Source organism: Pleurodeles waltl, chromosome 6 (assembly GCF_031143425.1).
Source record: "Pleurodeles waltl isolate 20211129_DDA chromosome 6, aPleWal1.hap1.20221129, whole genome shotgun sequence".
NCBI lineage: Eukaryota > Metazoa > Chordata > Amphibia > Caudata > Salamandridae > Pleurodeles > Pleurodeles waltl.
The window spans coordinates 1,579,821,306-1,579,893,394 of record NC_090445.1 but is presented as its reverse complement, the minus strand read 5'-3'; the positions used below and the strand labels follow the sequence as shown (position 1 = coordinate 1,579,893,394).

At 43.8% G+C, this 72,089-nt stretch overlaps 1 protein-coding gene across 1 annotated transcript; it reads right to left on the bottom strand.

The window, feature by feature from the left end:
* Positions 1–35,026: 35,026 nt before the first annotated feature.
* On the bottom strand, positions 35,027–64,832 carry LOC138301164 (CCN family member 1-like). Its single transcript, XM_069241356.1, has 5 exons — positions 64,532–64,832; positions 46,854–47,067; positions 45,157–45,525; positions 42,909–43,102; positions 35,027–38,934 (listed from the first exon to the last, which is right to left on the bottom strand). The coding sequence occupies exons 1-5, from the start codon at positions 64,592–64,594 to the stop codon at positions 38,632–38,634; spliced, it is 1,143 nt and encodes a 380-aa protein (XP_069097457.1). The 5' UTR covers positions 64,595–64,832; the 3' UTR covers positions 35,027–38,631.
* Between the last annotated feature and the right edge of the window lie 7,257 nt (positions 64,833–72,089).

The following is a 72,089-nucleotide window of genomic DNA, read 5'->3' as shown; positions in this document are numbered from 1 at the left end:
TACAAAATGGCGGTCACGACTGCAGTGGTCATGACCGTCAGCGCCGGCTGTGATCGCCATTGGTCCCAGTTTCCCATAGACGTTAATGTTAACCAATGAGAAGTTGCACGGCAGTTCCGACTGCCTTCCGCCATGACGACTGCTGCTGGTGGAATGAGGTCACTTCCATATGGACAGGCGGCTGCCATTTTACATAGTTACATGTCTGTCCTGGGTTCCACTGCATCATTACCTGCATATCGTCACAATATGCTTAATTGTAGGTTTCATTTTGTCAACAATCACATATGTAGTGGGTGTCAGGTGATATTACCACAATTGTTTCTACATATATCTCTATTGACAGTCCGTATAGTGAAACATATGGAAAGTCTTTGTTTGTACATCACTACAAGTCCTGTACACGTCCCTTGTCACAGGTATGGCAATATGAGGCATGGTCTGGGTAGGAATGGTGTGTGGAGTAATGTGTCTTTCTACAATAAGACAGCCAACTTACATGACCAATACTTCCTGATTGTCATATGACATGCATGGGTCACTACGTTGTGAGATGTTTCCAGATTGCTTTTTATCTCCCTGCCTAGATACCGCCAAATTGGAGTGATGAGGAGTGCACCAGTTTACTGGCCCCTTGTAGATCTTGAAACCATGGAAGAAAGCCACATCATTATGAACTTTTAACTGAACCATGTGTCCATCAGGGAACTGGTTGCCCAGTTGGAGACAGACCTCCGACCAGCTTTGAGAAATCCCTGTGCCATCCCTCCAACAGTTCAGGTGTTGGCAGTCCTGCATTTGTTGGCCAGTGGCTTGTTGTAGGTGACTGTGGGACTGGCTGCAGAGATGTCACAGCCCAAGTTCAATATGGTGATACAGGATGGGCTGGATGCCCTACTCAAGCATATAAACAGGTACCTAAGAGTCCCAGAACGTGCTGAACTGAACACTGTTTAGGCAGCCTTTTACAACATTTCAAATGTATCACATGTAAGATGGGCCATTGATGGGACTCACATCGCCTTGGTACCTTTGAGGGCCAATGAACAGGTGTACAGAAACTGGAAGAGTACATATTTGCTCAATGTACAAATGGTGTGTCTTGCAGAGAAGTACATATCACATGTGACAGCGAAATACCCTGGTTCGGTACATGATTCCTACATCCTGAAGAACAGCAGTGTGCCTACATTGATGTTACAGCTAGAGTGAGAAATGGCATGGCTAATAGGTATGTGTACTACTGCCCATGCAAGACGTTTGAGCTCCCTCCCTACACAGTCTGCACTATGCCTATCATTGTTTCCTATGGTTATATATCATTTTCCACACAGGTGACTCCAGGTACCCAAACCTGCCCTGGCTCCTGACAACTGTTAAATTTCCAACTACAGGTGGGGAGAACAGGTACAATGAGGCACATGGCCAGAAGAGGCGGGTGATAGAGAGGACTTTCGGCCTCTTGAAAGCTAGATTTAATTGCCTCCATGTGTCCGGTGGAGCCCTACAGTATCGACAAGGGAAAGTCTGCAAGATCATTGTTGCATCCTGCATGCTACATAATCTGGCCCTCAGAAGGCGCAGCCCACTGTTGGAGGAGGGGGGCATTGATGCAGGAGCTGTGGCTGAGGCTGGTGACCCTGATACTGAAGAGGGGGCAGACGAGGAGGAGGCACATGACAACAGGACTGACCTGATTCGCCACTACTTTCAATGATTTTCAGATATGTGTGATTTGGATGTTATGTGCACTTGGACCATGTATTGGAGACGCTAGTTTGTACTTAGATTTTGCATGCATCAAGGTGTGTGGAGACTACTGAATTCCATCTTGGTTTCTGACCCGGAAAGGTTGCTGACTTACCAAGAGGGGTAGTGGAAATGCATTGCTGCTGATGACATGTGTTTAATGCTGGTGTCATGACGACACATCCCTACGGTTGTACCCACATTTATTGATCCTCAGTCTGACTGGTTGGGTAAATGTAAGGGACACTTATCAGCCTTGTCCTGTTCTGTAGGCCTATCATCTTGTATTGTCAGCTGCTGTGTGGCAACTACCTGTTTCTGACTACACAAGGAGATGTTTGGTAGAGGATGTCACCTTTGAGGAATCTTTACATTACTACACATGTGTGTGAGTGACAATCCTGGCCTTTACATATGTGATAACATACCTGCTGCGGCAATCATCCTGTGTTTGTGATATACTGCTGTTGATGTATGGATATGGCCTACATGGCTTACAACATTGAGCCTTATCCCATGTTTTTTCCCTCTTCAGGTCACATGTCTGTTTGCAAGCTGCTTACTTAAATGCCTGTTGGCACCCTTGCCACTGGATGTTACTACAGTATGGATGTTCTTACATACCTGCTGGAGATTCCTACTACAGCTGTCACTTTGACATTCTTGTAGTTCAGATATGTGTATTTGATTATTGCTTATTAACAGAAATGCTACTTTAAACAATGATGACACATACACCATTACTTGTGCTCATTGGTGTTTATTGAGTGTTTCACATCATAGTTCAGAGGAGTGAGGACATGGTTTATTTGAGAGTGTGTGGTCCAGCTTTACGTTTCACAGGTCATGTATCCATTAGCCTTGGGATGATGCAAACTTGTAATTGGACAGCTAACAGGGTGTATCAGTGGCATACACGGGTGACAGTTCAGGAGAGGGATCACTTCCTGGTCGGGAACTTGGTCTTGGCTTCAGTTCCTGCAGGACGTCTGAATGGTCGACCTCTCTTATGGGGAGTACCTCAGCTGCAGGTGTAGGGGTGCTGGTGGCCTGTGGGTCCTCTTGCTGGGCTTCCATTCCTGTAGCGGGTACTCATGTAGAGGGCACAGGAGTCGTGTGACTACTGGATGGGGCCTGCTGTTGGGTGGAGGACGTTCGCAGGATGGTGTTGCGTTGTTTGAACACCTCTAACATGTCGACCATGGTGGCATTGTGTGCCTGCCACTTCTGCATGGCCTTCTGGTGGTATTCATCCTGCAGCCTTTGGTTCTTATGCAAGGTGGTGAGTATCTGGCCCATCTTGTCCTGGGATTGCTGGTAGGCTCCCTGAACTCTGAAGATGGCCTCCTGGCGAGTCGTGTTCTGTGGCTGTCTCATCCCTTTGCCCACGATTGCCCTCCCACTAGCCCTTGACCCCTGTGCCTGAGCCCCTGGTGCAGTGTGCCTCTTCCCACTGACACCTGGACTTTCATTGTCTTGGGTTTGGAATGTTGACTCATGCCTCTGTACTGTGGGGCACACTGGTGTTTGATCTGTCCTTGTTGGTGAAGGGGGTGACATGATTTTACGTGCAGATGCACAGATGTGAAGTGGATTTAGCAGTCTTGCAAGGGTAGGGAGTGTTGCATTGTGGTAGCTGTAGTATTTGATGCAGTGTGGGGAATCCACGCACTAGGCGGGCCTATGAGGGAATGGTGTTAGTAGGGAGCTGTGGCATGCAAGGGAGGGTATTGGGTCCATGGTGATTTTGTGCACGTGAGGGTGGTGTGATGGGGATAGGGTGGTGGACGTAAATGCTGTGCAGGGGTACATGGTGGCAGAGGAGTGTAGTTGACTTACCAGAGTCCAGTCTACCTGGTATTCCCGTCAGCCCCTCTGGGTATAGGATGGCCAAGACCTTCTCCACACACAGTGGTAAATCTGGGGGAGGTGGAGGGGGCTCACCACCCGTCTTCATGATGGTGATTTGGTGTTGTGATGCCATGGCCTGTACCTTTCCCCGTAGGTCGTTCCACCATTTCCTAATGTTGTCCCTTGTGCATGGATGGTTTCCCACTACGTTCACTCTGACGACGATCCTCTGCCATAAGTCCGGATGTGCGTGTGGTTTGTGGTGTTTGTGTGCAGCGATGAGGTGCGTGTTGCACCTGATGTTGTGTGTTGTGTGATGTGTGTTCAGTATGATGGTGCCTGTGATATCAAGGTGCAGTGCCTTCTGTCAGTGTGCTCTTCCCTCGCTATGTCAGACTTTCTGGGTGCAAAGGATTATATGTATGTGTGTGGGTGTATTTTGTAGTGCTGTGGTCAAGTGTTTCTGGTGTGTGCATGTGTATCATGTGTGGGGTATTGGTATTCTCCAATGTGGTGCAGTGTTCTGGTGGAGGTGCGTTTTTGTCTGCAGTGGTTTGAACCGCCAATGGATTGCTGCCGTGCTAAGCCCGCGGTGCTGATTTGTGATTCATAATTTGGAGGGTGGGATGTTGTTGACGTAACGGTGCTGGTGGTGGAAACGCATCTTTTACACCATCGATCAGGCCAACGGTGTCGGGTTTTTGTATTTCTTTTGGTGTTGTTGTTTTGGTGACTCTCAATATAGCGGTCTTCTGGCCTCATATGGCTATGCATTAATTTCACAACTTTCCTGTAATGGACTTTCTTAATGGCCTTAAGCATCAAGTATCTGAAATCATTCATAAAGCCTGCACACCTGACTATGGGATCCAGACAATCCATTGTCCATTTTTTATTTTGAGCAAGTTAGTAAAATAACAAATTATCTTAATTCATGTTTTCACATATTTGCCCGAATGCAAATCCAAAGTAACCAAATGCACTCTAGAATCCTATGTAATCCTATGTAATAGGATTTTTCTAAAACAGCAGAATCATATTAGTGGTCGAATCAGTATTTCAAATGGATGAAACCTTTGAGTGGAATATTAATGAGGTAGGTCTTGTTTTGCGACACATTGGGAATTGCAAAAATCACAAGGATGGGGGCATGCTGGGGTCAGCAGACCACCATGTCTGTGATTGCTTTTAAAAAAAGCTAGCCTTTTTTTTTTTTTGTAATGCAACCCATTTTCCTTAAAGGAAAACGGGATGAGTTAAAAAAAAAATAATGAAAAGTTTTCTTTTAGTTTTTAAGAGTAAACTATGGTCAGTGGGACTGTGTTCTTAAAAAATGCTTTTACAAACATTCACAAAGGGGGAGGGGCCCCTTGGGAACTGGTGATCACCAATTTGATATTGGTGGTAAAATGCCAATGCTTTGCAACCGCATTTCTGTCACACATACCACTGCAATTCGGTACTAGGAAGGTTCACCCTCAACACGCCCCTTCCTAATACCAAATCCCAAACCCAAAATGCGATTCGGTAAATGTTAGTGAATCACTATTTGGGTTTGGTACATGTCAAAAGGCCTTGCATTCGCAAATGGGCCTTTTCTGCAAATCGGCCTGTTTGCAACTGGCAAAAGGTTTGTGCATGTGCCCCTTTGATTTCAGAAGTCATGTCCCACTGAAAATACTACAGTCCTCATTCTGAGAACCACAGCGAGACCAGGACCAACTGTAAAGTCTTTTAGCACCCCATATTGCAAGTTGTGTGGAAATACCACAGCTTGCAGTTTTCCAGCATGCACATTTCACCACATAATACCTAATAAAATTTGCACGGGGGAAAAAAACAGGTCAACGAGAGAAAATGTGCAGAATTCTGCAGGTTATCCCTTTTTTCCGAACTTGGAAACTCAGAAGATAGCAGTAAAATGACAGAGATAGGTAATGGATTGGCCCAAGCCAATGTTACCATTCGATAAATCTGCGGGCCTCAAAATGAGTTTCTGGGTACTCTACTTAACACATTTACATCATTCTATTTTCATATTTCTCTTAAAAAGTCAGTACAATAGAGGCCAACAAAAATTAGGCAGACAATGTAGCTTGACTAAGAATAAAATATTAAGTTGTGATGTTGTTAAAGAAGCCTGGACCTCTTTATATCTATTTTTTTCATGCCAAGTATAGTAGGAAAAGAAATAAACCATGTCTCTGCAATAAATGTATTCCGACCTGTCACAGTCGTTTGTCACCTTTACAGGAGAGTTTGTTGCAAACATCTCTCTTGCGCTTTACATTCTCAACATTCCGTCTATTTGCACGCCCAGCAGCGACCTGTGCTCCAGATACAGCCAGAGACCTACCACCACGAATGAAGCCATGATCTACTGGGCTATTACCCCGTTTTTCTTCTGACCTCGCACTGTAATGTAGCATTATCAATGAAATTGGTAGGAAAGAGAGCAAGCCCTCGGAACTGGACGAATGGAAAGTTGTGACAGAAACTTACTAATCACCAGAACCCAGTTTGAAACAAACATTAGTAAAGCCAGTAGGGATTTTTATGGAAGGAGTTTGGTAATAGGAGGATGACTGTGTGTTGTCACCAGCAGTCCTACAAAGAAAATCCCCTAATGTAGCAACATCTTGGGCTGCATTACTGAGGAAGCTGCTAGCTGAGAGTTATTCTGAGCCCGCAAAGGAGAGTGTTCTACAAATCAGTCCGAATCCATTAATTAATAACCAAAAAGGCACACACAGCAAAATACTACACCGTGCTGTAGCATGCAGATACGTTTGATAAAGGGGCAGTATTTTAATTGCTTCTTTTAAAAAGCCTGCACTTATGAACAAAAAATTAAATCCAACAGCATGTTATCATGATGGCAAAGAAAAACACATGAAAAAGCTTGTGCAATTAGTGACTAGGGGGCATATTTATACTCTGTTTGCGCCGGAATTGCGTCGTTTTTTTTGACACAATTCCGACGCAAAACTAACTCCATATTTATACTTTGGCGTTAGACGCGTCTAGCGCCAAACTCCATGGCGTTTGCGTCATTTTTTTGCGTGGACACCTACTTTGCGTTAATGATATGCAAGGTAGGCGTTCCCGTCTAAAAAATTTACTCCGAGGCATGTGCGCCGTTTTTACACTCCCGGGCAAAATTCACGCCCAGGAGTGGGCGGGTGAAAAAAAATGACGTCCAGCCGCTTTTGCACCGTTTTTTAGCGCCTGGTCAGGGCAGGCGTTAAGGGACCTGTGGGCTCGGAAGGAGCCCAGAGGGGCCCTCCCATGCCCCCAGGGACACCCCCTGCCACCCTTGCCCCCCCCCAGGAGGACACCCAAGGCTAGAGGGACCCATCCCAGGGACATTAGGGTAAGTTCAGGTAAGTATTTTATTTTTATTTTTTTGTGGCATAGGGGGGCCTGATTTGTGCCCCCCTACATGCCACTATGCCCAATGACCATGAAGTCACCTGGGCATGGCCATTGGGCAAGGGGGCATGACTCCTGTCTTTGCTAAGACAGGAGTCATTTCAATGGGGGTTGGGAGTCGAAAAAAATGGCGCAAATCGGGTTGAGGCGAAAAATTTGCCTCAGCCTGACTTGCCCCATTTTTTGGCACCCAAGCTCCATATTCCCCTACGCCGGCGCTGCCTGGTGTACGTCATTTTTTTTCACGCACACCAGGCCGCGCCGGCGGCTAACGCCAGCTAACGTCATTGAATAAATACGGCGCCCGCATGGTGCTTCAGAATGGCGTTAGCCGGCGCTAATTTTTTTGACGAAAAACTGCGTTAGCGCAGTTTTGCGTCAAAAAGTATAAATATGGCCCCTAGGTTTGCTGCTTTATGACCGGCTAAGGCATTCAACCAAACGTATTCCCTAAATTAAAAATAAAATAACACACATTTCAGTGTGTAAGAAAATTATAAAAAGTCAAAGAACACGTGCTAAGTCTCAATTACAAGCTTCATGTGTCATTTGAAGTTAAGAAGGGCTACGTGATGCCCTATGACAAATACACTAATGAGAACAGACAGAGTTATTCTCGAAATGCCATAGACTTGATAAACAGGCCATTCAAGCGATGGAAAACCATGAAGCCAATGCTAAAGGGGGCTAATCTATGTCGGTCCTCCCTCTTTCCCTGAATTGGTAAAACAGTCTCTTTCACATTGCTAGAACTGTGTATAGCCAGGCCTAAATTGCATCTACCTTACTCTTTGTTTTAAGGGGGTCACCACTGTGCTGAACCTGTTAACTAATCCCATCCTTGTTGAGTGGTTAATTTGTGAGAATCCCGGTGATATCCCAATTACAGCAGCCAGCGAAACAAATATGTTCAAAGCTATTTTGAACATAAAGACAAACCATGAAGTGGGCACATCAAGGATGAATGAAGCTCTGAACTAATACTTTATCCATACAGCAATAAACCAGAGTGATTGGACCCAAGAATGAAGTGGTAGATAGGTGTTACTTGTGTGTAAGCACACTTTTATTGAAATAGGCATTCCAGTCCATTGTGATGCCCAGTTTAGCTGAACCCAAGACTAATGTAAAGTCTGATACTGACAGCAGTCCAATTGACATCCTAATGTGTTAATCACTGATCCATCATGTGTAGCATGTACTGACCACGGGTGGTGCAATCATCTTATTGGTCTGGTTTTTTGTCTGGCTTTTAGTCTAGTCTGAATTTTGGTCTGGCAGCTGACCGCAAGATCTCTTGTTTTTTATAAACATAGGATAGGCTTTGTGTCAGCCTCTCCAACGATGAGTTTCTTTTGTTCTGCCCCTTCAGCCATTGGTTTGAGAAAGTATCAATCACATCTTGGGTCAGCACAGAGAAGTATTTTTATTAAACGAACATACTATTGTCTGTATACAGTGTAATTCCATCTCTTAGTATTGTCTATCATTGCAATGCATTGCATTTACACCTGAGAAGTATGTTCATCCACTCTTTTTGTCACATTAATTTCTTTACCTCATATGAACATATTAAATAGAAATCAATCCTTTTGTCATTTTTTTTCCATGCAACAAGCTTTTCTTTTATTGATTTTGTCAGTACTCGAGTTGTACACTGACCTTACAATGACAACGCTATTCGGTAGCCTTTTTGCAGATTGAAACAATTTACCCCAATGGTGGAGATCAGTACATGTGTGTAAAGTGATTCCTTTATGGAGTAAATCAGCTGCTCACTTCATTTTGCCTCACACATGCACTGTATCTCAGGAGATGTGAGTGCATATTTCTCTTCCTCTTTAATTGGGAAGCCTTCACATATGTATTTTTGGAACACTTGAAAATGGTCAAAACTGTGTCTATTGTAATGTCTTGGACGTTTTATGAAAGGACTCTGTAGAAGTGTGACATAGCTGTTAGAGTGGAATGCATTGAACTCTTGGTTTAGAATGTTGAGCTCACAGTGACAGGCAGAAGAATAAAGACATCCAACATTCAGTTCTGTGTGGCACAGTCATTGGCGGGCTCCCAGCCTGGGGGAGGACGCTAAAAATAGTGACAAAATAGGGGATAAGTAACCCGAAGAACGATGTTGCTCACCCAAAAAGCTTGCCGTGGTCTAAGCAAGCTGGTCATGATTTAAGAAACTGACACTTCATGCATATGGGGTCAAAGCAAAACTCCAGCCGCTGTGAAATAGTTGAAGACAACAAAAGCATTGTAGAGAATCTACATGTCGTTGGCTGAGAACCTTTTGGCCAGGCCATACATAAAGGCACCTTCCTAGGTCTTCAAAGACGTAAGAGTAGCCTGGGCCTTGTGCACAAACGTGCGCTACATGGAACTCTGAAATTGGTGAAAAAAACTCCATTGTGTTACGCAGAGATACAGGGGTGAATAGAGTTTCCCCAATACACCTGTTCACGTTGTGTTTTACTTCAAATGCTACATGGAGTGTGTTAAAAATCATGTGCGCACAGCACCATGCGATTCACATGGGTATGGCCATCTTGTATTTTACTCTGTTCATGGCAGTGGGTCTTTTCAGCCCTCCACCCTCCCAATTAATATACCCCTCATTTGTATTTATTGTATCAGTGTGTCTTTTTGTGCTTGTGTATTTTTCATTTTTTTCATGCTTTTTGTATTTTTGCTTATTTTTCCCTTTACTTCTTTAATTATTCTTATGTCTTCCTTCCTCCCTCCTTCTCCTGTTTCCTTTCTTCGCCTGACCACCCACTGCCATGGCAGAGCATGGCGGATCCGATGAAAAGGGGGGAGTGACAGCACCAGCCCCCCTCCTCCGGTCAGCCAGCAGCAGCTGTCTACCTTGTGAGTGCCGCTGCCAGCATGGGGTGCAGCCTGGCCCATCGTTTGTGAGGTGGAGGTGGCAGCACTGGTTTTCTAGATGCAGCACCACCTCTCCTCCATGCTGGCAGAGGGCGATAGGCCATGCAGTGGTTCCCCCTGCTGAATGATCAGGTGCTGTGAGGGAGGGTGCGCAGGTTTGTTTGGTGCACACCCCAGGTCCAGCGCACCACCCAGCAGCTGACACACAACTGGGGTGACATCATTGACTATGAGCAGGACCTGCTTAACCTGCTAGGCATCGATTTTGGAGCTTGATGAGTATTAACTATATTATTATGTTTGTCTTCTACAATGATAACTTTTTTCTGAATAGCATGCTGCTCACACTCAGAGGTAAGTTACATTTAGTTTACGTTAAGAATATTATTATGTGATCCAGTTAGAGCTAGGCAGGTGCTCAGCACTACATCATGATGCTCTTCTGTGCTCGCTTTGGCTGATCATTTAAGAAGCCATTGCAATGCAGACTCCCCTGTCCTCCTGTCACCACAGTGAATTAGTGATATCATTGAATCAGCATTCTCTGTGACTTTATTTATGTAGCTCGAACAGTCCCACTCTGTTTCAGTGATGTGTAGTACTAGCATGCATCTATACATTGCAAAAAAATTAGACTGAGTTGGTCCATCAAGGGGGTTGAGAATAGAATCAAAGCTCATTCATTGCAATGCATTAGTTCCAAATGTAGTGTTTGTTAAGTAAATGTGGAACATGGATTTTAGGAATATAGCCAACTAAAAGATGGTCGATCATACTAGTACCATAGGCAATCTGATTTAGATAAGTACCATGTTACTGCATTTGCCTGTTCTAATAATTTTGTGGAGATTAACTGGGCAAGTAGAGGGGCACCACAGAGATGGGTGCAGCAGGAGCTGGGGAGGCGCCGAACACCTGTGCCAATGCTGAGATCTGCTCATCCCAGTAAGTCCCATTATTTAATATTATTATTATTTCCCTAACTTCTATCTCTGTCCACTATTATACTACTTTTAATATTGCATTGTTTACTGTTTCCAGCTCCCCCATCCAAATTTGATTTAATTCCTGTTATCGGATGCATCATCTTTTTTCCATCTTTCATTGACCATTTTTATTCCACCCCTTCATTGCGCTTCAATGATTTACTGACCCAGTAAATGTGACCCTCATCTCTCCATAGCCCCCCTTTCACATACATTCCTTTGTTTTTAAGCACTTGTGAAGGCTGGCTTTACTAATCCACTGAGCTATTCACATAAAATATAGTTCTGTTCTTTGCAGCAGGCACATTAACCCTCTATGCTACTTTATGGTGGGTCAAAGGTGCCCCTAGACAAAACTCCCATCTCTCTCCCTAGCAGGAACATCAATCACAAGAGGGACCTCGACATGTTAAGTGCTTCCTGAGTTATGGACACACAAGGAACTTTTCAGCAGGTGCTTTTAAATCACAAGTTTCTAAATTATTGCTAAAGACAGCGTCCCCCTGAGGTCAGTGCCCCTCAATACAGGTCAGCATCTGATGCAGCCACACAACTCACACCACCCTAAAGCCAGCCTTGGGTAGGCTTGACTAACTGGCTTTTCTAACATTGTGAACCAACAAAATGCCCAGACTGATATTTTTTTTATAGAAGATACCACAGTGCTAACTGAACTGTAGCAATGTATTGCTATTTCATATTTTACTTAAAAAAATTAAGGGGATGTGTATCTGGCATCTATAAACTGTATATCATTTTTTCAAGCCACACCAACCACCATTGGGGCCGGCTCATGTTCAACTGCAGGAACAGATGGCGGAGGGGAGAAGCGGCAGTAGGGACAGGAGGTGGTAAGTCACATTGCTTGCTTATTGACAATTACTATTACTCATAGCTACAAGGGCATCCTCATGATCGTGAACCCCTGAAGTTACCAGCTACAGTGGTAGTTGGGTTACTTGTGGCCTCTTCTATCTGCAACTTAGCTAAAGCACAAATAATGTACCCTAAAAATGATGGAAATGGGAAGGAACTGAAGGTTAAAAGAAAGGATGGGTGAAATAAGTGAAAGGAAAGGATGGGTGGGGGGTGAAAAGAGGCATGGGTGAGTATTGGGTAAGTGGATGGATGGGTGAAAGGATGATTGAACGAAAGGGTGGATTGTGGATGGATGGATAATAGATTGTGATTTTTGATGAAAGACTGGATGAGAGAAAACAAAACTTAAATTGTGGTGGCTATGGGTGAATATAGTAGGAAGAATGAAAGGATGATTGAATAATTGCTTGGATGAATAAACAAGGTAGCTCTTCTGGAAAGGGGCAAGATGCTCCCCTACTTTGCCTACTTTGTGTTTTATTGTTATCAAAGCTATAGTTCAAAGTGGGGGGGGGTATTTTAATTTGTGTTCTAATCCCTTGATTCATTGTATTTGTTAAACATTGCAGAAATGTATTCCACCCATCATCATTCATCAACACCCCTCCCTGCCCATGGCATTTCACCACCCTTGACCGAAGAAGTGCAGTATGGTTCAATTTGTGCCTGCATTATTGTCTGTGCAATGTGCATCTGCTTCAGTTGATGCGACATTTACAAAGTTCTCAATGCTTTGTAAACTGAACACACAGGATGTGCTGTTATTCCATTGGCCCACTCAGTCACCCGTTAGTGTTCCACTCCTTTATTCTTTATTCCAGTTCAGATTTTTCCCTTTTGATTTTCTTTTATTCAGTGACTGAATAAGCCAAAGCTTAGGCATTGATGATCAGTGACACCCATTTATTCTGTATCAAAAATTCTACTTACCCGCCTAATCCCTCTATCTTATTCAGCAGTAGAGTAAGCCAAGTGTCCTTTCCTTACTGCCCAAAGAATTAATTTTTGAAAATAATTTATGGTGGTGGGCGAGGCCAGTGTGTAAAGCTGGACTAGTGAGTGCTTGATTAGATTTCAAGTTTGGTAAAAGGGATATTCTGTGGCGAACATGCCAAATACAATCTAGATAGCACAGTCCTTTCACTGTAGTGCAATGCATCATTTTCCCCACTGTCTACTTATGATGTTCCGGAAAATATATCCATATTTTATAAGTGACCACTGCAGCGAATCTTATTTACTCATCTGCCTCTTTGGAGTCAGGATAGAAACTAAGTAAAAGGCATTTGGGGAAGAGGAGGGCCATTGGAATTAAAGATAGATATTGTCAACTGCCCCAGCTGAAGACAGTAGCAAAGTACTTGAAGCACTGGCTAGCATGCCTCCATTAATTTGGCACAATAACTTGTACTCCATAGTGCATAATGCCTTACTCATAAATGAGAGGTAATTCATTTTAGTTTTTTCCTACTAAAAGTGCCTGTTTAGATACTAGAAACGTCTTTAAAAGAAAAAAAATGAAATCAGTTTTTTTTAAATCAGGTGTTGCTCTTCCTTTATTCTTTTCCACCAGACAGTCAGTGCTTTTTATGTGAGACATGTGTAGGTAAACAAATAAAATTGGCCATTTAACTCTCCTAATCATAAAAACCACATCACATACTTATGTCCCCAGGGGATAAGCAATGTACTGCTGCTGTGCCACCCACTTTTGAAGAAGTGTTTGTTCAGAGCATTGTTTACAATTTGTCTTTTTTTTATTTTTATTTTTCTTGATATAGCTACTCCTGCTGGCCAACTAACACCACCCACCAGTCAGGAGATAGTGGTCCATCTGCGGCGGCAGAAGCTAGAGAACATCGAGGCTGAATACCACTGTTTGGTGGTCCTGGAGGAGGAAGAGGGTGAAATAGCTCCTCTGTCCCAAGACAAAGCTCAGCAGCATGCCAGCTCCAGCCTCCAGCCTGCTGGCCAGCTGTCAGGGTTCCTGACTGCACCTGCTGCCAACCCCTTACACTCTGTCCGGGCACTGCTCCACTGCATCATTCAGCAGATCGACCAGATGGAGAGCTGGCTCACCAGGATCAAGCAGAGCCTGGACCAGCTCCAGACTCATAGAGACAGTGATCTCCTCTGTGCCCTTTTTAAAAATGTTTTGTTTTGGTGGGAGGGACTTGATGTGGATGGAGAGGGTAGGAAGATATTTAGGACCTGGTTTCATTTGTTTGGGGAGGTGGATGGGCCTTTTGTGGATAGAAAGGGTGGATTTTTGTATTTGTTAAAAATAAAAAGGAGATCATTTATTTTACGTGTTATATGTCTGAAACATTTATTTTGGTGTTTTAGTTTGCACTGCTGTATTTTAGTGTACACTGTATTTTAAATCTGCAATAAAAAAGTATATACCCTTGCTCTACAGTCCTTTGCAACTATATTGACCACTAGGGGATAGTTGCCATTGCCTATTTTGCCTAGGTACACACAGACAGCATCTTCTTCAGTAGGAGTTAATTATTAACTAAACAAGTTCACTTTAATCCATAACTCTTCTCTTATTTGAATGGATGAAGTAAGGGACCAGCTTACTTCAGAGGTTTTCCCAAGGTGGCATCTTAAATGGGTGTAGTAGTAGTAGTAGTAGCAAGTTAGCGTGCTAACAGGGAAGATAGGAGGTGCCTCTCCCACCTATGTGACCTCCAACTATAGGATAAATCAAAGTTTTATCCATCACTGTCAACTAGATTGAAAGAAAAGAGTTAGTGGGTCACATTATATCACAAATTTAGAAAGACTGAGAACAGACTTCAACAATGACAGTTTTTGACACACAACAAAGAAGACCTGACATTACAATAAAAACAAGCAATATAAACATCTTCTGAGCAATGGTGGGGCGCTAGTATTTAAAAACTAAACTCAGGAAATGAAATCATGGACTCAGGAGAAGTGGGCTCAGAGTCAAGAGTAGTTGGACAAGATTAAGCGTATACGCAACGCACAACACAAGGCATGAATTATGATGTTAATGGGGCCGTTGTGGAATATTGCTCAGGTAATCGAAGGTTGTGCAGTGAGTTGGTTTTGTTTTCACCACATGAGCCCTAGTAAGTGCATGATCCATTTATGTGTAAGATTAAATCACACCTAAATAAATCACACAGCCCGGAGGGAGAGGTTTAGGGGCTCAATGGATAGATAGGACAGGCATTTGGGGAAGATGTGACAAAGACAAACACTACACAAAAGAAACTATGGAAATTTTCATTAGGGTGCTAAGCAGCACACCATCATCAATCTGTTGTGGAAGGAAATGATGAATGAATAAGTATGACACAGTTCAGTTAAATGCATTGCAAACAGTCCTTCAGCGCTGTTTGCTGCCGGGAGGAGTGTCACAGGGCAGGAGCCCTTTAAATTAAATCCGGTTTAGGTTAATACCATCAGTATTGAGGGTGTCAGGGGAAGCGCTGTTTGCTGCCGGGAGGAGTGTCACAGGGCAGGAGCCCTTTAAATTAACTTCACGCTCCCGCCGTCGCGGGAAGCGCTGTTTGCTGCCGGGAGGAGTGTCACAGGGCAGGAGCCCTTTAAATTAACTTCGCGCTCCCGCCGTCGCGGGAAGCGCTGTTTGCTGCCGGGAGGAGTGTCACAGGGCAGGAGCCCTTTAAATTAACTTCGCGCTCCCGCTGCGCGGGACGCGCGCGGGCGGCGCCCGGGCCAAGGGCGGGCCCGTCCTTGCCCTTCATTGCCAGGAAGAGCAAGGGATGGGCCACCCCCCTGACATCTACCCAAAGACGTGGACCAGACAGCAAACTTGTTTATGGCTGCCTGAAGGAGATCCTAAGTTCCTCTCCTCGGTGCGTGGGTAGTCCTCCCATAGAGCTCCAGGCCCCATCAAGCACGTGGAAAACTATTAACCTAAACCGGATTCTTGCAGGTTTCTCCGTGTACTCAGTTGAATTTATCCCAGTTCATTTTATAACTGCTTATTGAATTACGTTTCTTGGAGGGTGGCAGGAGGCGGCACCATTCTTCTTCTTCCAAGGGTTGGAGCCCATAATTCATTACCCGCTCTGCGCCTGTCTGCGCCCGATAAGTGGTTGGGCAAGGATATATATACGCTTTGGGCATCTCACTGTGGTCTTGTCTTTGGGATTTGTTAACAGTAGGGTCTGAGAAGCCTATTAATCAAACTATAGTGTCAGTGGCTGGGTCCCAAAGGCCTATACACCCCTATAAGCCGGGGGCTCATTAAAGGCCCCTGATTCAAAGAATAATGGGCCATCGACGTGGGGGTGGCTTGGAAGGAAAGCAGCATTCTAACAGAACCTTAGATGGCTTTCTGCAAAAGGCTGTAGGGGAACTTGAAAAAGAAATAGAGTTAGTGCAGCGACGCTTAGCTGCCCCCCCTTCTTCAACCAACAGCCTAGTTCATGATAGCTCAGCCCCACAGCCCCCCGCGAACAGAATTACAGTCTGTACTGACTACCCCTTTCCCTTCCCCCTCTAAAAACTCCCAGGAGAATCAGGACGAAACCCCAATTGTAATTACCACCCGTGCTGCACCAATTCTGCTGGCCCAGAGTCCCTCAAATGAAGGCCCCCTCACCTTAGCAGATCCCAATACCAAAGGAAAAAGGAAACGAAGGGAACCCGCTTTTAAAAACAAACGATCTAGGACTTTGAGCCCCTCTAACATGCCTCAACATTCTAATAAGGACACGGTATTAATCCCCTTACACAACACAAACGAGTGCCATGCAAATGAGTACACCAGGGATTTCATAAGAGATGAGCTTTCAAAACTACTTCTTCCAATTTTAACCCGCCTCCAATTGAGGACAAATTGGAAAGCCTTATCAATAGCCAGCCACCTAAAATTGCTCCACCCACAGAAATTCAATCCCACCCCCTTGCCAACCATGACCTCATCACTGCCAACAGACCCACTGGCCAAATAGCCAAAATCCCTCTTTCCTCTTTAAACCAAGATTGGCCCAGCTCTGTCAAAACAGCTAGTATTTTAATGAATAAGCCCCATATGGTTTCAGCTCCCCTTTTAAAAGGAACCGCCCCATAGAATAACTCAGTAACTAATCCGGGAGATGGCAACCCCATTTGGGAGCACCCGCAAACAGAAAACCAGAAGAGTGATAGGATCAGGGGTCTGCCAGATCCAAAAGTGCTCCACTTGCCACCAGAATCATGCCATTATGTACTCATTATATCGAATGTTCCTGAACTCAAACCTCATTCCACTGAATCTTTTACCGAACTTAAAAACAAGGTTATCCATTGGTTGCACGTGAATGCAGGGTTCGCTTTTTCCATGACACCCTCAATACTGATGGTGAGAAGGGTAGGGTGGGTGGGTTCCCTAGCGAAAGTCGGTTCAGGGGACTGCATAGTCATCAACTTCAATTCTCCTGACCTTGTCCAACGGCTCTTTTTAAACGCTAATAGACCTTATCCTATAACTGAAAAAGCCTCCCTTTGCAGGTTACAAGTGTTTTATCCACCTCCCATGCCAGCTTGTAGTAGACAACTGCCAATGTTATACGGGGCTCCCCCGGCTATCCACACACAGTCTATCCCTGCACTTGGCCCTAGACGCCCTTCGTCATCTCTTTCTGAGATAGACTGACTAGGGGATGACCTTTCGGAAGTGGCTCCGAGCAATGGTGAGGCTGAGGACATTCACCCTACTGCCCTCAGTATCTCTAACTCTGTTGCCCCTTCGACCTTGGCAGATCCTGTTAACCAGGGATCACCCACAAGCACTACGAGCCAAGCCAGCGAGGAATGTATTCCGTTCCTGTCAACTGTTCCACACATTCTGGGGTCCACCCGTATGGCCAACGTACCCAATTCATATATAGCCGGGCTCACATCCAGCGAGGTTCACAAGACTCATAGCGAGAAAGATACTGGTCCTAATATACCTGAGGGAATTAGTATGGTTCCTAGCAGTTCCTCCCCCTGTGGGAAATATCCTCAGACTAAAGCAGGGTCCATAAAAACAGAGGATCTCGATAAGATACTCAGCTGGAATATAGCAGGGTTGGAAAGCAAATTACAAAGTCCAGGATGGGGCAGTCTTATTGATGATCACCTGATCTGCCTCTTCCAAGAAACGTGGGCATTAGAACCAAAATATAGACTAGGCTTTAAAAGCTATTGGGTTCCAGCACGCAAGTCATCTTCTGGGAGACCATCGGGAGGGCTGCTTGTGTGGATCAACACTTCTCTTAGGTCCAAGATTGAAGAAATAGATACGGGTTGCCCTGACTTGCAAGCCCTATTAATAACGATTTCTGAAGAGAGACCTTTACTTTTAATTAATATCTATAACAGGAATGTGAGCTCCCATGCTGATTCTGATGTCCTGTCCATTTTGGACAGCTTTATCAAAAACAATCCCTCCTTCTTTGTTTTGATTGGAGGGGATTTTAATGTCACTTTTGAACCTAATTCTCTAGTCCAAGGAATATGTAAAGAAGAGGATGCCCATTGGGGCATCCCTCAGCTAGTCTCCAACAAAAGACCAAGGTTGAATAGATCTGCGCGCTTACTGGCCGACATCACACTAGCCCATGGCCTCCGAGCTTGCAACGGTCGCTCGCGCTCGGATGTAAATTTGCAGGCTACCTTTAGGCGCGGAGGGCTCAGCAGTCGTATTGATTATATACTTCTCGACATCCGACTGTGGAGCCACATGTTCGATATGAGGGTCCAAAAGCAAATTGAGAGCGATCATGACCCGTTGAGTTTATCGACCAGAGGACTTTTTCCTTTGTTTAATGTGCCCTATTCTAAGATCCATGCCTCCCAGCTGGCTCTAACTAACAACAGACGTAACCTAAAATGGGAAACTGTTAATTCTTCCCCTAAACATTTGGCATCTATTTACAACCTGCTTGCCAACCAGATGGAGTGTATGATCCGGCTAAATGAGAATGGGGAGGGTGACAGAGTCTTAGCAGCCCACACTGACTTGTTCCAATCTTTAAAGCATCTTTTTACAAAAAAGTTTCTTAATAATCCTAACAAAAAGCACTGCGCTCCTTGGTTTGACAATTGTTGCAGAGAAGCACAACTGTCTCTCCTGGAAGCAATAAAAGATGGCCATGTTGGGCTGTTAAGAACAGCCAGAAAAGTTTACAAGAAGGAATGTTCTAAGGCACGCAGAAGCTGGGAAGAGGCCAGATGGGTTATTATTTTGGAGACTGCTAAATCTAATGACACATCTAGGTTCTGGAAACTAATAACTGATGACTGTAGCAATTCCCCTGCCGCACCTGGCTCCTCAATTCTCTCAGCATCATGGGTAGAGCACTTTGGGCAACTATACAATGGGCCATCTGAAGCATTTCTGTGGGCAGCTGATGCCTCAATAAACCACGAGACCACCCCGATCACATTCTCTCTAACCGAAACAAGAGCAGCAATAGACTCATTGAAATGGGGAAAGGCCCCTGGCCCAGATAAGATTCCAGGTGATCTATACAAATCAATACCAGACATATGGGCACCATATCTCAACCTTATCTGCAATGCAATTGCAGCAGGTGCCCCCGCTCCACCCACTTGGAAAGGGGCTGAAATAGTACCCATTTTTAAAAAAGGAAATACGAACATCCCTGCCAATTATCGTCCGATTAGTCTCCTTGATAACTCCCCAAAAATCTATGCAAAGCATCTTCTGCTCCATCTTGAGGAATGGATTATGGAGTCCGAAGCTCTTTCTGACCTACAAGCAGGATTTAGACCTGCAGTGAGTACAGTTGACCAAGCCCTAAAATTCATGTCAATAAAATGGAAGAATGTTGACCTGGGGAGGGGTAATCTCTATGTGGTCTTCATAGACCTCAGAGCCACATTTGATTTGATCCCCAGGAACCTGCTGTGGTCAACATTATCAAATATGGGAGTGCCATCTGGTCTCCTGAAACTCATTGCTCAACTGCATGAAAATACTTTCGCTCAAATTAGATGTGGCCAGGGGGGCGAGTTGACTGACCCCGTAGCTATTAAAAAAGGAGTTAGACAGGGATGTGTCCTGGCACCCACTCTTTTTTTGCTATATATCAATAATTGCATCCACTACTTACAGAACTGTATAAATGATTCACCTAAATTGGTTGGGAAAAAAATCCCGTGCCTGCTATATGCAGATGACACAATTTTGATATCTAAATCGCCAATGGGAATCCAAAACCTGATCAACCAATTCTGTGTTTTTTGTAGTGACTATGGGCTGGACGTAAACATTAAGAAAACAAAACTCATGATATATAGTACCTCCAAGAAACGATCGACGTTAGCATAGAAATGAACTCGATTCCATTGGAGAAAGTAGAAGAGTTCGACTATTTGGGTTTCAGACTATCGACCATAGGCAAATGGAAGGCAGCCATTGACAAAGGGGCTCTCATTATATGCCAGAGAGGTAGGGCCCTTGTCCGTAGATCGAGAAGGGCTCCGAGTCCCCCCTTGAACATACTAGCAGAGATTTACAATGTCCAAATCAGAGCGGCGGCCCTTTATGGAGTGGAACTTTGGGGGTCTCACAAAAACCTCGATACTCTGCAAATCAAGGAAAACCATTTCCTTAGGCAGATTGCCCGGCTAGGTATGGGCTCACCAATGACCCCTCTAAGGCTTGACCTAGGTTTAAACAGTATTAAAACCACAGCAGCCCTAAGGCCTCTCTCCTATTGGATTCGTTTATGGAAATCTGTTGAACTCGAACCATATAGGTTGGCTATAAGAGAGCTCATAGCCACCCCCCAGGCACTGGAGAAAATTCCATGGTTGAAGGAAATGAAATCTGCCTGGGTCAAAATAGGTTTTCCTTCCTACTGGAAATATCCGGATCAAATCCCCGATAATGCAAGGAAACTTGTCACAAAAGATATTGGGAGAAAGTAAACAAAGACTCTTTGCACCAAAAAGGGGCGGGCAGGCTAACAATGGAATTTCTCCAACTCAAGCACGAGCCCTGGCCTGAGAACTTCTTGAACCTTCCCATGCCTCCGTACGCCCGTGCTTTATATCTCCAACTAAGATATGGTACACTGCCTATTAATGGTTTTACGGCTCACTGGTCATCTAACATCGCTTCAAATGATAGATGTATCTCTTACCAAAATTGCAAAGAAACAATAGAGCATATCCGATTTTTCTGCCCTTAGTATAAGAGTTCCAGAGGGAGGTGGATCATTCCCCTCTGTAAAAATATGTCATTACATGATAGAGCAAACGCCACCAGAATCTGTACATACGACTCATCCTCCGTGGTAGCTATCACAGTTACCAAATTTTTTGCGGAGGCCTGGTACATCCGGCGTAGGCTTATTGTTACAAAGGGCATGTGAGCCATCCTGTCATTAGTCGACAGAAGGAGTCTCAACTGTTATTTTTTAGTAGCATCAGTAGGAATTTTTTAGCAGGAACTTGCTGCCCTCTATATGAGGATTGACGAGGGCCAGGTCTTACAGGAAAATAATTGCACACATTGGTATGTTAGACAGAATTTTATATCCTAGCTTTTATCTTTTTTCTCTTAACATTTTTAGCCATGTCTTATTTATTGTACTTTTTATCTACAACCAAATACCTAGTCTTGTTGATCTTATTGTTATACTGTCCTGATTACTACTGTTTTTATATTGTTATTTTGTTTTTTTTAACAAATACTATTTATCATGTATGACTGTTATCTTTGTTACTCTAAATGGTCTAGATCTTAGACCGAATGAACTCAAATAAAACAGTCCTTCAGCCCCAGAGAGACCCAAGATAGTACATTTGAAATTGTTATGGCTTCCAGATTTCAAAAATACAAGTTATAGGGGATTGAATTTAACCCAACCAGTTCTAAAAATATGATTGCTAAAAGTAAAATGATACTGTATTGCCAAATGGGGCAGTGCATCTCCGTTCTTCTTGGAATGTCCATCACTCTTTGGTGCCTGGCTGAACCTGTCTGGCAGGTAAGCTGGAGTCTTGAGCTTACACCAAGTTTTGTTCATGCAGGAAAGGACTAGGAGAAAGTGTGTGTATTGGAAAAAAAAACAGTAACTGTATTATAGAGTAAAGGAGAATGACAAAAGAAAGCAAGGTAAGCTCCATGAGGAGTCAGGAGTGTACCAAGAAGACTCATAGTCAGAGCAAGAACAAAAGAGGAGTTTGACATTCGAGCCAGCAATGCAAAAAACACATACTCAGCAGCATTTCCCAACAACACACCTCTCTCCAGTACTAGGACTCAAAGTCTTCCCCATCATCATGGTTTCTCTTTTGAAGTCCATAACTTTCTTCTTCTAGCCATTGAGTTAATCCCGCCCTAAGTCTCTCCATCCTCCTCCTCCTGATTCTGAGGAACTTAGTCCCAGTCCAAAACCGAGCAAGGTAGACCTATGTAGTCAAGTGCACTGCAGCTGAAGAACAAATAGAGAAACAGAACTGGAGTACTTTGTGTAGATTTGTGTTTGGTAACTAAAGTGACTGGTCTGGTCTGAAGAACCAGAAAAAAGGAGTGGGCCCTGCAGGTAAATTCTACTAATTTGAAAGATCAATCACTTTCAGGAAAAAACAACGACCGTCATCCCCCAAACATTGCAAATCATCAGAATGAATTTCAGCCACCAAATACATCTTCAATCATCACTCACAGTCACTCAATATATCACCACTCATTGGTGCAATAGTTAGTAGTTACCTCTTCCAATCCAAGCATGGTGGTTAAACAAAATATTATCCCCTCCATTGGTAGCAAGCAGCAACACATTGGAATTTGGCATTAGCACTGGCAGTCTTTTAATCAATAATCTTCTGGAGCAGACAAACAAGAATTGCAGCAAGCTCATAGACAACTCACCACCCCTATTGATACCCAATAGTTAGAAAATACAAATAGAAGACAACAATGCTGCTAATAAGTTTCAGTGAGCGTGCAACTTCACCAAAGTTCCTGCTGCAAAAAGGAACAAAACAGGGCTAGGACAGCCCCACTGGAAAATACTCTAAGAGGCGGTGCACCGCATTATATACAAGTAAATATATAATAAAAGAAAAAGAAAAAGTCCGATGCTCTGGCAGTGCAGATGAACAGACCTTGTTTTTAATATTTCATTACAAGTCCAAAGTGTTGATTCCACACAATTCCGTAGATGAAATGAGTTAGAACAAAGAGTAATCCATGGACAAATTGAATAATACTCAGGATGAACAGCCAATGCGTTTTGCCCAATAGAAGGGCTTCTTCAGGGCTGTAATATAACCAAAAAAACATGTGTATACTATACTTTTCATTGCACAAAAAGGGGTTGACTATGTGGGCAAGTGTAAAGTTACAAATTATAGAAGTGAATCAAAAGAGAAAGTACTGTGTACCAACACATTAATAGAAGTAATAGGCCCGTGCAAAGCATGTTCCATTCCATGCAAGAAGAGAAATATATTGTGAAGGATAAGTAAAAATGGACCAAACGATGAGTTAATTAGAAATAGAATCGGAATATATTGTATAGAAGTATATACGTAAAATGTGAGTATATATCCAATGAAAAGTGAAATCCCAAGAGAGAGGGGAGGGGGGCCATCCAAGTGTCAAGTTAAGTAAATGGAACAAACTACTAAGAAAACATACCATCGATGGTATCCAGTCAGTAATAGTTGTAAGGAGTATAATGATAAGTCAGTAACCTGGGGAAACGAAGCGCTTCTTGGACAGATGTACTTATCCTTACCAAATTGCCTTATATTTAATTTTACTTAGTTAATGTAAGCACGTGGTTTTTGCCACTCTAAAACACTTACTTTATATGTTACTTCAATGACCCCTTTTTTAAATGAAACATCCCCTTTGCTCTATTCCTTTATTTATTCTTTCCTCTCTTGGTTTCCTTTCCCTGTGTCACATCCCTCGCAGGAGGTTGGATTGTAATGTCAGATTCCCCTGTGGCATCTTCCATAATGACTGGCTTGTCGTCATCATCCTCCTAATCATACCCTTATGATTCTAAGGCTTTTTGGAACTTATCTTTCCCCTTGCATTTGCTGGTTTCTACCAAACTCTTCCTGGGCCCACTCAATGTCTCTATCATTGTCATCAGAAGTGGTGCTTGGAGAAGAAGGTGGAGTAGTACCCTTCCTTTTTCTTGCTTGAGATCTGGGAGCCATTGATTCTAAAAGAGAAGTTTCTTGCTTGTGGCTGCTGTCCACTTGGCTTTGTTTCCTGAAAGGATTGGGTACTACTTTGCGAAGAACAAATCCAATTCAACGTCACTGCTCATCGGCGTTGCCTTGTTTGCAGTGGCTGCCTTACTGACATACATGGTGTTAAGCTCAGGTTAGGGTGGTGCTGTTGATGCAGTAGTGCTGCTCTGAGGTTCCTCCCCCGAGGCTAGAGTGGTAGGCATGCATCTCCTGAAAGAGGTTGCGATTGGCACACCACTGGTGGAAAGCTTCTTCTTCTCATGGACCACTTTCTTGAGAGCAACTTTATCTGGGGCTATCTTAAGCTCTAAGTTGGCAGTGCCACTAAGATGCACAAGCAGAATAGTTTGAAGGACTGATGTAACTGTACAGGCCTTCTCTTTGGCAGTAATGTGAAATCTTTTCTCTTGTGCACCTAAAAGCAACCAAGCAAGAACAACATGTAGTTAGTGAAATGTGGCATTGTTGCAGGTTGAAATAGTACAGACAAGTGCAATCTTAGTGTGGTCAGTTACTTATGTAATAAATATCAATTTACTCAAACATTGTAAGGCCAAACCATACCATAAACTGTCATTAGAAGTCAGGCAGCACAACATGCAGATATAACTCTTTGCTTTATCCCCATCTGTTTTAAAGGAGACATCTGTGGTTGTCAAAGAGAGGTGCATGGGTAAATGGAATAATCCTTAAAAAACCTATGGCGGCAAGGTGGTCCAGGGGAAATGGAATAATCATTAAAAAATTACTTATGCTGCCAATGTGTCTGAAGTGTCCCGCAGCATGTCCAGGAGGAAATGGAATTATTATACAACTAAAGAAACTGAATGTTGTAGTGCGGCTTTGTGCCTTTGGTGGATGGATGGATGGAGAAATGGATGTGGATGGATATATGGATCAAGTCAAAATGCAGAATTAAATAAAATGGAAACAATTTTTTTTTTTAAACACTCCAAAAAAACTTAAAGAAACAAGACAATAATTTTTTTTAAATTAAGCATTAAAATAAAAAGTTAAATACAAAAAAATGTATGTAAATAAAAAACTAAAACAAAAAATAAATAAAAAAGTTAAATACAAAAATGAAATAAAAATAAAAATGATAGTATAAAAAAGTAAAATTAAAATGGAAAATAAACAATTTAAATATAATTTTAAAATAAACAAATGATCAATAATTAATGATGGTTGTTTGTAAACATATGGCAAAGATACACTGGCTGAACTCACAAAATTGCTGTCAGCCACATGGTAAAACAGCAACAAGGAGCAAGGAGGCATGGCAAACAAAGAACACATGCACGCCTATGGTAAAGGGACATTGGCTGGATGGACAAAATGGCTGCCAGCCACATGGTAGAACAGCAACAAGGAGCAAAGAGGCATGGCAGACAAAGAACACGTGCAGGCCAATGTCAAGGGGGCACTGGCTAGATGTGGAAAATGGCTACCAGCCTCATGGTCAAACAATAACAACAAGGAGCATGAAGGCATGGGGAACAAAGAAAGAACACATGCAAGCCTATGTCAAAGGAACAATGGCTGCATGCACAAAATGGCCACCAGCCACATGGTCAAACAACAACCACAAGGAGCAAGGAGAACAAATTAGAACACATTCAAGGCTATAACAAAGACCCACTGGCTGCAGGCAGAAAATGACCACCAGCCACATGGTCACAAAACAACTGCTAACAAGGACACATGCAAGTATGCGGACATAGACTACACAAAATGGCCCCTTGCTGCACGGCATGGAGAACAAAGACACATGGTGGATGATGACAAACACACACACACACACTGGCCATAAGGACGCATGGTAGTAACACTGAAGAAAACACTAACATTAGTTCAGCAATGCAAAACACGAAAATTAATTGAGCTATAAAAATTTCACAGCAACAGTACACACATCCTCCTATCCCATCAAACAATACCACACAACAGATACACTTTTTGCAAAAAAATGAAATACAAACAATAGCCAAAATGTTTAATTTAATCCAATGTCATCCCTGCCCTAAATTACATTTAAACCACTGAAATATTTATTTCATGCACTAATGACTACTGGGATTGGGCCTCTTGGCTAGACGGCCCTTTTGATATTGGCCACATAGTAAAATAATATTGGAAATGTTACAAACCTGTAGAAAAGGACAGGTACTACTAAGCACTGCAACAATGTTCCTTCACAAAAGATGCAAAAATAAATAACTAGGTCCACACTTAAACGCCCACCACTATAATTGTTTTAAATCAAATTAAAGTAGAAAAAAATATTGATGCATGCCCAAGCAAACAACCAACACCCTTATTCAATATTTTGGAACTTGTGTGATTTCACAAAAAAAGTAATAAAATCCAAAGGTATATTCAGGAGACAAAGAGAGTGATCCTTCCACCTCGAAGTCCAAATGAAAAGTGGCTGGGAGGAGCCTGCTGAACAGGAACAGGAAGTTAGAGTCTCTGGGGCACTTCCTTCCTGTTTGAAAAAAAGGCTTCTCACACTAAAAAACAAATTGAAGGGTCCATTGGGGAATCAAATCCACTCACAAAACACTTTTTGACTAGATTTCGAGTTATCTCGAGTAGAAAATCTACTCCAGATTCATTTGCACTTGTGCACAATACTGTTTTGGCCACCCTTGTGGCCAGAAGCAGCACGAGTATACCTGAGGTCTCTCTGCATGTCTGAAAACAACACGAGCACATGCAAAGTCTCGGAGTGCTTGCTAGTGACCCAGGAGTATCTTGGAGCTCGCAAGAGAGCACAAAAACCCAATCTTGCATGCACAAACAAACTCATCTCTGCGCCGGACTGCAGAAATCTGGAACTCCACGTTACTCTGTGTAGTGCTGAGTGCCCTATTTCTGCAAACTCTGTCGGCAGAGAGGAGTTCTATGCCCGGGCCTACTTAAGAGCCGATAGCGACTTTTGGAATACTTTTTCAGATGGCAGCTAAGAAAGAAGCCACAGTTCCCCGTAATGTTAAGGATGGTTCTGAGGCCAGCATGTCAAAGGACCCTAGAGAAAGCTTGCATAGACGTGATTACCAAACAGAGTCAAACAGCAGGCTGACCTCAACATCAGTAAGCTCCACATTGATTTACAATGCTACTGTCTTCCTGAAACCAATACCACCACCTTTCGATACTACCGAAAATCAAATTATTGGCGATAGATGGACTGCTTGTATAGAGACATTTGATGATTTCATTGCTGCACCTGAAGAGAATGATAACAGAAAATATCTGAAAATATCAAATATCTGAACAGTCTTGCTAATGATGGTGTGAAAGAAGTCATAAAGAAAATGCTGAGAACTGACAAAGAAGTCACATACTGTCAGATTAAAGCACAATTGAATCACAAATTCAATCCGGGACCAAATTTTGATTATGAAATATATATTTTCCATAAAGATAGCTAATATGTTTGTGAAACCATCAATGAATTTGTAGAGAGACTTGATACACTCATCAAACACTGTACGTTCAATGAATTTAGTGATGAAGAAGGTATGTGTCTTAGAGTTATTGATGGATTCTTGTTGGATTCATTCAGACGCTGAATGATGAGAAAAACTCTCAGTTTGGAGCAAATGTTAACAGCTGTCAGAGCTGAAGAGTGTGCTAAAAGATGAGCTGCTGACATGGAGGCCAGATGTGCCCAGAGTGAATGAGTCATGAGTGTGAAAAGTAAGCCAAAGCAAAAGACTGATTACACAAAGTGGTGTCCACCCTTAAAAAGAAGTTATGTTTTAGATATGGATTTTGGTTTCCACACAAAAGTAAATGTCCTGCCATTGGACAGACATGTACAGGCTGTGGGAAAGAGAACCATTTTGTGATGGTTTGTAAAGCAAAGGAAAAATTAAGGTCCAGATTTATACTTGCTTTGGGCGGAATTAGCTTTTTTTTTTTTACGCTAATTCAGCTCAAACTTAACTCCATATTTATATTTTGGCGCTAGACAAGTCTAGCTCCAAAATATTGGAGTTAAAGTCATTTTTTGGATGTGTGAACCTACCTTGCGTCAATGAGATGCAAGGTAGGCGTTCCCGTTCAAAAAATTACTCAAAGGTCCTAGCACCTTATTTATCCTCAGATGCAAAAATGGTGCACGGGAGGGAGGTGGGCCTAAATAATGGCGCTAAGCCTGCTTGGTACCATTATTTCACCCCTGGGTCAAGGCAGGCGTTAGGGGACCTGCAGACCCATTTCCATGGTGAAATACCATGGACAGAGCCCAGAGGTGCCCTTCCCAAGCCCTAGGAACACCCCCACCCACACCAGAGGGACACCAGGAGATGGGGACCCCACCCCATGTAAGTATAGGTAAGTAGAGATAAGTATTTTTAAAACTTTTTAAAATGCCATTTGGGGCCCTAAACTGTGCCCCTCTACATGCCACTGGGTGCAATGGCCATGCCCAGGGGATCATTGTCCCCTGTGCTGGCCATTGTGGTGGTGGGCATGACTCCTCTCTTTTATAAGTCCGGAGTCATCAGGTATTTGCGCCAAGAAATGACGCTAGGCTGGTTAGAGTCATCTTTTTTTACTCTAACCAGCCTAACGTCATTTTTTGGTGCAAAACCCCACTTCTCCCATACCACCACCCCCACCCAGCTAACGTCAATTTTTGTTTTTTTACGCTAGCCCACCCTTTGAGCCATATTGCGCCATTCCATTAATATGGTGCCCAGCTGGCATCTTGGATGGCACAAGCCGGCGCTATACTGTTTGGTGCGAAACTGCACAAGCGCAGTTTTGCATCAAAAAGTATAAATATGGGCCTTAATGCATCACAGCACAAAGACAAAATGGCAGCCAGAAATGTTCCAGAAGCAACGCTCAATACACGCCCACAAGGCCAAGTGGCTAAATCAGTTCAGGCAAATTGACACTAAACGAAGTTGATTATCATCTAAATCATCATCAAACAGTTTTTCTGTCTTAATATCAAGTGAAAGTGAGGAAGATGGTTCTGCCATGTGGATGTTACCTCAGAGAAATGTGCACATGTTGGACTGACTGCATTTGAAGAAAAATTTCAAAGAAAAGTTGACATGCCAAAGCACAGAAATCATTCAAACACTGTGCAAAGTTTACATTGAAAATAAATGGTTGTACGATACCTTTCATTATCAACAGTGATGCATCAATAAACATAAAGCCGGAAGAGAAATACAATGAACTATTTCAACTACTGTGGTTTATGCCATGGAAAACCAAAGTGTATACATGGGCTGCGTCAACGTCCATAAAAAGTCAAGGTTCATTTGAAGCAACAATGAAACACAAGAAAACAAAGGTGGAAGCACCCATCCATATGCTTCAAGGTACAGCGTCAACTGCCTGTATACTCAGTTTCAGCACAGCTGCTGACATAGGGCTGACTTCTGTGAATTACAACATGAATGTTCATGGCAAAATAGTAAGTCAATTCCCTTTGTTGTTTCATAGTTTAGGAAAACAGAAGGCTATGTAAGTAAAGCTGCATATTAATGAGGATGACCTTCCTGTTGATCAGAGACATAGACAAATTGCTTTTCTATAACAAGAACTTGTTGAAAAAGAACTTGAATCGTTGCTCAAACATGAAATTATTGAGCGTTCTACATTTCCAACACCATCGGTTTCTCTCACAGTGGAAGTGAAGGAGTTGTTCCTATATGTGTTGACATGCATCAGGCAAACAAGGCAATTGAATGAGAACGCCATCCAGGTCCATACATTGCTGACATGATAACGCAATTATATGGTGCAAAGTTCTTCTCTCACCACTCACATCAGTTCGAACTTGAAAAAAATTGCAGGTACATTACAACCTTTTCTTTTTATGTTGGACTGTTTTGATACAAAAGACATTGGGGCATATTTATAATTGTTTTGCGCCGAATTTACGTCATTTTTTTCGATGCAAATTTGGTGCAAAACTAACTCCATATTTATACTTTGGCGCTAGACCCATCTAGCACTAAAGTTATGGAGTTAAAGTCATTTTTTGGATGTGAAAACCTACTTTTCATCAATGAGATGATAAGTAGGTGTTTCCGTGCAAAAAATGACTCTATGGCCTTAGCAACATATTTATCCCCATGTGCTAAAATCACGCACAGGTGGAAGGAGGGGTCAAATAATGGTGCAAAGCTTGCTTTGCACCATTATTTAACGCCTAGGTCAGGGCAGGCATTAGGGGACCTGTGGGCCTATTTCCATGGTGGAAAACCATGGAATAAGCACACAGGTGCCCTCCCCAGGTCCCAGGGACACTCCCACCCACACTAGAGGGACAGCGGAGGATGGGGGACCCCATCCCAGGTAAGTACAGATAAGAACAGGTAAGTATTTTTTTTTTAAAGTACCATAGAGGCCCCTGAAATGGGCCCCCATACATGGCACAGGGTGCAATGGCCATGCCCAGGGGACCCTGGTCCCCCTGTGCTTGCCATTGGGGTGTTGGGCATGACCCCTGTCTTTTCTAGGACAGGAGTCATGTGGTACGGATAGGTTTGCATCAGAAAATGACGCTAGGCAAGTTAGAGTCATTTTTTTTTTACTCTAACCTGCCTAACGTCTTTTTTTGGTGCAAAACCCCCTTCTTCCATACCGCCAGCCCCACCTGGCTAACGTCATTTTTTTTACACTAGCCTACCCTTTGCACCGGCTTGCACCATTCCATAGATATGGTGCCTGAATTCAGGCCAGGGCTGTAGGCAGTGAAAGCTGCTAGGCCTGTGAAAGCTGCCGCTACAGTCCTTGTTTGTGCACCAGTGTGCACAAACAACGACAACAAAATCCATACCTGGATCTTCCCGGGGGTCCTTCTCTCCTCGTTGTCTGACTGCGACGAGTCTTCTTCAGTGAATGCCTCCCTCTGGCACTGCTACGGTGCAGCTGCAGCCCAATTATGGTCTGCACATTGTAAGCGAAGACTGTCTGCGTCTGCTCTGTGCAGCCCATACTAGGCTGCAACGTGCATCTGGTGTGTTCCGCTCCGCTGTCGGGACTAGCAGAGTTTTTTGGATAACTCCATGCTCCAAGCAGAGTGTGGAGTTCCAAAGACTCAATTAGCTCCACCAGCAGAGCGGAGCTCCCGACATACCCCTAATGAATCGCAGGTGACACTTTCTGCTGAGCCTAGAATTGTATTGCGCACCAGAGTCTGGGGCCCATAACTGTGAATCAAGCACCATTATGGTATGCAAAATTGCAAAATACATATCCAGGCCTTCTTGTTGGAAAGTTGTGACAAATATTGTGGATGCAAATATTATATGCAAATATTATAGATTACTAATATGTGGAATAAAGTATCTCCCCTCATATTATAATGGTACTGCGAGAGACTGAGGAGTTCAGTGACTGAAGAGAGGTAAAAGGATGGCTGATGATTTCATTTATAATGGCACAGCTAGGAGATGAGTTGCACTATCCTTCTGCATTGTAGTAGCAATTTTTTCTTTATAACAAATGTGAACACCATCACTAACACTCTTAAATCACAGTTTTGTGTAGCTTTTATGAAAAAAATAGTTTCAAATCAAATAAATGGTTGAAAAGTAAACAACCCAATCAGCAGCATATTTTAAGCAGCTGAAATTAAGTAATTATCAGAACTGCCGAAGTCCTCCTTTTTGTAATTAACTACATCAGTGTACTACACTATCTCCCTGTGCTACAATGACGGAATTTTCAGTCAACAAAATCAAATAAAAAAGGAAACTGAAAACTTAACTCTCTCATTGTTGACATAGTTGTAATGAAACAAGATTTTTTTTCCAGGCACAACATACACTACATTTCCAGAGAACGGTTCATGAATTTAAAAGCAGGCATTGGCAAAGTCAATATGTTACACCTTTAAAAAGTTAAAGCTGACCTATTGATTCTACCGATGCTTGTTCACATTGGAGCTCCCATGTCATGACAGATGCATGCTACAGAAATGCCAGTGCACACATTTGGTAAGGCTGAATAGCGGCAGGGCTTCCTGACTGAAAATGACAAGAGACTTTACTCCTCACATGTCCACATGCAGAAAATGTTGTATGTCGATATCAATGCTGATGGACAGAACAGTCAGCCAGTTCCAAAAGCCAGCTATATCCACTGGGGGTAGTGTCTGAAGAAGGGTGTCCAAAAGCCCTTTTCTGTACGTATGTGATGTGTTGTGTGGCTTGTGCCTTATATGATGACAATACCTTTCATTAGACAGCTAAAGCTTTGTTTAGCGAGACCTAAAATTTGGGGGTTTTGGAATCATTCAGCACCATAACTAAGTGAATCCCTACTGCTGGTTAAATTTTCTCTTTTTTTTTAAAGTGGTGACCTTTTTTGCACATTGTCTTGCCTTTCTTGCGGACTGCATTTTCTTGAAGGAGAAATTTAGAAATAAAAACTCTTTAGTTATAACTTATAACCGAAGAGCACTGATGTAAAGTTCTAATTTTAGGTTAGTAGATATGTTACAGGTAGGCTGTGATAATGACATTTGGTATATTGCCATCCATTTATTGCAAGTGTCCATGTAGGAGATAAAGTACTCCCTGACATATATTACAAGGATATTGAATGTAATCAAGGAGTTCCCCGCCAATATAGAAGAACAAGGTCGAAGGCCAAGTCATGGAGCTCTTAGGACACATTGGGTATAATATTCCATACAGTACATGTTCACAAAATCCCAATTCCAACAAACCGTTAGTTCCTTGGTGCCTAGCTCTTTCGTGTTCATAGCAGACAAGAAGAATAAAGACAAAATCTGTAGTGCAAAAAGCAAATAGTAATATTTGTAAAAAAGACATAAGAATCTGTTTATTAAAAGTAGGTTTAAAAACAATATGGCTGAGATTGTTTTAAAACAAGCAGAAATTCTATCTTTCCTCCAAATGACTCACTTCATGGAAAATAATAGACATGTAGCCATAAATATCTCTTTTTTCGGATCACTTTTTTTCTTTTTAGGTAAAGATATCAGAAGAAAAATCAATTTCTCATTTTCCTTATTTAAACTGCAGCTCTAATTATATTCCGGGACAGGCCTTTCATTGTGGCTGTGGACACTGGCAGCAAGCGTTGTGATGTGAGATCTCAACTGTAATACCCTGTCATTTCTATATAACAGGTGATCTGGGACAACACAAGGTGCCTCTAATAAGGAAATTAGAGACAGGCTTTTATAAAGAGATTGCAGTCTCCTATATACCATTAAGCTATAGTACATGGAAGTCTGTAATTCCTAAACAAAAGATCATTTTTAATAGCCTTATTAGAGTTGAGGTGTAGTGTCCATAATACAAAAGTATGTAAATGTTCAACTGTAATAAGTTATTACAGTTGATTTGCTACATCCTAATGCCTGTTGTCAGTGATAGCAGCCATGGTGAAAGGCAGTTGAGAGAGCATAAATATAGCTGCAGTTTAAACAATGAAAATTATAAGTTTTTCTCCTTCTTCTGATCTTTCCTAATATGACCAGTGATCAGAAGAAAGGAGAAATATATGAAATTTTACTTTTTGCACGTTGAGAGTCATTACAGGAAACAGTCTCTCTCTGCATGTTTCTACAAATTCAGAGGTATAGCATTTTTTCTAAACTTTGACTTACATTAAACTGATTCCAGTATCTTTCTGCAGCAAACTACCAGCTGCTTTTTAGTGTTTACTTTCACAAAAAAATTATACTGTTATGCTTCTTGTTTGCAAACACACCATGAGCCAGATTACGAGGTTGGGGGTCTGAAGACTGCCAGTCTCGCAGTGGCTGTCGGACCGTTGCGGCTGTGGCGGTCTGACTGCCACATTACAAGGTTGGCAGGCATACCTGCCAACCTCCCTCCATCCCCTCCGGGATCTCAGATCCCGACGGGCTGACTGCGGTTCAGGTTGCAATCAGCCAGGGCGGCGCTGAACTTAGCACCACCCTGCTGATTACAACCTTGTTCTCCGCCAGCCTTTTCATGGTGGGTCAACCACCATGAAAATGCTGGCGTAGAACAAGTGCAGTGGGGCAACGGGGGGGGGGGGCTGCACTACCCGTGTCATGGGCAGTAGTCCCCCTGCCTAGCACCCTCTAAATGCACACTGTCTGCTGTGCAGACAATGCACATTGGGGGTGCTGGTGCCCCCTGCATGTAGCAGCATTGCAGTTGGCTCTATTATGAGCCACCAACAACCCTGCTGCCCTTTTTCCAGTGGGAAAGTTGTAATGGGACCAGCAGGGAGGTCGACCGCATGGCGGCGACCACCCCGTCAAGAGTTTGGTGGACAGATGTTTCCGTCCACTAAACTCTTAATCAGCCCCTGTATCTTTCATAAGAAAGAGGAAGATGCTAAAGTCGCGAATTAGAGTTTGGTGGGCCAGGCGACTCCATCACAAATGTAATGGATATCCTGTACGCTGTGTTACAGGTCTATTATATCCTGTGGTAAGTGTGATACCTAATGGGATATCTGTCACATCTGTGACTGAATAACCTGTCTGCCAAACTCTAAATCAGGGCCCAAGCTTCGAAATACTTTATGGGTAGTATGGTGATGTGACCATGTAGTAGAAGCAATATTTACCCTCTGCCCTATGTTAAATGGATGTTGCAGATTAGCTCGGACTTCCATGCCCCTATAAAGGAACTCTGTCTTTGGTCTTGTTCCTCTATATGCTTAATGAACTCCTCAGAGACTGTCAATATCCTTATAATGTATGGGAGGGGAACCTTTATCCATATGTAGCCTGGGGAATATTCCAATGCTTGTCACAGTGCTAGTTGGACTACAGATGTTGTGAAGCCACAATTAGCTTTTCATGGCTTATACAGTCCATGTATAGATGGAAGACCATCTGCTCCATGGTCAGTTGTGTCAGTGCTGTGGCAGAAAAAGTCAACAGGACATCCTAGGAGCTACCGGGGTGAGTGATTAGAGCTTGAGAAGGAGCAGAAGGATAGCTTGCATTAAAGAAGTTGTACATATGCATTTCAAGGCACATCGAATGAAACAAAAGTAGCCAGTTTATTTTATATAAAATACTTTTCCTTTAATACTGATAGACATGATACAAATATGTATTAAATCGCAATAACAGATGCCTTAAATAGACACTTTTTACACTCTACAGCACAGATAAAATTTAAAAAATCGTGCCTCAATAATGAAGCAGGGTCTGAAAGAAACACTCCACCTCAGTGAAGTCTATATACAAAAAGATACATTACACTCCCACCCCATAAAAAAAAAAAAGTTTTATGAACCTAAAATAAAACCAAGAAATCAATATCGTTATGCCTTCAAAAGGGGTGCCCAAAAATATATCTCTTTATGTATTATACACATTGCAAAGTACACAGTGCTTCCCCACAGTTGAACACACACAGTTAAGACTTATATACAAAATCTAGAATTTATAGCAGTTTAAACCCAGCCTCAGTTCCTAACTTCAATTTTCTATCTATATAATAGTCCTCTTAATGTTTTTAAAGGGACACGCCTGTCTGTAATCTCAGAGGAAGGTTATTGGTCAGAGTTTCCCTGCTCTATTGGCGTGCTGTATAATTTCTGTCATTACTTTATCGGGCATGGTGTTGCAACATTTTTAAGCTCACGTGTAGGTTTGTCTACTTATTGGCCTTCACACGATTTGGAGAGTTTCATGTGTTTCCTACTGCTGAACCCAAGTATAAATGCCTCATCAGTAAATAACACTAACCAAACTAGCTGCAAGCAACAAAATATATTTTCTTTTTACTTTGTTGCCTACTTACCCTTCTTATATGCTGCTGTGAGCTCAGAGCAGAGATGGAGGAACAAATGCGCTGGCCAGCAACGTCACCTCACTAACGTTATAGGGACTATGTGGCAGCCAATCTTTGAAACAACAACCTTTGAAGTGCCCCTGCATTGTCCATCTAAACTGTTTCAAGGTTGATGGGGTCCTTTAGTACATTCTTCACCCTTACTTGCAACACCACTGTTTGACCTTGAAAATGAGCATGTTTTATACGTGTGAATGCCTGTAGACCTTTTCCTCACAGGTGCCAGGACACCCACGTGGGAAAGGAGTGCCTAATTATACTGGTGTACAAAATGGTGACACTGCAGTGTACGGACATTTCAAAGCTTCATAGAAAGCCTTTTCACTCCAAATACCATCTAGCAGAAATTTAAGGCAAACATATTTTTCTTAGATTCTGCAAGGCATAGCCTTATTCATAAGAAAATAAGTGTTGTAACCATTCACACGACTAGTTAAGTATTACTCATCCTATTGACAATCTAATAGGACCCAACTAGTAGGACAAACGTGGTTGGCAGTGCTTAATTTGAGCCAGTGTTTGCCAATGGAGTCCACCAGCACTCAGTTTTGGGGGCCAGCACTTATTTTATCTCATCAGACTTTGACCAGAGCAAGAAAAAAAATACAAATAAAGGAAGAGGAGGGAGGAGAAACATTGAAAACAGTGACAAAAAAGAAAGCTGGGATGAAACAGATGCTGCAACAGACAGATAACCTGGTAGTGAGTGTCGGGTGGTGGATGAAAGAGGCACGAGATGGAATAATGCCTACACAGCCTTGGTATTCAGCACCATGACCTTCGATAATGCAGACCACATGCTTCTGAGAAAAACTGGGCACCAGCACTTATTCTTTTCCAAATTAAGCACCGATCCCAGGACTACTCCATGTAAATAACAAGCAACCTAGGTGTTTCAACAAAAGTATGGAAATTGGAATAATATATGGCAACCATAGTGTGAAGGTTTGTAGGTTGATAAAGCTGGTGAGATGGTAAGGGTTTAATGTTTTTGGTTCAAGACAAACAGAATCAATATGGCTCTGTTATGTGTTCACCATTCACAAAACCTCATTAATTTTGAGGTTATTTCTTTATTTTAGACATTGTTTGCATAGCCAGTCAGTTGTTTCAGACTGAACATAGATGAAAAGGCGCTACAATAATGCTGATCACTGAACAACGGATGTAGATTTCAGGAGAGTGATTTAGGACTAGCAACACAGGTGACCTTCACTAGGTTAAAGTCCTAGCATTACCAATGTATTTATCTCAGTCAAAGCCCAGTAGATACTGTAGGTTTACATCTTAGCATAAATGTATTCCTTCATCAGGTGTACCCAAAATTGAACATAAAGTGAATCAACGAAAGAGAAAGGAGTATCTCCTTTTGGAACTGCTCCCACCTTTGAGAAAACACATAGTTCTAACTTGAATTCCACACCCCATTTTTTCCTGAGGTTTTAAAAATAGTACACGTTTGGCAACACTTGTCCCTGAAGTTGGTAAATACTCTCCTTGCAGCTAGTTTATTTTTCAGACTGTACACCCTCAGAAAGGCTAACAGCCATCAATGACCCCAAAGTTTGGCATGAACTTCAATGTGCTGGGCCCTTAGTGCATCATTATTCACGAGTCTCAAGAGCCTGAACACGTATAAGGGCAGCATCTAGTTCATAAAGTGACATCCACTCAGAAAACAAGCATAGGTGACTAGCAAACTGCTGGTGTCCTTGGGGACTATAGTGATTACATAAGGCAATGTGGTGAAACCACTAGTTGATCGTTTGGTGCAAGGCGTATTATTCTATGCATCTAGTATGCTTTATAGCATTCCTTCATGGGCTCCATTCACTCAGTTTCTCCTCCACGACATAATAGTCCAACTCATCAGGAAACATCCTGTATAACACCAATGAACCCATTTGGAGCCCGAACGTCAGAGAACAACAAGAGAACCCAACTCCACTTTCCTGTTGACTACCTAGCATCGTTTACATTTAACTGGGTCATCTTTTCATTTCCCCTAAGCGAGGTTCATGACTTGTGTAATAATCTATACAAACTTACTTAATTACATGTTTCAACACTCTACTAACCCAGCCCTCACTATTACACTAAATGGTGGCTGTTAACATTAGGACTAGATTTAGAACAGAATCTAATGGATGAGCAATCCGTAGCCAAACACCAGAAAGCAAATATTTGCGAAGGATCACACAGACATGAGGCTCATGGTGGCATAGATGAGTTGGAGGGCTACAAGACCATGGCAGAGAACGTGCAAGTAAATCGTGACTTGTGACTAACACATTTGTTGTGCATAGTTTTACGATGTAGCGCATTATTGAAAGAATATATCTCCTTGTGCACAAGTGCAGCAGAGTAAGGTTAAATTGAGTTTCTAGGGCACACCCCATCAGGTGCAAGCATGCACATGCCTATGTCTGGATTCACTGTGACATTTGTTGATCAAGCTATATATCCCAGCTACGCAAGACACAGGAACGTATCGGCCAAAGAGACATTCTGCTGTTTTTATATGTGCACCATAGGGTCATAGGAACATATCCATTATTCCTGGATGTCCCTTTGTGCTTATGCATGAAGAACACGGGTCCACATGCCACCCAATGGCACTCTCGGGGACACAAAGCACTTCTATCACATGGTAAGGTGCAATTCCCACAAAAGCCCTGGACTCTAATTTAACACCACTTCTATTGGTGGGAGAAGAAGAACGCCTCTTCCGGGAAGCTACAGTTCTATCATTAGGGACCCCAGACTTCACAGGGGAGTTTGTACTCCAATGGTGCTTGATTGCCTCAGTCTGTGAACCTGTGAATGTCATTGTGTAGCCGGTAGTGTGGATAGGACAACTCGCTGTGGTAGGGACAGCTGTGGTGGCATCGACACTTCTCCACCCACATCATGGCTTTGCGGAAGGTCTCACCATCCTCACAACGGAAGCGGACATATACAGTGCGGGTCTTGGAAGGGGTACAGCAACGGCCATCAGTGCATGAGCCACAAAAGTGTGGCTTGTAGCTCCGAGTGCTCTGGCAGCCTGAAAAGGTGAACTTGACGGATTGTTTCGATTTTCGAGTCCGGATGCACTTCTTGCCATTCTGCAAAAAAATTAAAACAAAATGTTCAGCACACACATTCAACCTTCTTTGTGCAAGGAACAACTGAAGTGTAATAGCTTTAATATTAAATTGCAGGAACCTTAGAAACAATAACGAATAATGAAAAGCTAATTTTAGAGCCAAAGCCAAACCTTCCATCAAATTCTCCATATGCACCACTGTCAGGAAGAAAAGTTTTCCTCTCTAATCTGCCCATATTCAGAGACAATTGACTACCAGTAGAAAGTGTGCTTTGCAAGGGCAGCTGCTTTGCTATGGCGAACGAGCGTCGCCCCACTGGCTAAGCCAGAAGCAGAAAAATAAAATGATAATTTACTATTGTTTTATTTTTCTGCGTCTGGCACTGCCAGAAGTGCGAGGGGGAGGGGCTAGGCCTTGGGAGAGGGGAGAGTGCACCTAAGTGAGCATGTGTGTTTGGTCAGCTGTCAGAGGCCAGCCAAACACACATGCGCACTTAGGTTTTTCCAGCCCAGCTGTGTTTAGCAGCCGGGCTGGAGAAACTACACAGACACCAGGGCTATGTCTGAGCAGCAAACTGAGCCATTCAGACCAATCCTGGTGTTGCTTTCGTGCTCAGTTTAGCATGAAAGCAGCACCAGGATTGCTGGGAAGGCTGTGCTTGTTTCCAGACAGTGAATGCTCGGACACCACAAGAGGAGCGACAAGTGAGGCAGCAGGAACGGATGCAACGTAAGTGCATTTTTTTTCACCTAGTCTCCATCTCCCGCACATACCCCTCCCGTTGTGTTGTGTTGCGGCAGCCGTTGGTGGTTTGTTAAGTACCTTTGAGGCGTAGGTATGCTACATTAACAGGCTGCAATGGGATTGGTGGCAGTTCTCTAGTAAATATATTTTACTCCTTTAGCTCACACCACACCAGAAATGTGTTTGTCTAAAACTCTAACGGTGAAGGTTGGCTTAAAAGGGCTCTGCACATCAAGAATAAAGAGCTACTCTCTGATGTGACTGAAGTGCCCAGTCTAGACTAGTTTGGTTGTTGTTGAAGGTGTGCGTAAATAGATTGGGTTTGGTTTACAATGGTAAATTTGGTTGTAAACATAAGTTTGAGACAAAATTAATTTCTTATATTCGTGCCATAAATTCACAAAGACATTCCTGACACACGTAAATGTTTTTTTTTACATAACTCTACAATGAGTATAGAGAAATCCACACCCATGAACCCACTCAAGGAGACCTAAATGAGCATTACAAGACATGGTTTGGCTTGAATGTTTGGGAATGGCCCCAAACATGTACATTTGTGGGCATTCAGAAAATGGCCCCTTTCAAATGGACTTTGTGGTGGGGAGGGGTTTTAGTATTCAGGGAAGGATGGACTTTAGATGTAGAAAGGGTTTTAGGGTCAAGAAATGAGTAATTAAAGGGTGGCGAGGAGCTCTTATGGGTCATGGATGGCTGGTGTTTAAGGGTGGTGAGGGTTTTTTAGGGTTCTGGGATGGGTGGTATTTTGTTTGGGTGTGCTGAATTGTTTTAAGGGTTATGGGATGGGTGGGATTTATGCAAAGAAAAGGGGTTTTAGGGTATAAGGATAGGTGGAGGTAAGGGTAGTGAGTGGTTTTATAGTTCTGGGATAGTGTATTTTTGGGGTAGAAAGGCCTTTTAGGCTTCAGGGATGAGTAGTTTAGGTGTGGTGAGGGATTTAAGGGGGCAGAGATTGATGTGTTTGGTGGTTGTGAGCGGTCAGGGATAGATGTAGTTTATGGGTGGTGTGGGTCAGTGAATTAAAGGATCTGAAGTAATTGTTTGAGAATCTAATAGATATAAATATGGAATATGTCCCCTGAAGTAAAGCATTGAAGTAAATATCCCAGAAAAAAGATGTTTATGAAAATAAGATTTGTCACTATTGCATTTACTTTTAAACAATAAGAATTTAAAAGCCAATTTCATCCAAAAAAGCATTCTATCAAATGGTTTCTACGAAAAGGTAAATGCCATTTGTTCTGCAAATTTCCATTAAATAGTTCAGATAAATGGTTTATCAGTGATGCTATTTCATGAAATTGTTTTTCTAAGAAATCACATACAACCCATTAAGGGTGCAATTTGTACAGCTACTTTTATCAGTCGGTGTGAGAGTCCTGGTTAACATGTCTGTTAGGTAGGGTTTGATGGCTGGTTTTAGTTTGTTGGCTAAGCATACTTGTAAGATTAAGTATTTATATTTCATCAGGTACTTTGTGGGGAGCAGGTGTTTGAGAAATGGAGTGTGATCAGTGACCCACACCAGATGCATTCCGCACAATCCCCATGGTTATGCAAAGCATTCAGTAGGAATCAAGTGGGTTATCAAACGTTGAAAGAAAGACATACTGCATGATCTTTTGGTACAAGGAATCTTTGGTATTAAGGACTGCACACAGTGATTTTGCTGGGGTGGCATTTTTGTGAGGCAATTAGGAAAAAGGTGACTTTCCTGCAAACAGGTCATATACCTTTTGTTAGACTTTCAAAGTGCTCTCCTGGATCACGTCTTTTTAGATACTTACTTTAGGCAATTGCTGAGACACCAGCAAACATCCAAATCCTTAGGGTGTTATTTGCATATTAAATTACGTGTTGAATACAATAAACCTCTCATTCTGAGATGGAAGATGAAAGAGCAGAAGGCCTGGCTATGCAAAGCTCGATCAGTGGGTTCAGAGGCTAGGTACTGGGCAGAGACCTGAGCCATTTCCACACTGAGCATGCATAGTGGTATCTGTGTACGTATATGCTACCCACTGCACACGGTGTCTGATATGCACTGGCAAAGAGCATGTCCTGCTGGTTCAATGGGCTCCAAGGCTGGACACAGGGTTCCGAGGATGAGCACAGGGTCTTACCAGAGGTTCCACCTTGATCAGATTCCACATAGAGCATGCGGATTGTGTACTTGTGGGTTTGATCCCTGGCCCTCTGCACTCATCATATGCTAGTGCTCTGGCAAAGTCTATGTCCAGCAGATTCATTCGTAGAGACGCGAGGCATGGCCAGATGCCTCAGTCGAATGCCAATTCCACACTGACCAAGGACACCGGTCTGCGTACATGTGGGATGGTTGCCTCTCCCCTGCATCCACAGTTTGCGATACATCAAGAGCCGGGCATGGTCAAGGACAATTTATCAGATGACAAATAAAATGCTTGATGAAAAGAATATAAATTCCTTGGAACCTTGAGTGAAGGGGCATTTTGTTTATGATAAAAAACCGAAACATTAAAATTCAATGGTTATGCAATATCCACCTCCTTTTCACTACAACCATCTGAAAATAATTTGTAAAAGAATGGTACTGTTTCCGTGAATCTTTAAGGAAAGGTTAAACTTTCAGATTTCCATACCTGAAGTAAAACCAATGAGGATCTCGAGAGTATTTTCTTGGTGTTGCTATCAATAAGATTTTCCATCCTAAACACCTTTTATTGATGAAAACAGACATTAATTATCGGTAGCCATGGGTAGAGGGTGGCACCCCTGGCTTGCTCTTGATAGATCTAGTCCTGCTCTCTGCCCTAGTTCTCATGGATCATTAAGGCAATAAAAAGGAACAAATAGTAAGCAAGGCTGTGTTTATTTTCTGTAGTTTTTTAGTTTTGCCCTTGAATCTGTCCCCTAGCAACCAGCAGGTTGCTGTTGATAGAAAAATCGGAGAAACAGGTCAACTCCATGATATTGTCAGAGATTAAAGGGTACATGATGTCATTCCCGAAATCCCTAGTCTTTTGGTGAATGGCTGTTGGGTCTGTTTCCATAGAGTGCTTGTGATTCCATTTTTTCTTTTAGTTTTGGGGAGGCTAAGAGTGGTGTGCGAGGAAGGAGTGATTTTTGTAAAAACTACTTGAAGAGGAGTGTAAATTTACCTGTAAGGGCTACACAATTTTGAGAAACAACCAGAGAAGCGGGAGAATGGTGACCAAATGATGGGTGCACTTAGAAGTGTCCTTTACCTTCGGTTTAGCAGGCAGCGGGGTGTCGCAAGGTCGTATCTGGCAGAGCCGCACCTCCTTCATCAGCTTGCAGACAGGGTTGTCGTTGGTGATGCGGGTTGAGAGGCCCATGTCACACGTCTTGGAGCACGGTGACCAGTCCGTGGTCTGGATCGCACACCTAGATTTGCCTTGTCGGGAATGAGACGTCAAACCTGCCCAGGGTGAGAAAATACCATAATATTGAAAAAATAAGTAATTACTTTAACTTGTACCTAACACGGCAACAAACACATCACTGCACAGCCGGGGAATACTAAAGATATAGACCACACGATGTATTTGAAAGCACAACTTGCCCGTCCCTGAAGAAAAGTCAAACCCTTCTGTTTGACCTTCAGGTGTGCTATGCTGCACGGGACCAGTCACTATTAGTGCACAACTGAGTTTCTGAGGATGTTTGAACCTGGTCTATAGTTTGAGATTAATTTTTCATTTCTAATGCACAACATCAACTGTCTCTTCTTATTAGGGGTCGCTGTTATTATTAAACTCCCCTTGTATTGCACGGCTTATAAACTTCAGAAGATTGAAGTGCTGAGTCTACTGTCCTTATTCAAACCTCTGAACCTGCAGGTTACTGCCTCACAATTCTTTGCAGCAGACGCTAAAGCTACTGAGCTATCTTATCTCCAGTCTGCAGAAAATGCACCTTTTTATATCACTGCAATTAGAACTTTAGATAAACAACTAAACACTTTTTGTGCAAATCCCCAACAATCCGTCACAACATTCCTTTGTGTAAAATTGCCAATCCTCAAACAAGTCTGATATGTGGCTGCTTTTAATCTTGTATAAGGTCTATCTCCTCATATTAATACGTAAAAAAATCTTTCCCTTGCTTTTCAACTATTTTTTCGGCATATTCTTTGTATTGGCTCTTAGAGTGAATGTTTCCATAGTATAGAAGAGTTTACTATTAAGAATAGGTACTAAAGGACTCAAGACCGTGATACAAGGGCTAAAACTGACAAAAAGTAATTTCCTACTTTTAGAACTATGGGGAGATTTTGAACTGATGCTGGTGGAACCAGACGGAGATTATGCAATAGAAGCCAATCACAGACGAACAATTAGAAAGAAGATGGCAGCGTAGATCTTTAGTACAACCCCTAAATCTTCAAGCACTATTTCTAGAATCTTCACGAACCACTTATTTTTTTCATGTGAAATCCTCATTAACGATTATGGTGCTATTTTTTTTAACCCACGCAAAGCTTTCTAAAGCTCTAGATGTCAGCCCTTTGTGAAGTAAGAAAAGTTCTCCTTCACCCATGAGAGGTTTCTCTGTGATTTCATTCTCATTTTCACCACACTGTTAGATAATGTTCACGCTAATCACACCCAGTTAAGACGGAAAATGTATGCAGACACTTTCAGGCATACAGTATTTAAGAAAAGTGGCGCTGCAGGCAGTGCAGCTGTACTTTTCTAGCGCCCTTTACTGCCCCCCTACCGCCACCATGTGCGCACTGTATTTAAAATACTGTGCACCATGGTGCAGGGTAGAAGGCAATAGCTTCATTTTTTATGATGCTATTGATGTACTCTTCAGGAGTAGCGCCAACATTTTGGCGCTACTCCTGCAGACTGCTTAGGGGCCCATTGTAAACAAAGGTGTGTCCTCTTTTAATGCCTGCTCTGAGCAGGCGTTAAAAGTGCTGAATAAAATGATGGAAGGAAATCTTAGATCTCCTTGTGCCATTGTTTTTGCCCCACCTCAATGGGGGAATGCCCCCTTTGCACACATTATGCCTGGCGCAGGCATAATGTAATGTAAAGAGTTCAAAGTGGCACAATGCATGCATTGAGCCACTTTATAAATATGACGCAGGGATTTTGCCCATATAACGAAACAGTAGCGTCATAAAAATGACGCTAATGTGTCGGTAGATGGTGATAGGGGCTCTTAAATATGCCCCTTTGTAAGTTACTTTACCTTTTACAGAGTTTCTGTGCACAATTGGAAATGCATACAAAAAAAATCCCCCCTCAAATTTACCATTTGCGGCATAAATTCTCACAAATGCTCAGATCTTCCTCCAAATGTAAGAAAGCACAAAACTGTGTCAAGAGGCAAAGTTACCTATAAAAAAAAAGCTAAACCAGTTGTCGTCCAGTAAAAAGAGAGCGGCAGTCATAACCATAATATACCTTAAGGAATGACAGAAGGTGCCAAATGATCATGCATGAGAACTGTGCACCTTACCTGACCCTTGTTTGAGCCCGGTGCTCACTAGGCTGATGAGTTCATTGCTGGAAACTGGCTCAATATCACGCTCCTCCTCTGCCTCTTCAGATGACCTCCAGGTGTCGTCCGAGTCACCGGTAGTGTCGCCAGAGTCTTCTCGGATGTGGTTGCTGTCACACATCCACTCCTCGCAGCATTGGCCAGGAACCTTTACCAGCCGGGGGTTAATGCAGTCAGAGCTGGGAACTGCCATCTCCTTGGGACAGAGGGGCATGCAGCCCACCACCCCATCAATGCAGGTACACTGGTGTTTGCAATGGGGCTGGAAGTTCTCCCCGTTCTGATAGATTTGCCCAAAGAACTCGCACGGCCTGCCTTCGGACTTTGCTGAGAACGGCAGAAACACATGCAATCAACCAGACTGGAACAGAAAAATATTAACGAGCAATTCACTGGCATTTCCACTAGAGGGCAGGAATGACCCTGTACTAAATTAGCCAGCTCAAACTTCTCCAGTAATAAAAACACTAGCAAAGCCAATAGACATATTTCGTATTTTGAGCACTGCTTATAACATTTATGAAAGCCTGATTCTGTGAATAAACGCAACAAAAAACGATTGCTTTAGAAACATAACGCATCAATGAGACATAGGAGTTCAGGTGTGATGATACAAAGTACTTAAAATACTTTTGAGATGAAATATAGGCCCATATCTATACTTTTTTAGCGCCTCATTTGCGTAATTTTTGACCCAAATTCGGCGCAAACTTACAAAATACAATTTTATTGTCATTTTGCCCGCTTTAGCGTCTTTAGCGTCAAAAAGCGGCACAAATGTGACGCTAAAAAAGTATAAATATGGGCCATAGTCCGCCATGCATTGCAACACAAACATTCGATAGTGGGGGGAGGGGGGGGCGGTGGAAGAATACACCAAATGGGAAGTTGCATGAAGTGAGAGAGACCCATTCCTCTTGGAAGAGCAAAATGCCACTCTATGTACACTTTAAAGAAATGTTAACAAAAGGTCACACTACATGTGCTGTCTGGACATACCTAAAAATAAGTGTTCTTTTTCCAGCCATTCCCATTACTGCCTGCCAACACCATTGCATGTAAACAATTTCAGCTACAATGAAAAGCCAGCCAACTCTTTTCTTGAAATAATTACAAGAATCAGGCAGGATTACATCTTTAAAATAATTCTGGGTGGATATTCATGAGGGTACATTGGTTAACAGCATACAGAATACTAGATATGTAAATGTGAATAATGGATGTTTTTCACTGAGGGCGTTCCCAGAACCAAGCTAGAGTTCCTATGATATACATGAAAACTGGTTGTATGTGAAATGTGTGTAATTTTAGTGCAAAATGCATGAGGGACAATAGAGGAGACATATGTAAAATGGTCTCTCCTCCCAGTCGCAAGAAGCTAAAAAACAACAACAAAAACCGGCCTTCTGCCATCCACACTTGTCACCCTTTGCTAGAATCAGTGCTGCACCAACAGTTTCTAAGATCCCTACCAGAGCAACCTGGAATTCTTCCCTAAAGCAGCACCAATGGGTAAAGCTTTAGTCAATCATTGTGCTACGGCATAGCAATGAACTACCAGATTAATAGTCTGGCATTCGTGCTACCAGGGCGCACTGAAAGCTGTACATAACAAGGTTTTAAAATCAATCCATGAATCAGGTATGGGTACTTACCTCGACATATCCCTTTGGTGGAGGTCAGATCTGCCCCAAAATCGCAATGCAGCCCTTTGATATGATCGCAGGGATGGTCCAGAGAGCAGTCTTCATTGTACTGCCCAGCACAGACTTTGCAACAGCCGCAATAGTCCAGGATCAAACTGATGCCAGGTGAGCAAGCCGGAGGAACTTCAGGGCAGCTGCACTCTGCAGGGCAGGCACAATCCACCTGGGATGGAGAAATGACACAAGAGTAAGAAAGATCTGCAGCAAACCAGGCCAAGTAGTGCTACATAATCATGTTTACTTTCATGTAGAGGGGGATAACCCAGAGTGTGGACCATCAACAGGGTGTACAAGAAGTATGAGACATGATAATCATTGCATCGCTTACATCTCCATTTAAATGGAATTAAATAGTGGGAGAAGTGAGTTCTACAAACAGTTCAGAAGGCACTCAACAGAAACCATATCAAAACTATCCTCTGTTGGACATCTTAGCAGAGAGACTAGGAATGAGTGCATATGGACTCATCCCAAAGTAGAAGGTTGTTGAGTATGGACAAACACCACAAGTGAGATAATGCTGCCATGCGAGAGCTCAGTCTTTGGCCCCACTGCAGCACTTGTATTCCACAATTAGACCATCCCTTGGAACAGTGGTCTAAGATGCATACCTGGAGGGTCATGGATAGACAAGCACAACAAGGCTCATGCTGCTGTGTGAGAGCTCAGTCAGTGGTCCTTGCAGCGCTTGTATCCCACGATTAAAACATCCCTTGGAACGATGGTCTAGGAGGTCCACCTGCAGGGTCATGGATGGACAAGCACCACAAGTAGACTCATGCTGCTGTGCGAGAGCTCAGTTAGTGGCCCCACTGCAGTTTTTGTATCCAACAGTTAGAGCATCCCTTGAAAGCATAGTCTAAGAGGCGTAACTGCAGAGTCATGGATGTTCAAGGTTCACAGTACTTTAAAAATCCAAATATCTATTGCACCAATCTTCAGCAGAACGCTAACTCACCTGGCATAGGAAGCGTTCTGAACAGCGTGCGCAAGACTGCCGAGAGGGTTTGAGGAGGGCTATGTAAGTTGCTACATTTATTTTTTCCCTATTTTCACATAATTTGTGATGTTTTTGCTTATGGCAATCAAGCAAAATGGTGGCTTAAGAGACAATTGGTGACATATATGCCATCGTTTAAAGCTAAAAAATATTTTGCAGGATACACAAACTCCCCGGTGCTATTGAACATAAAGAAGCACAGCAAACAGTAAAAAAGAAAAGAAAAAAAAAAATCTACATACTTTTTCCAGAATGAAATTAGGCCACAGCTACGCAAGGAGCATGAATCATGCACTGCAGTTTGTGCTCGACTTTATTAGTTTTTTTTTTGCTTAGCATTTAATAGAATCTCACAAAGTGGAGGAAAAAATCTTTGCATGGGCGAGGGCAAAAGAAATCCTGGAAAATGGCAACCTTCGCAATAGGCAAAAATAAAAATCTTTGTAAACATTCACAGATGAAAAAAACATCGCATAACCATACTTTCGAGGCAAGATTGCTGGACCACTGTTGCTAGCCACCCATTCTCCACACACTCTTCCCTTCACCCCCTCTTGACCAATCCCATCCCCAGCGTCTAAACCCTTTTACATAAGTTGTTCCTGTACATCTTGTCGTGTCCTTTCGTTTCCCTGCAGAAGATCTGGGCTGGGATTTCGTGTCTACCGTGAGATCCTTTGGGGATTAGACAGCAAGGGTCTGCATTGCATCACATGACAAGGTCATTGAGATACAGTACAGCATCCTCCGGGGACACCACTTAAGTTGTGATGTCTAACATCTTAGGCTGCAAACACACTTTCCTGGAGGGGAAGTAACCCACAAAGGTTTTGCAAGGTTTCTTTAGTTTTTACTTTTAAACTTTACCAAATTTGCAAATATCCTGAAGTTGGCAAATATTTCAATAAACTTCATGGAGTTGTCAAAAGGGAACTTTGACACCCATAGTAATATTATTGTAAAAAAAAAAAAAAATTAAACATTTAAGGCTTCGGATTGGAAAGCACCAGCAAATACCATAGCCACATATCTTGGTGGTACATACTATTGACTCTCAACTAGAATGCAGTCACGATAAACCAAGTCAAAAACCACAATACTGAAATGATGGCAGTACAGAGTATGTGGACATACTGCACTAAGGGCTCCATGTCCAGTTATGCCAGTACATTGCTGGGACAGCACTAATCCACTCAGAGGCAATTACACAAACATACTTGATGCAGGGTGGCTTCCTAAAGGTGTTGGACCAATAGAGCTGAAACCAAAGACAAGTGCAAGACCCCCTCACCACCTGCGGAGTACAATGTGAAACTGATAAAGTGCCAGGAGCAGGGATCAACTGGGAGAGGAGAGACCGTCACTCCCTTGTAGAGATCACCGCAGTGTTTCCCACAGCACTGTAGGGAAGATGAGACCTGCTTGTGGCTTCTATGTTAGGGCGAAAGGACATGGTAAGCAACATCCTTGACTGCCAGTTCTATGTAGACCTGATATAAAAATGAAAGTTAAAGCACCCTGGGGCAAATGTGTGTTCTGGACGTCCCCAGCGGTTGCCCTCTTGATATACAACTCATAAGCAATAACAGGGAACAATTGGTACACCACGTGTTCGAGACCATTTTGTATCCACTAGAACATGACTTACGTGATTTCAACACAGTTACCACCTGTGAAACACTGTAACCAGTGAGCTCAACACTTCTGTGAGTGCAATTCTCAGGTAGTGCAAAAACAGTTGCAATTAATGTTTGAATTTGTTTCTGTATTATCACCAAAGCACTAACTTTGATCATAACCACTGTAAAACGTGGCTCTTTGAAGAAATGCCACAAAACAGCAACATTCTGCTTTCTTGTTAAGGGCAATCTAGTGACCAGTCAAGAAAAGGGCTGATCATATACTGTCAGACTACAACTTTTTAGGAAAAATTCAATAACATAGATTAGTCCTCCTAAAGGAAGGTGTGCACCCTTGACCCCTCTTGAACTGTTCAACCTATTCGTATGGTTGTGCCAAGAGTGTTTTCCTCAGGTGAAAATTTGTGAAATTCCTGATTTTTGCAACTCACCAAGTGTGAAGTGTTACATTTTAAATCTGTCGTTTTTTCTGTCCATTGAAAGAGTATCTTCCTAAATATGGAAAATCATTTAACTCTAAAGAAAGCCAGACAAGCTGTGAGGTCCAAGCAGACCTCTTCTATGTAAGTTTCTTACTTTGCTGTTTTATGCACATTGGTATTGTACAGCAACAAATACTAAATGGTTCATTTAAAGTGTGGTGGGAGGCCTGGCAGTAGGCAAAGATTCTGGCCTAGCGGAGCCCCTGGCTTGCTCCCAAAACAGAGGAGGCCCCCCTGACACATTCAGAGACGCCTGCTACCCTGGCTGTGATCTCGAGTCTTTCATTGTATCTGCAGGCACAGAGGAACCATGTTCCTGCCTTGGTGCCATGTTTCCAACTGTAGAGCATTAAGAGGTCAAATCAGGGACGCATCCTATCTCCTTGAGGCTGTGGTCCGATGGTGGATGGACCAGTGGGTGAATATTTTTTGACAGTCACCCCACCTGAGGCTCCACCGTCGCAAACCCCTTTGTTCAGCAACTCTAACGGAGATGATGCTTCCCTCCCACCAAAGTCTAAATTAATCGATATTCTCTGAACTCTGTCTTATGCACATCTAATTCAAGTAAAGAATTATGGCATACATTGTTGCAAAAGCCTCAATATTGAAGCAAGTGTAGCAAAGGGTTAAAAAGTTGTAACCTTAAGTTACAAAGTTCTCTATAGATTTTTGAAAGGTGTTTTTTGAAGGTTGAAAAGGTGTACTTGTCTCAGCGTTATATCTACACCCACATAGAGGACAGTCAGAATACATGAGACCCACTAAATGTGCAGCTAGTCCGTTTTCTTTTTATGCTGGGGACATTATAGGGAGACCCGCAGCTGCACAGGTATCAGGCAGGAGCCCCCTGGTACACAGCCTACACTCTATGCCCGAAAGTCAGTTACCATGGTGTGTCATTGATAGTGCAGTCTTCCTAGAAATTGTTGTTCCTGCCTAGAGATCTACGTGAGGTCATCAACACCATTGCGCACGAGACTCTGTGATTCCACACACTCAGAGGGTCTTCTACCATGTTGAGGACCATAAAGGTCACAGAGCAAAATCATGGTTCTTACCAACGAGGGATCTTTTTGGAAAATGCGCAGATTGAAGTTCTTCAAATGTTTTTTTTTTTTATGTGTTTATGAAATGTTTAAAAAAGGGGGAGAAATAGTTTAAACTAATCTGTAACTAAAGATCCCTTTAAACGCATACTTCATGTTGTGTGTGCACTTTTCTTATGTAGACTTACACACGGTCCATCCCTCTTGCTTCCCTAGACACTCTAGGGTCATAAGTTCAGTGGCATAACTGCTCCAGCAGATGGCAGGTAAATATATATACATTCTGCGTACCAATCCCCTCATCGGTCTTTACCAAGAGCTCCGCAGTGGAACATTCAATAAGTAGTAAACACACATATGCCTTCCAGTGGCATTCAGAGACAGTCCTCCACCACCAGTCTGATACTCATGCGGTGAACCTAGAGTTAAACAACAAGGCCTGAGTTCCAGAGGAGGAAGGGATCCAGTGCTTATAACCTGTACAGTCAGGCCACCAGAGACAACCCTTCTGCCCCCAACAAAAACAAAGCTGTTTATGGAGTGATGTGGTCGCAGTTTATTAGGTACAAAGTGTAGCCACTGCACGAATGCAGACAATATTTGCAAGTCTTAACATGATCAATGTTCACACATTAACTCATTATCCTTATTTTGGCAGTGCTTGCTGTCATGTCCAGAAATGAGGGGGGTGGGGTAGGACACTATCGCAGATTCCTGGCTTCATCTTGCTACCAACCCCTTGTTTCTGTTGCCGACCCTTAGGCCATTCGAGCTTCAAGTGCCAAGTATACCCAGTTGGACACCCCCCTCAATCTGCCCTTTGGCAGTGCTCGTCCATTTCCCTCCCCCTTTCAGGTGGTTTAAGGTTCGGGGTCCTTAAGCTTCTCTGCCCTGGTCGGCTCACTGCAACAGATCCTTAATTTTCAGTATTCATACCAGTGTGAGTGGGTGGGCAAAACATCCACAGTGCACTCCTCTAGGAAGGTCAAGGACTGACTGCCTGTGACTTCTGAACTGCTGGCTTGCAGTTGGTGAATTCAAATGTTGCCCCCTGATCTCGCCCAATCGGCTTTATGTTGTTATCTTGAGCTCCTGGAACTGTGCGCCCTTAGCCTTACCCTGGGGTTCACCTTGGCCTACAATCCCTTCTTGACGCTGCTTTGTGCCCGAGGGTAGGCGACCACCATTTCGGATCCACCGCCTGCCTGAGGGGACCTCTGCCCTGGTTGCTAATTGCATGCATCACACCCAGGGCTACCACACATTTGTGGGGGTGGTTGCGGATAACAGGTACTCATGTTTGGGACGTTTGTTTGAGGACGACGGCTGTGAACTGTTTGCAGAACTTACAGCAACACAAGATATACATGCATAGGGGAAATGTGGAGCTGCCTGCAAAACAGTAGTACATGTCGCACTGGCAGGGATAAACGAGAGATCGCCCTTAGAAGGCAAGATATATTACTATATACCGGCAGTGCACACTGAAAGTATGGAGGTCATTCAGAACCTGATGTAGCACAAGTGAGAGAGGTATCTCACTGTAGAACACAAAACAGCGCCGTTTACAGGTAGAGAGCAGTAACAGTCTTCTCACCCCGGGATTTTACAAAGACAAGACCATCACTTGAATATAAACATAGTCACATCTGGCCTCAATTCAATAACTATATTGACCATGATGCTTGCCTCCTAGAGCTGTGATATTCAATCTATGCATGATAAATTCATGTATATTCCCCCCCCCCAAGAAAACTACCCCCCCCCCCCAAAGAAATAAAAATGCACGAGTATTTCCTGTGCAGAGTGAGGTCAGTTTTGCAATACTCAATCCATCCTAGAAAATGTAACATGAGCCTTTCTTTACACGTTACATTGCACAAATATTTAAGTTACATTCAGCAAAGGGCATTTGCCGAATGGCAAATGTTCCCAGATAATTTTTCGTCTGCAGTTTTTTCCGCTGAGTTTTCCTATGCACAAGTGTCAAAGCTAAACATTTCACAACCTTCACAAAGTTGTCAAGTCTTCCAGAAAGTTTATTTTGGGAAGTTTGCAGACAAAAATGCAACTTTGCACATCCATAGACGAAGGGACAGATTAGTTTGACTTTAAATCCAAAATGTGTGTGTCCTTAATCTGGAGATAGGCAATAAGACGTCATACGATGCAATCGATTGCACAAGCCTGTTAGCAGATGTGCACTGCCCCTCTAGGAAGGAAGGATAGGGTCCCTAGTCGCAGGATCCCCCTGCTGGGGGGTAGCAGCTGTAGGACGGAATACTACTCTAAGCTACAAGCCACAGGAATGCATGGTGTCCCTGGGTGGGCCAACAGATGTCTGTTTAAGAGCAGCATTCTCCACCACCTCCGGCCCCCGCTAGTAACATGCACCTGCTGAACTGCTCTCAGCACATTCACACACATCCACCGAAACAAGGCACTTGTTCATAGGCCAGACAACGGCCTCTTACAATAACAAGACTCACTTTAACTCGGGAGCTGCCGCCAATCAGGCACAAAAACTTTTCAGCGTTTGGGGCCACACAGCTCCCTTGACCCCATAGGATTGGACAGCCAGTGGAGCGTACATATGCAGTGTAGCTATAAACAGCAAGTAACTATGTGCACCCTGGAATAATTCCAACCTAGTTGTACAAAACGATGATACCCATGCCATCCAGCACAGGGACAACACTCAGAATTTATATTCCTCAAGGTTAGTATGGTGGAAATGTAAAATTACATTCTTGAACTATCATCTTGATCAGAAGGGCTAGCCAAACCTTGCCCTGGCACATGCGTTGCTGTTTGATAAAACTCTCTCTATTTTTTTTTTTTTAATCGCTGTGTTTGCAATCCATCTCATCGTTGCAATACTGGAGCTCTGAGCAACTTCCTGTTAGTAATTTGATGAGCATGGTGCTATCTGAAGTAACTCTTTGCCATTGTTTTGTGATCCTGACCAGGTGCATGATTTGTTTCATAAGAGGTGAAGGTGCCCTGACAATATAAGGGGTGGTGGCTCCTCCTAGTAGGGCAGGTTGGTGTGTGCCTAACTGTTGTTGGCCATCAGGTGTGCAATTCAACAATCTCTATGGCGCTGACATGGCCATTGAGGTGTAGCTCTAAAGCCTTTTGGGTTTTCTTGCTGACCTTGTAGAAGCACCTCAGAAGGCACACTTTTGCTTTATCCCTAAACCCAATGATTCCCAATATGATGCCAGAAGTGGGCAGTAAAACGTACTTTTCTACAGACTTGCTTGAGGACTACCCCGGAACTAATAATGCAGAAACTTGTGAAGAGTTTAAGAGGGTTGAATGGGAAGGTAGCAAAATTCTATGACTTCATGTCATGAATGAAGAAGGTTGTGGAAGCCTACCTTTCAAAACTCCTTTTGAAGGCTTTGTCTGTCCTCCAAAATGGATCCACATGAGAGTCAGAGCAGTTCAAGAGGTTTGAAAGAACTCTTTAGTGGATTCAATAGTCAGCAGGCCACCACTTAGTTGTGAAGCAACGGGGGGAAGAGCAGCAGTGTATGTCTTGAATCACAAATTCAGCCTCTTGCAGCTACTTGAAAATAGAGTCAGTAAGCCTTCTTCATGGACCTTCTTCATGGATTCTAGTGAATAAGAGTGCTTTCAGTGACAAAGCACAGGTGGAAGCGAACACCTCCACAATTCCTTACAGTGTCAGCACCTGTATCAGCCAATCCAACACCGCATAACAAATCCTAATATTTTTTTGTGTCGCAAGATGGAGGTACACCTTTAAGTGTGCCATAACTTGATCTTGAAGGGAACTTTCGTTTCTGTGGGATGTTATCAAGCATTCCTGACACTTTGTTGACCAAAGAGTAAAACATGATGAGGGAACTTAGACATTGAACTTGAAGGTCTATACATTGTCTGATTTAGTCTGCATTTTGCCCACAGAACAACATGCACTTGCAATTTCTGAGAAGTTCATGAGTGCAGTCTGTACTTTCGTTCTCATGCAACCTAGCCATCACCGTACTCTTACCGACACCACCTTCCCACTTTCCACAAGTATTTACTTAATTTACATACTTTATTTTCCTATTTGAAACGTGAATTTGTTTAGTAACATTAACATAGCTTGTGACCAGCTGAACTACAGTTAATGTTTCCTTGGGTGGAGAATGCAGAGTAGTAAAGATAAGATTAATTGCCCAATCCACAAAGCTTTATTTCGTGACTAAGGGGCACATAAGACATTGGCGGCAAGTGCCGCCTTCCGCCGCGGAGACGGCAGCCAAAAGACCGTCGCCGCGGCTAACATCTGTCTGCCAAATTATGACCACAGCTGGATTTCCACCACAAGAAGGGCGGAAATCTGGCTGTGGCCATACTGACAGATGGTGTTAAGGTGGTGCTGCTACCACCAGCAGCGCCACTCAAGTAGACCGTCGCCAGCCGTAGTATGACAAATAATACGGCCTGGCGGTGTTCTGGTGGCGGGCACTTCTGGCAGTAGCAGAGCCCTGTCCCTTCCCCTGCAGGAAGACCTCCTGGATGCAGGTAAGTTGGGTTTCCGATAGGGGAGGTGGCTGGGGGGCGTTTGTGTGTGCGTGTGTGTGGGGGGTGTGCATGAATGTGTGAGTGTGCGTGAATGTGTGTGTAGTGTTGTTTGCGTGTGTGTGTGTGCGCATGTGTGATAATGCATGTATGAATGGAAATGTGAATGCGTGTCTGTGTGTCAGTATGAATGTGGTACGGATGTGTGCAAGAATGAATGACTGCATATATGCGTGTATGCCTGTGTGAGTGAGTGTGTGTATGCGTGGTGCGTGTCTGCGAGTGTGCGTGTATGGGGGAAGGGGAATTGGAAGGGGGTAGCGTGGATGGAGGGGGGGGGCGTCTGTGGAGTGTTTGGGGGCCTCCTACCAGCGACAGGGATGGAATTCCCTATCAATGGCAGGGCCTACCGCCATGGTTTTCGTGGGGTTATGGACGCCACGAAAAGCATGGAGGTAGGCAGGGTCAAAATGCCGCTGGTGGTACATCAGCGGCCGCCAGGCTGGAGATTCTTATCTTCGGCCTAGCGGCTGCTACTGCCATGGCGGCCAGTGTGGTATATTGGCGGGTTGGCTTCAGCCAACCTGCCAATGTCATAATGTGGTGGTATGTACCACCAGTCTGTTGTCGGTACTACCACCACATTATCACTGACCGCTGGGGTCATAATAACCCCCTAAGGATGTTTTACCCACTGGACACAGGGCCAGCATTAAGCAGGGCCAGTGAGGGCAGCTGCCCAGGACCCCGTACTCAACCCACTAACTTGGGGGCCCGCACCAGTTGGTCACAGCGGTCCTCTCCTGCCCCCTGCGTTTGCAATTGAAAGAAAGGTGTCTCGTTGTAAATAGATACTCGGGAGGGGGTTCCCTCCCCTGGGTCTCACTGCTATGGTGTAGCGCGGTGAAGCACAGGGATGGGGGGGCCTCCTATAGTTCCAGCTACAAGGAGACACGATCTGCAGGGTTGTCCTGCATTAGACCTCCTGCCCATATAGGCACACTGTGGCTGCCCATACAGAGCCACTGTGGTATAACACTGTAATTTAGCTCACCGCAAGTATTAATCCTCTTCGTTAGTAAGCACCTCTCACACCTTGAGCTCTTTACGAGCTGCAAGTGCTGAGAGGGAGGGGCTGCAGCCCCGGAGGGTCTTCACAAAGCAGTTACAGGGGCAAGGGCATCTATTGATGTGCAACAGCCCTGATTGTCTCACGTTGTATGCAAATTAGAGGGGTCTCGCACATTCCCTTTCTACCCGTGCCCCAAACATCCTAGAACCCCTCCCTTTCTGGTCATTCAGAGTAAGTCACACCTAAGTACAGAGTAAGACTCAACTACCCAGGGAAAATCTTTAAGACTCAGAACCCAAGAAACACTCAGCTCTGGAGTGACTACCAGAATATCATTTTTTTTCACTGGAACTTGCAAAAATATTGACTGCAGAGTTTCGACTAAGACTATATTGCCAAGGCAAATACATAGACAGATAGACAGACAGACAGACAGACATGAAATATTTGCAAAATATAACGAACTTTCCCAAAATGCTTAAACCACACCGGGTAGGGGAGGTGGAGATGATGGCGGGAACTTCATGCTTTTTTTTATAGGCTGGGTAGGAGGAACGTTGGCGGCCCGTAGGGCACCACCGGTGACAGGGAACTGGTAGAGGGATTCTTGATTCCTAGCCACTGGTTTCAATTCACAAAAGTGAAATGCACCCAGCTCATGGCAGCGTCTGAAAACCGATCAAGTCTGACATCTGTTAATACACGCAGAGCGTGTCACAACAGGCCCGGCGCTCGCCATCCTCACTCAGTGGAGTGAGAGCGCAGCCCCTCCGAGACCTCCTCAACAGGTGTTCGGGGAGCCAGCGACCCTGTTGAATTGGAGGCTAAGGCCGGGCAGCCAGATACACGTCTGATCTCTCACCAGGCGTTAAAGGCCTGGATTGTGCAATGTGAAACTGAGAACTGACACGAGAGGGGCGTGATTGGATGGCGGAGGGCATGATGGGCTGGTCGGCTGCCACCGAGCCCGTGACAACATCTGAGTGTAGCGTTGTGAGTGCCCCCGTGCTACAAGATCATTTGGCAGACTTCTGGGCGCCTGCAAGGTATTCCATTTTCAGGTACAACCAGAGACCTGCAGGAGCCTGGAAGTCTGCTTAAAGCAGAGGTGTGAAAGATTAGTGTAGTACAAATGAAACCTTGGCAGCATTTAATTACAAACCAGCCAAACAAATAGTAAACTGTACATTCAACAGTAAAACCATAATGTCGATATTTACTAAAGGCATGCACTGGCATTTGTGCAACACAAAGTGCCACTTATAGCAGGAGCCATCATCTTTCAAGCTGTAGAGCTTTTTTTTGCTGCAAGTTAAACCTCATGTGGTGCCTGAAACTCATTACACCAAGTCGCTGCTAATCTACACAAAAGGAGCATGTCTGATGCCAGTGGAAAAAAAAACATAGTTTGGCGCACAACTCAGTCTCCTAAAATGTGATTTGGCTCTGTCCCAAATCCTAGAAATTAAGCGCAAGTGAGGGATAAAGCGGAATATACCCTTATACACCTATGAATCCCTTTAGTGCTTTTATATAAGCACACATCTTGCAAGGCTGACCGATATGTGGTTGTCTACATGTTGGAATGTGTACTGAGGATGCACCTCGAGTATAAATCGTAGGCTGGGCACTTCTGGCTCACCTTTGCACCACAACATGAGGCTTCTTGTCATGCAGTGTAGCCAGATTTAGGGCAAGTACCAGTGTGGATGCCAGAAGGTGACTGCTGCTAAATCTGACGCTTCTCTGTTTTCTGTTATTCATGGCCATGATGGTGCCATTTGCATTCAGTGCTCCTTTGCATGAAACACAGTAGATCTGGTCCAAATGTCTGCAGGATGCCAATGCCACTGAGTTGAGCGATAACAAAAAAATAAAAAAACACCACCTAGCACCACAGCCAAAGCATCAGGGCCTGCTTTACTGGCAAGGTCTCCTGCCAGGGTCCTGGAGACTGGATACTTCCAGGCTCGTGCTATGCCCATACATCCCTAACCTCCCCATCATAGAGGCCTAAGATTTCTGCCAATCACACTGCCAGTGCCCATTCCCTTGTTTCTTTCTCAAGGCTTGCACTACACCCATCATGTACCCAAGTCTCGCTGATAGCCGAGTCACAGGCAGCACGAGCAAAGGCATTCTATCTCTGTTTTCCTTCGAAGCTGGCAGTAGGCACAACTCCAGGAATGGGTTGTTTGTGGCTGGTAGTTAATGTCGGGTTAGATTGTTTATTCCAAACTTGACTTCATGAGTACAGATAAAGTCAACTCTATGTTTTGGAGCTCTGTATAGGGGCACGTGGAGCTGAGGCAGATGCAAAGTGCTATAGTGAGTCACTACCAACCCAGGGGTTTGACTAAGGCACTCATTAAGAGAGGCCCATTGATTTCAATGCGCCCACTGAGAGAAGGTACTAGCCCCATTGGATTTATCAGATCCGCTGGAATGCCATGCATCTGTTTAGTTTCAACCACAGATTTCAACTAAAATAGGAGGATGTAATTGCAAGGAAAATTAGGAATTACCAAGAGAAATCAATCCAAGAATTACGTATTTCCCTAGTGATTCCTTATGTCTTGGTGGATCTTGAGAGTCTAGATTGTAATCCCACATTACTTACATTCCCTCAGAGTTACCTAGTATCTGTAATTCTTGGGACAGGGGAGGGGAGAGAGAGACCAGCAAAATAGTGGGCCAGAAGAGCCTTTATAGATTGGTTAATCTTGAAGACTATAAAACAACAGTAATAACCTATTTACTATATTTCACTTCTCAGTATATGTCTGCCATGTATAAGCATTGAAAGTAGAATCCGTTGCAATTACCTACATTGGGGTACTCAATTTACCAACTTCTGAATTATCGAAGATTTAATCAGCCTTGTTGGAATTCAAACGCCTGATCTTCATCTCACCGCGGTTCCTAGTGGCAGACATTCAGGTCACTGAGCTATCCTGGCAGCTTAGCTTTGGAATGCGCTGGGCTAGAGTGTAAACTGCAGAGTTTACAGAGCACTGTTAGGGTGTCTCAGGGCTACATATTGACCTGGAAGAAGGTGCTCCCTCCACCCTAGAGCTCTTACCCACCACTCTTCCCCATGCTCCCCTCCAGTGGTGACAAGATGGAAAGGCAACAACCCTGGTACAGGGAACCACCAGCGCCACTCACGGCCCACACCTTGCTGGCCCCAGTCCACATACCTGGGCTGATGCAATTCACAACTCAGTTCGCTAGAAAAATGTGTAAGACAATGATTTGACTCCAACTATTACTGTCGGGTCACAAGCTTAATCTGCCAAGAAGAGTTACATAATACAAAATGTGTCACCAGTGTTGGCACAGCCGATGCCACAGGAGCAGACATTAATATCGCCTTAAACAGACTAAAGAGGCGTACAAACAGCAGCTAAGGCACCAGACGGCTGTTGCACAACTCTCTATGCCCATCGGTAGCACACGTTTACCCACAAGGGAGTCTCTAGACACTATTATCAGATTATGGATGCTGATTGCTATCCAGCTCCATCCTACTCATTAAGCTGCGCTGTGAGGCAGGGAGCAGAGAGACAAGGGCACGTGTGCGTGGGGACACTTTATTCAGCATCATCCAGCATCTTCTGCGACAGAAGAAAGTGGGCCTTATCTGTGCATCACTGGCCATACCCTTGACGATGCTTTCTTCATTATATCTGGCTTTAGCCACGACCTTTTGATTTTATGAAAATGTCATATATAATATTCTCACTTACAGGTACAGGGGCTTTCAGCCATCCCTCGTCAACCACTGGCTAGCTTCACTGTGAGTGACAGTATTTTGCACTTTCACAAGAAGCCCACACACAAAGTACTTCCTTTAAAGGCTCTGGGGAGGTGTGCTTTTTGAGCACCAAAAATACATTTGCTTTTAGAAAATTATTTTTAAGGTTGATGATGGCTAGGCAGCTTCCCGAAAAATACCATTTTGCAGACATCATGAGAAAACAAGCATTGACTAAGCCAAAAAGCTGGCGACCGACATCAGACCTATGCCTTTGACAATGCTTCTATGTAGGCCTGGTACAGGCAGTTTTAAATACCTACCAGAGCTCATGTCAACTGTTTGGGTAAACATTCTTTGAGGCTCCATGGGTGCTCCCTCAAGTTTTGTATCAGACCCGACAGCTTAACATGCACGTCTCACTTCCTCCGAACAACCGTAGCCGTCAAGGTGTCAAGTTTTCATTGGTCCATCCCTGGGTGCTGTGCAAGCAGCATTACCCAGTTAAATTCATAGTCCTTCTCATCCCAACCCTTACCAGTGAGGACATAGATGGGTAGGTAGTGAGCCATACATAATTAGTATAACTCACCTATCCCAGTAGGGCTGCCTTACTGTGGAGTACTGAAAGCTGTGCCGCCCATATGAGGGCAAATGGCAGAGGGTGTGGGGGAGTGGCTATGGACTCCTCCTTGAGCTGGAAGTCACCTGCTACGAACAAGTTTATTCATCTTTGTCTCAACCCTATCCCGCTCCAAGTTGACATTTCTTGGGGAAATTTATGACAATCAGTCCAGGGCTTAATTTGAGCCAGTGGTTTTGAATGCTCGGCACTGGCACCTGATTCTTAGCACTGGAGCCTGTGACAGTCTGTCACATGGTGGGCTGTCTTCCAAATGTGGGTATGAGCACAAGATCTGTTTATTAATTAACAATCCCTAATACGTGCCACCCAAACAATTCTTATACTTTGAGGGCCTTGAGTAGTATGATTGGGGAAACAGCGTAACAGAAATTGCCTGAACATTGACTCTCCCTGAACTCTGCCTTAACAACGCATATGCGCTGTTAAGGCAGAGAGCGGCCCAGCTGTGCGATGGGAGGAGAGAGGAACAGGAAGGATCGGGAGTGGTAAGTGGGGCTGGGTTGGTGGGGGTTGTTTTTAGGGCTGGAGGTGGTTTTAAGGCTCAGGGTGGGTGGAGTAGTTTTTTTGGCAGGGGGCAGGGTTTTAGGGCAGGGACCGGGATTTAGGGCTCACAGCGGAGAGGTAAGGGGCAGTTTTAAGGGACAGGCTCAGTTTTAGGGCTCAGGTTGGGGGACTGGAATCAGGGTAGTTTTTAGGAGGGGGCAGGTTGGGAAGTTTTAAAGGCAGGTGCCAGGATTTAGGGCTCTGGGTGGGGAGGCAAGGAGCAGTTTTAAGGGGTGGGGGTCAGTTTTAGGGCTCAGGGAGGGGGCTGGGATCAGGATAGTCTTTAGCAGGGGGCAGGTTTTTAGGGCTGAGGGCAGGGGGGCAGGGTAGTTTTAAGGGTAAGGCATGGTCAGTTTTATGGCTCTGGGCAGGGGGGAGTTTTAAGGGCAGGGGCCTGGCTTTAGGGTGGGGAAAGGGGCAGTTTTAAAGGTTGGGGTCAGTTTTAGGGCTCAGGACGGAGATGTTAGGGGTCTGTGCGGGGGAAATTTACCATGCATATTCCTTTGCCAATCATGCTTTTACAACAAAATTAGTTGTAAGGCATGCGTGGTAAAGACGTGGTCATGGTTCAGACAGTGTTGTTTAGGCATGCATAGTTCAGACATGTGAAGTTGTGTCATACAACCACCTGAATTGTCACACTTGGCGTGTATTGTGTAGTAGTTGTGTTGGTACTCCGATTGGCAGCGCTGGCAGGGGCAATGGAGGGTGCAAGCTGCCATATCCTCCTGACGAGGGCTCTGGCGCTTATTGTTTACAACTTAGCTACTGGATCAGCCACTGAACCACGTGCATCAACAAAAAGGAGTGGACACTGAATGCCTGGTGATGGGAACAGCGCCGTCACTTAGTGTGGAACACTTCCTCAATCAGTAGCGTAGCTTGCACGCTCTGGGCACTAGTGCAATCAGGGAAATCCGCCGCTTTCACCTCCATTGTAGTAGAAAAAATATAACAAATGTCGGGGTTCAATGGCCACTCATGGCTCTGGGTCTCGGTGCCACTTCCCCTACAGTAGCCTCGTCGTCAACTCGGACTCTAACCGGGTAAGATCACATCTCAGTCCTGCCAGATAATTTATTTTCATCCACAAGACGGTAGCTGTCCAGTCCATGGGACTCGTAAGATGCGCCCTGACAACCGCAGCGTCACGGTGCGTGTTTCTGTGGCTATAGCACCTCACCCCCGGCTTGCTGCACTCTGGGCGCTTTCGCGACCGTAGCTGCATGCCTCCAGCCCTAAACCACTGCCTGTTGCATCATGACTTGCATGTCCGTCACCCTCTCCGCCTGCTGCGTCCGGGTAGGTGGACCCGCACGGACAGAACTCTGCGTACATCCGCTGATTACTGCGACGTTGTAACTGCACTGTGTTTCGTGTCTTGGGCACGTGTGCGCAGGCTTCTACCGCCTGACATGACCCGGGTAGTAGCCTAAAGCAATGTGATGGTTAATTCTCCTCCCCGCAGTGTGCGTGAGAGGCCCCGAGACTTCCTGAAGGGTGTACCCCAGGATGCTGCAGGGGAACATACGGACATATCTCGGCAGGAACCCACGACCTCGTGCGTCCTAGGCATGTGTGCACGGAGTTTTGCAGACAACCGCCGCTCGCTTAGCTCTACCTCCACACCGCCTGATGCACACAGGACATGTGCACCGCGTATTCCATTCCCCCACTGCGTGCCACATCGGATGGCAAGCGCGGAAAATGAATGCAGCCACCAATCACTGCACCCGAACACACGTGCATGAAAAGTATTAATTAGAATCACCGCTCGTCGCCCACGTGGATAGGTGCACCCAGGCCCACATGCACACACCACACCTGCTGCACGTTGGTACTTGTGCGCCTGCTGTGCGGGTATCACCCGCTTGTTGTAACCGAGCACGCAGCTGCAGCAGGGAACATGTCACCAAGCTCGGCATGCACCCTGCGCTTGCTGCACACTAGACGCGCGTGCAGTGCGACCGCTCTGTACACTTTATCACTTGGATTGTCAGCCAACAAACAGCACTTCAACTGAACTCTCTCACTTAGTCTCCTCCCCCCCCCACCCAACAACAGTGAAAGGGGCAAGTGAGTGAAAAGGCAGTGACTGCTTGCTGGCTGTAGTAGCGAGAACTCTACTTCCAATCGTGTTTTCATCAAATGGCCAGTGAATGTGTGACATTACTGCAGTCACACACACGGCCAGTCTGACTGGCCACGTGGTGAATGAAAGAAACTCGCACACAAAGTCAACGTCAGTTGTCTTATTCCCATACGCTTCAGTGTGGTCTCACACACTGACAGCCTCCGTTGTCCCATGCACTTACGTGAAGTCTCGCACTTAGACATCCTCCGTTGTCAGTTACACTTAAGTGTTGTCTCCCACCGTGACAGCCTCCGCTGCCCCATGCACTTAATTGGAGTGACACACCGTGACTGCCTCCGTTGCCCCATGCACTTAATTGAAGTCTCACACACTGACAGCCTCCTTTGTCCCATGCACTTGCGTGGAGTCTCACACCCTGACAGCCTCGTTTGTCCCATGCACTTGCGCTGAGTCTCACACCCTAACACCCTCCGTTGTCCCGTACACATAATTGGAGTCTTACACTCCGACAGTCTCCGTTATCCTATGCATTTTAGAGGAATCTCACACGTAGACACCACCTCTGTCACTTTCGCTTAAGTGGGGTCTCACACATAGGCAGCCTGTTAGGTGGAACCTCACACCTGACGAGCCTTACCTTCCCACTCACTTCAGTGGAGCCTCACGCCTCAGTCCCCTCACATACTTGAACTGAGGCGCAGCAATGCAGCATTGTGAGCATGAGAGATTGTGTGAAAGGTTCACCACCTTCAGCCGCGTGGCTACCCTCACACTCGTGCAAACACCATTCGAGTGGTCACTCACCGGCCAGACGGGCAGTAGCAGCAGCAGGCAGGGGGACCAGAGCAAGCTCTTCACAGCCATCATCACAGAGGGACTTTCTGGGTGTTTTCTGCGGTCGTAGATTTTAGAACAGCGGCAAGGACACGGGTCACAGGAAATAAAGTTGTGCGGAAGGGCTCAAACACTGCTAAGCGAGTTCTGCAGGAGGCAATAGTTAATAGTTAATGCACTCGGTGCACAGGTCCGTCCGGCTCGTGCCGTTGTCAGAAGGTTGGTAGCCTCAGCTGGGGTCCGGTAGCTTCGGCTCTGTCAGGAGTATTATGAAGGAGATGGACCCTGCAGCTGCCTTTATAGGAGTCTTCGCGCCCCACCTCCTTGCCTTGCATTGGGAGAGTCCCATCCTCTTACTCCGCCCTCTGACATCACCAGCACGGCTGTCAGTTTCTGTAACATACTGTACACATACAGAATGGCAGTACGCACACATTCAGCAGTCGCAGGCTGCCGCACACATACACTATATCGACTAGACACATACAGACTAGATGCATGCAAACATCACACATGCACACCTACGTGCCATACCGACATTAGAGTGGCACACTGTCACACATATACCATACACAAACAATGCACAAGTCCTAACAAAATGAGTGGGTAACTAACCAAGTTAGGAGGTATGCAAGTGACATAATGGGAAGTGACATCACAGTGTGTGACATCACGGCGAGTGACATTGTACATGGCTTTATAGGAAGTGACACCGCAGTCTATGACATCACAGGAGTTAACATCACAAGGTGACATTGGATCTTAAGACCTCACACACAGGTTTAGCAGGTCTATCGTGAATACATTTGAATGCATTACAAGATTTAACAAAAGAGATTTTGTTTCAGAGATGGGCCAATAAAGTAACGCAACCCGATGCAAAATCTGGGCTTCTACTTATACATTTATTTTTTACCACCCTGCCACAATGAAATTGGCAACAAGGAGAAACATTTCAGTAAAACTGTTCTGCTTAATTGTTTGCAAAGCTGCATTTTAAAATATCATATGGGGTTAAAACACCTGCTGCAAAGAGTTTTATGAGCCCGGTAAATCTCAGGGAATAATAATAATGGTAGGGTAACTGTGGAGGTAAACATCTTTTCCAGAGAGAACTGTGTTTTGTCTAGTCCAAGCTTTAAATCACAGTTGCATAAAGGGTTAACATGTCTCCTGCAAAGCACATAATGTAACACATATATGACAATTTATTTTAATGTAAATGGGTAACTTGGTTACTACTTTGAACACAGAGACCCCTTTGTTACTTGCAGTTTATAATTTGTTATCCTTTTAATGTGGCACAGTGAGCTATGAAGGGCAAATGGCTTCTATACCTCATAACCCTCACTGACATATGTAAATAATTCTGTATATTGACTTACACACACACATGATTTAGTGTCATTGTATAATGTGTACATGTGATCTAAAGTGCCCCGACACCCTGCATTTGGATGAGTAGTGCTAGAGCGCTATAAAATAAATAAAACAATATGGTGGTATTTATATTGTTATTTGTGTCAATACTGGAACAAGCAAACTCATCTGACAATCATATATTGCATGCATTTGTCTTATATATACAGGGACTGAACAAAGTCAAATGTATACCCCTCTTAAAGTATCTGTGAAGGGATAAGCTATGTGCCTTTGTTTCCCCTCCATTGCATTTAGGTGTGCGGCTCCCGATGGCTCCCAGCCAGAATCCTCCAACAAAAGGAAGCCTGATGGCCCCTTAACTTCCGCCTTTAATATGAGCCCAGCTGGAATCTGATAGGCCCCCACCCTGCCTACACTTGGCTGCTTGTAAAGAAAGCAGACAACGTGCAGGCGCTGCTGAATGTGTCCTGTTGTCTAAAAATTACTCTGTTTCTCTCACACACAAATACACACAGTGACAAGACAGCACAAACATCACACACATCAAGAGACAAGAGAAAGGCTGACACACACTGTTACATACATACGAAACACAGCTAGGACAAACCACACACCCACGCACGAGATTCGCAGCCAAGGTCGTAATTACCAGTGGTGTAGCTGGAATAATACACTGGAACCCAGAGGTGTGAGGGGGGCCGACTACAGCAGTCTTTGAGCCCTGAGAGGGCATCTACATAATCATGTTGGAGTAAGGTAAACAGAGCATTAAAGAGGGCTTTGGATTGTGTTTTCATCTTGTCACATTTGCTGTGTATTCAAAGACAGATGTCAAATGTCAGTCTCATCTTCTGTAAAATAACTGCTTATTCTTTTATCATGGAAACAGGTGTTTATTTTTCATTCACTTACAACAAAGTTTGAGGATTTTGTACAGTGATCTATGTGACAATCTTGCTGGTGTGAAAGAAAAGGCTGTATGACATCATTTTCATCTAACCGAACAACATTTAAATACCCATAAATGAACAGCACAAATATTTGAAAATAAATGAACATTAGGAGAGCACAAATGAAGTGATTTTTGTTCTAGCTCTGAATTGTTATGGAAACAAAGATTTTGATAGGATCAAAACAAACCAAGGCACTTTGCTTGGTGATTCACATATGATGATGCACAAATGACAAATATTCACTGAAACCAGTTTTCCACAAATAACCTTTGGGCACTAAATCGTTTTATTAGTAAAACAGTATGTCTATGCATATTTAGTGGTCATTTTAATGGAAAATGTGCTATCGGTTAATGACCGTGGCTACAACACAGTGCTTTAATAGTATATATGTGACAGTGTGCTCCTAAATTCAATGTCAACTACATAACACATCACTACCACTCTCCCAGTTGTGTATCGAAACTTGAAAGAGCCATCCAGAAAAGAGCCTGGAGGGGGCCCTTTCACCCCTGAACTCATTCAGGGGCCTGCCACCGTGCACAGTGTTCTGTGCTCAGGGGGTGCTCTGGCGCTCGTGGACCCCTGCACTGCGGGGCTGTGGTGGCCTTTGTTTTGCCCCTGCACTCTCTTGCTAAATAGGAAAGGCATATTTGTGACACTTGTTCTTTGAGTGATGCTTGAATTTTGTCAGAATCCTTATGACTTCACTGCCTATCAGGACCACAGGAGCTCTAACAGGATGGGCAGCTTGCTGCAAGTTCCATCTAATACCCTCAGCTACAGGAGTCAAACTCCAAGCAACAGAAGCTACTGAAGCACTTCAGCCGTCGCTCCATCTCGGGGGCGAGGGTGGCGGCTGGTATGGGGCATTGGAGCCGCGCCGCCCCAGAGCTACGACAAAAGCCCCAGGGGCAAAGAGGGGCAGCGGCAGCATAAGCAAGTCTCCCGGTATGGCTAAGTAAAAGCCCAGGGAGAAGATGAGGAAGGCTCTAATGGTAGTGGAGGAGGAGACGGCCGGCAAAACAATGGCAAGACATAGTGGGGGTGACTGTGGCTCACCCCCCCAGGACTCTGGAAGGAGGAAGTATTGGGCGAGAGGAGCCCAGCAGGAGGCGGAAAGTGGGCTCAGAAGCAGGAGAAGCAGGAAAAGCTAATGGTGAGCCTGTATGCAGCAATAGGAGCAATGTTAAGAAGGGAAGTGTAATAATAAAAAATAAAATCAAAGTTACACCTTCCTTGAGGTCTTATTTTAAGGTTAGATCAGAGACTACAGTGCTCACCTCCGGCCTGGCAAAGACTATTCAGGACAATCAGGTAATGGAGAACCCTAGTCCAGATGAGGGTGGTCAGAAGGGTGGTGACACTGAGGTAGTAGAGTGTGGTGGACTTTTGCCTCCTCAAGTTAATGGGCGTACTAAGGATGTGCATATGAGGACTGGGGACACCCCTCTCTCGCAGAGGAATAACGAGGAGTTCGCTCCCCTGCAAGCTGTTGACTCTCAGTTTTCAGTTTCTCAGGTCCAGACAATATCGGGGTCCATTACTTCTACCAGTTCTAGCTCCATTTTAGCCTCCTCAGTTGAAGAAATTATTCTCGCTATTTCTGAAGTTATAAAATAAGGCTTTGCGATTTCTGAGACAAACCAGGGAGAGATAAGGGAGGCATGTGAGGATTGGAGAAAAAGTTTGACCTACGATCGGCAAGAACTCAAGCTTTGGAAAAAAACGTGGGAGCAATGAAAGAAGAATTGAGATTACATAAGGAAGAGATTCAGGTACTGAAAGGGAACGAGTGAGAGGTACAAAATAAATCAGAACAGTTGGAAAATAGCTCATGAAGAAATAACATGAGATTGTTGAAGGTACCGGAAGGAGTGGAAGGGGAGAATTTGAAGTCTTTCATGGTCTCCTTATCAAATCTGCAGTTGTGTTGGAGGAAAGCAAAGAAAAGATTGAAAGGGATATTCAGAGGATTGATAGAGATCCCTTTAAGAGGGGGCCTAATAGTAGCAAACCCCAGAAAATCTTGGTAAATTTTCAAACCTATGAGCTGAAAGAGAAAATTCTGTCCAAAGCACTAAAACGAAAAACTTTGAGTGGAGGATGTCTCGTTTGAGATTAGATCAGATTTATCTAGGTCCACCATTGACAAGCAGTGGGATTTGGGGAGACATTTGGTTTAATTTAAGAGCCTAGGGGCATCAGGACAGCTAAAAGTACCTGCCTTTCTCTGAGTTATGTATAACAATAAAATGTATAATATAAGGGATGTCAACGGATGAGCTGTTGGCAGCAATCAGGAGTGGACTCGCCGAACACCAGTGAAGGTTTTTGATAGTGTGTGACTGATTACGGCCAGGAACCTAGGTGTGCTCTAAAAAGTGAGCTAACACCGGTTCTTAAAGTTGGGGGGTTCTCAATGGGTTGGGAGGAGTGGGAGGGTGGTGAGGGGTCAGTGTGTGGGGAGCTTATGGGGAAAATAGAAAAAAAGCCTTGTTCACCTCAGTCAGTTTTCTTACCGCACCTTAGAGATAGCCAGTAGTGGTAGAGGCCAGGGGCCCAGAGGTATCGTCTCTCAAATTCTTTCATGGAATGTTAATGGCCTGAGAACTAGGGGAAGGAGAGATAGGGTACTACAATACTTATGGGACTCACCAGCACAAATATTGATCCTGCAAGAGGCTCATTTAGTGAGAAATGAGTGTGAAAAAGTTATTTAAGACACAAAGGTGAGTCTCCAAAAGTGTATCTGTACTGAACATACTTTTTACACTAAAGGTGTGGCTATATTAATTAAGCAGCAAGCAAACATAGTAGTCTGAGAGACAAGATCAGATTTAGCAGGGGGTCAGGTTTCAGTTAAGGTACAGGTTGGTGGTAGGGAAATTACATTGGTAGGGTTTTATGGTCTGAATAGTGACAATATAGAACCACTCAGATGGATGTTTTCCCAGTTATCTCAGTTTTCTGATCCAATAATAATGGCCAGGGACTTTAATTTAGTTCTAGATAACAAGCTAGATAGGTCAGCCAAAAAATAAATCCCTAGGAACACCAAAGTCTCAGCGATATTTGAGGGGGATGATGAAGGAATTTGGCTTGTGTGATATATGGAGGCAAAGAGTCAGGAACAAAAAGGATTTCTCTTTTTTTAATAAAAAGTATAGGCATGCCTCCCGCATAGACTACTTTTTGCTAGACATGAGGCTGGGAGTTCTTGTGGATAACTTAGCATATCTGCCAGCTCATTTTTCAGATCATGCTGCTGTTTTGTTAGAAATCACTTTCGTTCAGGAGACAAGTAGTAAAAGATGGACATTAAATTGCTTATTATTATTAGATGATGGGGTTGTATCTCAATTATGCAATGAGACAGAGGACTTCTTTACAGTTAATGTGGGGTTTGCCCCATTACCAGTAGTTTGGGATACCTTTAAAGCAGTCATAAGAGGGAGGATTATGAGTATATCCAGCCATAAAAATACAAAATTAAGGAACAAAGTAAGCTACTTAGAACAGGAAATGTCCAGGTATAAGTGGCAGTTGGTGGAGATAGGTGAAACTGAGGCCTTGAGGAATAACTTGGATAAATTGAAATAACAGTTGGAAGGTGTGCTACAAGTTAGAATCACAAAAAGGTGGGAAGCAAGTAAATTGGACCCCATTGAATATGGCGAAAATGCAGGAAAGCTGTTAGCTTGGAAGAGTAAATCAGACCGAGTACAGAATTATAATAAAGAAATCGAATTGGACCAGTGAGAAGAGAGAGTCATGAATAGCAAATCCATAGAGGTGGCCTTTCTAGAGTTATTTATTCAACTTTACATAGAAGAGTTAGAGATGAGAGAGGAAATGGAAGATGATTGATTGGGGACGGACATACTCCCTAATATCACACAGCCGGAGCAAGCGCTCCTGAATAGACCTATTACCTCAGAAGAGATAAGAAGAGTTTTAAAAGGGACTAAAGGGGGGAGAGCCCCTGGTTCAGATAGTATTCCAGTGAAACTATGTAAGGTGCTGGGGGACTCTATTATTCCAGCCCTGGCGGAACAGTTTGGAGGGATTCTTGAAAGTGGAATCTATATACCAATTTCATTGAATGAGGCAATTATTACATTAATCTGAAAACCAGATAAAAATATGGCAAAATGTGTATCATATAGACACATATCATTGTTGAACAGGGATTATAAACTATTTGCCAAAATATTAGCGGACAGGTTAATCGGGGTAGTGAATAGCCTGATACACCCTGATCAGATTTTTTTTTCTAGAGGAGGATTTTTGCACAAATTGACTTTTAATCTGATTGGGGCAATAGATTTGGCTACTTCCTTTGAAACCCCTTTGATGATTATTACTGTAGATGCAATGAAGGCTTTCAATCAGGTCAACTGGAAATATTTGAAATAAATCCTGAGACGTTAGAATTTGGGAGATAAATGTTGTAGGGCCATTGATCAGATCTATAATGCCCCCTTGGCTAGGGTCTAGTAAATGGAAATCTCACAGGATCCTTTCTGATCACAAGAGGCACGAGGCAGGGGTGTCCCTTGTCTCCTATACTGTTTAATTTGTATATAGAACCGTTGGCCAGAAAAATCAGGCAATTTGATAATTTTTCCTTTTTTTATTTGCAAAGATTGGGTGAAAAAGGTAGCCTTATAAGTGGATGACTTTGTGTATATACTGATGAGTTATCAACAGCTCTCCCTGCAGTATTAGATATAGCAGAGAAATTTGGCAGAATATCAGGATACCGGGTGAATGCTGAAAAGACAGAAATAATATCCTGGAACCTGAAGGAAAACTTGTCTCATGGAAAGAAAGAAGTGAGGTACTTAGGTATAATAGTGACACATAATATTGAGCACTTGACAGAATTGAACCAAACATTTATGCCTATGTTGCTAGGTGGCTTCTGTAGATTTGATAATCACAGTAATCACTGCGTTCAGCCTGATGGGTGGAGGAAAAACTACAGCAGTTAGGAAAAGAACACAGACTTACTTAGGGCAGAGTACTAGAACTGGGAAAATGAATGATTTGAGAGTTATTTGTTTCATTTTTTGCTGCAAAATGCACAGATACCTCCAAAGAAGTTCTTCGTGTCGCTAATGAACAATTCTTCCTTATTAAAACCAGAAGCTTGAATCTCAGAAAATAAGATGTTGCTCCCCAGGGTG

What these genes read in the sequence shown, in the direction of transcription:
- LOC138301164 (XM_069241356.1), bottom strand. Translation starts at nt 64,594, where the DNA reads ATGATGGCTGTGAAGAGCTTGCTCTGGTCCCCCTGCCTGCTGCTGCTA. An exon ending in CGGGCTCAAACAAGGGTCAG is followed by an intron (nt 43,103 to 45,156) that starts GTAAGGTGCACA and finishes CACCCTGGGCAG; the next exon opens with GTTTGACGTCTCATTCCCGA. An exon ending in CGCTGCCTGCTAAACCGAAG is followed by an intron (nt 38,935 to 42,908) that starts GTAAAGGACACT and finishes ATTTTTTTGCAG; the next exon opens with AATGGCAAGAAGTGCATCCG.